Source organism: Strongylocentrotus purpuratus, unplaced genomic scaffold (assembly GCF_000002235.5).
Source record: "Strongylocentrotus purpuratus isolate Spur 01 unplaced genomic scaffold, Spur_5.0 spur5_scaffold_1, whole genome shotgun sequence".
Taxonomy (NCBI): Eukaryota; Metazoa; Echinodermata; class Echinoidea; order Camarodonta; family Strongylocentrotidae; genus Strongylocentrotus; species Strongylocentrotus purpuratus.
The window spans coordinates 28,117,402-28,178,619 of record NW_022145594.1 but is presented as its reverse complement, the minus strand read 5'-3'; the positions used below and the strand labels follow the sequence as shown (position 1 = coordinate 28,178,619).

General features: G+C 35.5%; 1 protein-coding gene across 3 annotated transcripts; it reads left to right on the top strand.

The window, feature by feature from the left end:
* The first annotated feature begins 2,564 nt into the window (after positions 1-2,564).
* Positions 2,565-29,898, top strand: LOC580285 (titin). Of its 3 annotated transcripts, XM_030977960.1 has the most exons (12): positions 2,569-3,018; positions 16,734-17,075; positions 18,561-18,899; positions 19,385-19,690; positions 21,568-21,849; positions 22,347-22,646; positions 22,999-23,286; positions 23,806-23,826; positions 24,148-24,402; positions 25,485-25,616; positions 26,742-26,848; positions 27,299-29,898. In XM_030977960.1, exons 1-12 carry the CDS (start codon positions 2,949-2,951, stop codon positions 27,788-27,790), a joined length of 2,934 nt encoding a protein of 977 aa, XP_030833820.1. In that variant the 5' UTR covers positions 2,569-2,948; the 3' UTR covers positions 27,791-29,898. The 3 variants fall into 3 exon arrangements, with proteins under 3 accessions (XP_030833822.1, XP_030833820.1, XP_030833821.1); XM_030977962.1 differs by lacking the exon at positions 26,742-26,848 and having other exon boundaries at positions 2,565-3,018; positions 27,299-27,515; XM_030977961.1 differs by lacking the exon at positions 22,347-22,646.
* Positions 29,899-61,218: the final 31,320 nt, after the last annotated feature.

The window sequence follows — 61,218 nt, the reverse complement described above, 5'->3', positions numbered from 1 at the left end:
GGTAATTTAGTCATATCCTGCCTCAACCGTACGGACAGTTAATTCGAGTTCATGAACTTTCGTTCATAACAATTGAGACCATGCTGTTTAGTCTGTAGAACCAAATTGGTTCAAATTATTTTGATTGATTGATTGATTGATTCGAATTTATTCCATTTCATATCAATTGATTGCACAATAAAAAAAACATGGTTGACAAAGTAAGTTAAATTTATCAAATGAAACAGGAACATACTGGAAAGCAAAACTTTTTTTGTAGGTTCCTAAAAATAAATATGATATGAACATTATTTTCATAAATCATTTTAAAGTGTCTTATTAATCACAGTAAAATAAATATAAAAAAATGGTTGGTGAACCTCCACCAAACTTTAATGTTTCAGCAAGATATCATTTCTAAATTTATATCGGGAGCATCTACAAATAAACGACATTAAATAAAAGAAAGAAATAAACCGAACAACAACAACAACAATACGACCAACTGGTAATAAGGGGGACACGTCGGAATAAACTTTATAAGAATAATAATGATATAATATCGAATATTTAGGAGCGCTATAAACAATAAGTACCATAGCGCTTACAAATAGAAATATATGAAATGAGAACAAAAAAATTTACAGTCTCACAGGATATAGATCACATAGATCACTGAGGAAAAGGTTAATTTTGAAGGATCTTTTGAAGGTGGCAAGACAGGTACAATAGAAACGGAAAGAAGCTTGCGACAGAGACCACATACCATTAAATATGTAGAGAGACTTATACAATTGAAAAAGGGTATCAAATTTTTAATATGAATTTTCTTTATCCAGTCATTTGGATTCCTTCGAATAAAATTCCTCCAAGAAGTGCTTCTGATTTTTCATATTCTACCTTTGAAGTCATGGCTAAATTCTCCTTTTTAAGGAGAAAAACGAAAGAAGAAAGCAAAGGGAGGGAATTGAATATACCCTTCGGGTAAAAGAAATCCGAGAAAAGGAAACCGAAGAGTTGTCAGAAAGCCAGAAAAAACACCATCTAGGGGCGGAGGAAAAGAAAGTTTGTCTAGGTTGGCAAGCTTCTTAGATACAATAACATTTTTTCTTCTGCTGTAATAGTAGCTCGTATCAAACGTGACAGGACATTTCGAGAAACCTTTAGTGACTTGGGAGAGTCGAATTTCTTGAGCTGCTTCGTGGTTGCATATTATCATCGACAAGGCATCCCCCAAAATGCTTTTAATTTTCAGGACAGTGTGTATTATCCACCCACGTAACACTCGTCACTAACATTGATATAAATCGCCATTAAAGAATATACATATGTGCAAGTTTGGCCCGACTTGTACTGACGATAAATAGGGGGAAAGGGAAACTCTTCTTAATGCCCCAACGGTAGAAAAGGTTTATATTGAAACAAATATATAGAAAGCATGAATCTTGTTTGCTCTGTTTGTACTTTTCGTTGGCCCGTTATCAAATAAAGAACGAAAGAACATAACATTATTGGCTGCAGAAAACGGGCCTGTTTTTGTTTTTATACCAATCAAAGTGTTTATCAACTTCGTAGTTTGGCAGCGCTCGATGTGATTGAAATACATGTAGGCCTACTACTAAATATTGGGTTTGGGTGCATTTGATAAACTGTGATGTGGTGTATTAATAATAATAATGGTGGTGGCTTCTTATAAAGCGCACATGTCCGTCATGTTGTGACGCTCCTGGCGCTACCCCGATTATTACCCTGGCTTTAGCAAGGCAGCCACTGCGGCGCTCTAGCATTTATTAAGGAATTAATTCCTACCAGGTACCCATTTACATCACCTAGGTTGAGTGTGGCAACTGAAAATCAATGTTAAAGTCAGTGGACTTTGCAAGGGGTTCGAGTCCCTACTTCGCTAATGTTCTTTGGCAAGACATCAAATGGTGGGGAGGGGGGAGTGTAGAAGTAAAAGAGAAGGATAGAGAAAATTACGGAAAGGGCGATAGGATCCCCTGCTGTGCCCTCAGCCAATAATTGTTCGGGGGAGGATAAAACCAGTAAAAGTAAAATATAAGGATATAGAGAGAACCAGGGGGAACGGTCGATAGAACCTCCTCTTCGATCGGCACAGCCGCTCCCCATAATAGTAACTTTGTAAATTCCGATTTTATTTTCCGAATATGACCGGTACATACACCCACCATGATATCATTGCCCCCCCCCCCCCCCCAGCCCCCATATATGGTGTCACACTAAGCCACTGAACTAACCTGCGTTATATAACACTGGGAATATTATTGATATTTTAATCATCAATATTTTATTGGTTCCATAATTCGACGATTTCACTCCACTGTATGAAACTGTATTTTTCCCCACAAAATTCGACCGCAATAATGCCACCGGCCTTATCGTCTAAATGCACAGAAAATTTGATTGTATTATGAAGCAATGGGATATTCATATTTTAGTTCGTTTTCTTTAGGTTATCGACCTAGGAAAATAAGAATATACAAAAGTGTTGAGGGCGGTATACTTTGAAAACGCGAAAATCACTATACCACTTACTACTACCACCACCACCATCACAACAAAACATAGCAGCAGCGCGGAGTGTTCGTATATTCATTCATTTCGAGCGCAAAGGCTGAAGACCTCACCAGAGAAAACTGTCACGCAAAGTGGTTGGTGGAAATGTATTCATTCTATTCCCTTTGATAGACAAAAGGGGAGAAAAAGCATAATCTAACTGACGATTAATCAAAGAAAGCCTCTTCCTCGCTGTTGTGTGAAAACCGCTCCATTCACCGACTTCACTCAAGCGAGCACACGTACATTGCATCGCAGTTCCGACGTTTATACCCCCAACAAAACCCAAACAAATCTCTCACTCGCTGTTATTATATCCTACTTGCTTGTGCTGTGAGGAAGTTACCGGGTCGGATAGGGTCACATAGCTTGGTATCTGGAGCAGCTAGCAAATGATGGAGGGGCACTGGAGTGTACTGGTGCTGGTAGTTATCGCATGCCTGGGACCGCCCGTGTGTACATGTGAGTACCCCTTATGAATTTTAAGTACTCCCGTGCAAGTTATTTTTTCCCACGCTCTTGCTATTTCGGTAGAAAATATATACTCCAGAATATAAGATGGTTATTCTACTATTATTTCACTTAATGTTCTGTGTGATCGTATTTCCACTTCTCTTGGGTGTTCCAACCAATATTAATGTAATTATTCAATAATGATTCATAGATTTATATCCATACCATATATTTTGTTTTAGTTGGCCTAAACTAGAAATCCAATATGTTATCATCAATCATATTGCTAATCTATATCGTTGTTCCAAAAAAAATGTGCGAATCAACTCCAGCGGTCCGAGTCCTGCCACGGCACGTCCTTAGGCAAGACATTAATCTACAATTGCCACTCTTCGCCCAGGTGAAGTAAATGAGTACCCGGTAGCAAGAAATATCTTGAATGCTTTAGCTTTAGCGCCTTATTATGGCGGCTCAGCTGTACAGCCGGGACCAGGTAATAACACTTTGTATAACTTTAAAGCGTGGCAGAGTATAATCATAGTAGCTGCTCTATACAAATGGACATTTCATTATTATTATACCCCGGCATTATACATCCTAAAGTAAATGTGGTACATTCATATCTATGCATTTGATCACTATTCAATGTCAAGTTAAGATTACAGCCTAGGACTCATTATTAACTTGTGCTTAGGCTTTGGTTCCTGGTTTGAAGTTCCTGGTTTTGCCAAATCTGTGCCAAAACTTTTGTTTATCCATGGAAGTTTTGTTTTTAGAAGCTTCCGCCATGATACTGACAAAAGATAACAAATGTAGGCCTATACATACAACCCAGTCATTTTAAGTTACCTATGGAATATATTCATATACTGGCTTTGATAATACACAGGACTCCGGGAGTGGAAAACCACTGTTTTAGCAGTCATATAACGGAGCCATGTTGTTTGGCCTACCTAGCAACAACTAATGCATGTAATTTGCATTCTGACTATTAAAAAACAATTAATAGTAAGATGTGAATAAAATAATTCGTTTCAAGGCACTTCCACACAGATATATGCATACAATTTGATTAAATTACGAAAATGGGCTATTCCCTCTCTCATATTTTGTTTCCTTCAAAATGTGAATACTTTTATGATTGAATAATGTCATTATTGTTTATTCATTGCGTCATATTTGAAAACATTCGATATTTTTAAATATGACAGCAACCCCTTTAGAATATGTGATATCTAAACATGAATCAATGTTTACCTATAACAAGTAGAAGCATGTATGACATATCACAGGAATGATAGATCGATATGGAAGAATTAGATAACAAACAGAGATAAGAATTTGGACAGTCAAGTATAGAGAAGAATGTATTTATTTTCATGATATTTTCTGATCGTGATTTTCAACAGATTGTTGAGTCGGGCTATTCTGATTGAACTTGAACTTTAGACACCGCACGTAGGTCAATAATGATTGCGCAGAATCTATTGAACATGGGCGCTTTTGGGAAAGGGGTGTAATAACTAATATGATTGCGCAAAATCTTTTTAGCTTGAAGTTCTCTTCTGAGAAGAGGGAAGTCTTCGAGTATAATAGTTGGTAATGGAGTTCAGAAAGGATAATTCAGTCGAGGGCACGACGTTTCATTTAATCGTTGCCTCTAGCTTCCATATCTATCATCCACACACGCGAACGGATTTAAATTGTGACTCATTCTCCTGTAGTTCTCTTTCTCTCTCTCTCTCTTGCTGAAATTGGCACACGCTAAATAATAAAATCCCTTTAATTCGAGTAATTCTGAACAATATTCTATTTTTATTTGTCATGAAGCGACCCCTCTCCCAATAGTGTATCCCTTTTTAATTGAACTGCACCGATTGAAGGAGATGCACACCTCCCCCCTCCCCCCTCCCCCCTCTCCGAATTTATGGGAGTTAAGGGTCCAAACAAAATTGTAAACCTCAATCTATCTATAAAATGAGTAAGTCCTATATTAAACATATTGGATTGGACGTGGGAGTGGACATTACTTTCCGACAGGCAGCAGTTACTGAACTAAAGAAAGAACATTTTGAGCACACGTTTTTAAAGATTCGGCGAGACTGTACAGAATATTGCATCTTTGGACAGGCATTGAACCACGCAGCGATATCCTTGCCGAAATTTGAATCGGAAAGACACTTCACTTCCGAAACATTCTCAGTGGACCAAGCGGAAAGAAGATCCGAAACATTAACAAACTGATTGAAAAAGACATCAGCTTTATTGATCACGATTATGAGGAGTGGCTTTAGACAATGTCAATGGTTACGTTAATGTTCTTGCGAGTCAATTTGGTCATTATACAAAACATTGTAAAAACCTTACCTTATTCGTCGTCTCTTTACATCAGTATTATATCATAATACGTTATGCTATAATCGGAAGGCCTATATACTATTCAATTTAACTATCATTAGAAAATGCGTGAGAAGAATGAAGTTTTCAATAGTAATAGATTAGTTTAATATGAATATGAATGATAAAATACTATCGTCGAAGTATAATAGCTGTATAATAAATTCCATTTCGATAATTGTAGGCATATTAGATTTAGAGGTATATGTAGCAGCAAGGTTAAACCGCAAAGAAAAAGGTTGACCACCCCTTCCTCCTCTAAAATTGTATTTGAACATGATAGTTGTTGGGTTGGTACTTATAATATCTTTGGTTCTTGTGGTTACACGGTCAATACCAAGGGCCTTTTGGGCCAATACATTAGCCAAGAGTGGTCAAGAGTGGTCAATAGTGGTCGACGTATCTCCTTTGTGATGTAAACAAAACCCACATGGGTCAATGTTGTGATGACCACTCCGTGTGTTGTAGCACAGGTGAGGGCGATTAACGCGAGATACTTCAGATTTTGGCGCGGGTTTCTAAGCATCTTGGCGTGGGTTTGTTTACTTAGTCTCCATCCAAGGACTTTGTATCTTTATTTTGTTACCCAAGTCAATATTTTACTTACGGTGTGTGTTGTCCTTCTCTTCCTTGTTGTATATTCCTTCACCCTATCTCTCTCTCGCGCGCTCTCTCTCTATCTCGCTCTCTCTCTCTCTCTCTCTCTCACTGTTTACCTCCATAATTATGTTATCATGCCCTCAGAAAATTCGTTTTACAAAATAATTTTGGCAATGACCAAATATTGATATTGAATATGCGCCCAAGGACCTACATAGCCATAGGTGTACCCTGTAGCTTCTCATCAGTTGTAGCATGCACCCCCCTCTCTCTCTCTCTCTCCTTCAAATGTAAATATTACAACGTTCCTCTTTGTAAGAGGGATCCCTATTCATCAATGGGGGGGGGGGGTGGGCAAATCAGTAAAAATGGAACGCGGTGTCCCGCTATCTGTTGGCCCACTAATAAAACATGAGAGGCTTTTACCTGCGGGGTACTGTCTATTAAAATGCCACTGCACTACAGTACTAGACAGTGGCGAAGTACCAAATTAGTTCTGCGCTTTATCTGACAAAATAATTATGTCCTCATTTTCTACAACTCGCCTTCGGGCCATTCTTATTTTCAAAAGCTTGCATTTTTGGGGGTGTGTGGTATAAGTTGTGAGAAAAGTTTCGAAGCTTGGGATCTTCGCTATTTACTTTCTTGTCTCCCTTTCTTCCGTCTGTCTTTTTATGCTGAGCCGTTCTATTATAATCCAAAGGGATTGTTACATGTAATGCGCTTTGTATCTAAATCTTCAATTTGTATTACGTGAGGTTAAATGGTTTCTGAAGAGGCGAGGTAGGCATATGCTATTTCAGAGGTGTACAAAAAAGCCCAGACGGGTGCAAATGTTTACATATATAGTCCTATACTTGAATATGTTGTACGTATGGAAATGTATAACTCGCATTGCTAGTGTGCATTGAAGTTTAGACCAATTTCAAGTTCTATCTCCCCCCCCCCTCTCTCTCTCTCTCTCCCTCTCTCTCTCTCTCTCTTTCTCTTTATTCGTATTTCAAATTCAATGCTGGTCTCAACACCGCACATGCTGTATTGACCATATCCTTCCGTTATATTAACACAGAATATTAAGCGATAACATATGAATTTCCTCGTTTATTGGATCTATAGTTCATATTTCCCTTCTTCAAAAGGTCATTACAAGGTGAACGTCAACAATGACTGATTTGATATCCTTGCTATGCTATTGAAAGACTTTGATATTGTGTTGGCATAAGTTTACGTTTAGGCCAAACATGAACCTATACTAGGTCCATGGGCCAAGTAAATAACAACCTCCCTCCACCCTCCCATCTAGTCTTCATTACAGACTCTTATCTGACACTAAACCACAATCCCGAAAGCTTTGAGCAGAGCCTAGATATGACAGTGCCCAGTCTGGAACCTATAGTCGTCTCCTTTTGCAGACGCTTTTAGTTTTACACACAACTGACAATAGCATAGGGTATACGGAATCACTGTTGACGTTCACCTTGAAGTGACCTATTGAGGAAAAAAATGAACTATAGATCCCATAAAAGACGAAAATAATATGTTATCGCTTTAATAACTTCGATTTACCTGCAAGGTACCTACCCTCCCTCACCACCCCGCCCCGCCCCGCCCCCCCCCCCACACATATATATATATATATATATATATATATATATATATACACACACACGTAACGCGCATACAAGATAACACACAGGAAAAAGAAATAATAGTAAGGCTTATGTTTTCAAAGGAGTTTAATAAAACATGCAGCTAGGTACTATGAAGACACATCACATTACATGTCCATGTAGTAAAGATGAGTTTCATGTACTCCATTTCTTGCAAGTTCAAGATAGTATCAATTCTTAGCAACCTTGAAAAAGACTATTTCAGGAAGTCGTTCGATCCCCTGCCACGCCTACTTGCGGCGTGGGAAAATCTTCTTCGGAATGCGTTCCCATTCATAGCCTTGTCAGGCCTATTTGGAGTAAACCTCACTACTCTTAGTAGTAAGTCCATGACAATTGTTCACTGACCAAGCTCGTTGCATGGTGTACGCCGAAAACGTTGGTTACTCTCACATCAGTACCAAAACAAAAAACAATATACAAACCAGAACAAAATCAGAATTGTAATACTATTTTTAAAGAGGGGCGTGGCACTTGGATGTAGGCGAGATGAATGAAAGATGGAGCGAATCTACTCATGATAATCTCTAAGGAATGAAATGATTTAAAAAGCATCTTCTTCTAATGGGACAGTAAACATTTTGATACGTATTCTTCTATTTTAAATCGGACCCGACGCTGGTTCTCAGATCACGACCTTCACAAGTATTTAGAATAAGAGATGCAGACAACAGTGATAAACATACGATAACCTATATTCGGGATTTAAAGCCACTTCAAGTTTGACAGGCAATTTTTAGATATTCAAATCTCCACATAAAACAGATAATAACCAAATTTGCTGTTATTATCTGGAGTTGGGAACCATTTTAACGGCGGAACAATTATTTAATGTGAACGGGATACTCTTCTGAGTTCAAATTCACGCGTCGTTAAGCTAGGCCCGTTACACCATCGCAGTCAATGGGCCCTAATTTCAAGAGGGCAATCGTATGAATGGACTTTGGTATGCGGTCACACTAAAAAGCGTCACAAAAGGCTTTGAGGGGCATTTCGGGGGAAGGTCTAATCTGGAAATGGGCATTATAGGAGTGTGGTGTTGAACATGGGTAGTAGGTCCGTGTATTGACTAGTACTATTGACTTTCCTCGCAGTAGCCTGTACTCGCCTTATTAGCATAATCCCCAAACATAAACAGTGGGTTGTAAAGACAGAGTTAAACTTATTGCATGTATAGGCCCTATGAGGGAAAAGTACACAACGTATATGACTATGTATGACAATAACGTGTTTGAAAATGAAAATGATCATGCAATTGACTTTGAGTGTGATGGCCCCGAACTCTGCTTTCTTCACCTTTTTTCTGGCTAAAAGGGATTTAATCACATTTTCCAGGGGCATAGCTTAGCCGAAAATGTTAAGACGGGCACATGTTGGTGTTTTGTATATTATGTACCTGTATACACGATATCCCACTTGGGTTCAAAAGGGGACGTTTTTGTTAAGGGGGAGAGGAGAGTGGTTCATTTGTTTTGTTATGCTAGACATTAGCTTTTGTATATATTTTTCTTTCTTTCTGTGTTTGTTTTATCATTCATTTCAGAGGAAAAGAATTTTTAAAATCCAAATAGCCTCTATTAAAATGGGACCGGAAACTAATCTATAGTTTTGCTTATTCACGGGCTACATGTATCTATATACGCTTAAAAAAGGAAACAAGGAAACCTTTTGCTGATATTGCATTGAAGGTCAAATCACTAGAACTTGACGATGGAAAGGAAGGATATTACACCACTGGTAACATGCAAAGTGCTGTTAAACTGATTGTGAAAAGTAGGATAGCGAATTAAAACTTCCGGAATTCAAAAATATAACAATTGTTAAAACAGAAGGTAAAGTATATCACTAGACATGCTACAGACGAGAAGAACGTGTAATGAAGATTTCTGCATGGCAATGTCTAGTTTTTAGAAGGCAAAACAATAATACAATCAAATTCATTAGGTGTTTATACTGTATAGTGTATACCGCCTTTTTCCTGAATCTGTTGTAAGCTTCAGAGTTTGATTGACATTAATACAGGTAGATCCCATTAACAGATCGGTCGAGCCCATACAAATAGTTAATAATCCACATTCTCTTGCAAAATGGGACTTAAGAAGTTGATTGAATGAAAGAAGGATGTGATGAAGAATAGAAGAAAAGAACTAAAATCGTAGAAGGAAAGGAAATAAATAACTACAGAAACACCACTCGACTTAAAATGTTAGTTTTCCGCGAAATTAAACGAGTATAGACGAGATTGTGGTCATTAAAAATAAAATCAAGGACAATGAATGAACTTCATACTTTGTCTCATTGGTGTTTGCATTGTCTCAAGATTGATCCAGTGTTAGGTGGTTTAGCAATTAGCGTTTAGTTCGTGTGTTTGGCTACAGTATGCAAACTGACCTGAGAATGAAAAGAATGATAGTTTGTCGAAAAACTAACTCATTAGCTGTAAAACTCCTTTACCCTATTTAAAGTGCAGGATTTTAATAATTAAAGCCAACATTTTGAACCACAAGCCATACATGAGAGTGTATGCATGCTGAGTACATGGCTGCCTCTTGGATACATAAGTGCCCATGTTTTTTAGTGCCCTGCCCATCACTGGTTTGTTTGTTTTTGTTTTAATGTGTGTTTTCTTACAAAAAATGATCGATCACTGTATACATTTCAAGGTTCTTAAGCTCTTTAAATTAGTCATTCTTCTATAATCTTGCAAAATTCAATCACGTCATCAGCACTAATCAAAGTTATTGAAGCCAGGGTAGTTGGGCACAGGGGGCGAAGCCCCTCCCCCCCCCCCCCCTCAAACGAATCTGTCATACCTCTTATACACAGTATAGGTCAATACAATATAGTAAGTATGTGCCCCTGTTTAAGAATCTGTCTCCTTGCTTGCTTCACCTCTGCCCCGCCCCCTCTGTAGGAGAAACATATAGAGCCGCCTCTGATTATAAATGGACTCAATCTGCTCGTACCTTTGACTTTTCTTATATTTATAAGTCCATGTTTGTACAAAACTCTTACGTCAGTCATATCTTATCCGCATACTAGCTCCTAAAATAAAAATATAAGTATAAGGCTCGATTTACGTATTTTGCTTTCGAATGAAGATAGATGCATGACTATTATAATTTCAAAGTTATTGGTTTTGTTGCTATAAAAAGTCGAAAAGATTGTGAAGGAAACCAATGTTGCTCTTGCTTTCGTCACAGGGTCATGACTTTCATACGTATATCCTGGTTAATATATTGACGTATACCTCTGTATTAGACATAGGAGGTTTACTTTCGAATACCAATAGATTCATGACTGGTATTGCTAAATTCTCAATTAAGTAGTTTCGTTGATACCATACCTAAGAGGTATACTTTCGAATACAAATAAATTCATGACTGGTAGTGCTTACTTATTTCAAGTGGTATTGTTGACATCAAAGTTGAAGAAGATTTCCAATCTTTGATGAATGGAATACATTTTGCAATCTTTATTTTGTTGACAGCCATGAGTGTATAATTAATGTATACTTCGACCTACGGGATTAACTTTCGAATCAAATTGGTACTTGAATGTGACTCATAATTCTGTCATCTTTTCAGATTAATTCGTTGTTATCAAAAATGTAAATAATTATGAATAGAAAATAATAGTGTGCTAGTTTTATTATAATATATTATGATGATTCATTATCATTATATTAAATCCTTTTTTCGGTTTCTGTATACGCCTATACCACTCCTAGATTGCGTAATTGTTTTTCACTTTCGAAAATTAAAAATAGATGAGTGGGATCAACGCCACTGAAACTTATAAAGCCTACGTCATTGCATGATAGTAATGATACTTTTCTCTCATCGATATCATTGCATCATCGCAAAATTTGATATTCTTCCGCCCGATGAATTGATTCTTGTGAGGCTGTGACTGATAATTATGATAATCAGCATTAATGATATAGCGTTAATGTGAAGTATGATCACGGTATTATAAATGTATTGAAGATAAGGAAAAAACAATGGGGAAGGCCCGTCCGGGAGTAACACCCCCTCCCACCCCCCCCCCCCCCCCTCCTCCACGGTCGAGTCCCGATTTTGTGTTTGCTATACCTCTACACAGCAGGCATTTTTCTATAGAGTTCTAACAAAGTAAAACATGTAGGTTACTTTGAGTTTTGTTTAACAAGGACAAAAATAGATTTACCTTTTCTTTGTTCAAACATGGTAGGTCAAAATAAGAACCCGTCAAAGTTCAAACTAGATGTTGGTGCGAGTATCAGACCATACAATTGGCAACCTATTGTGTGTGTTTACTCGTTGTCGTGGCTTAATATTGACAGTATAATGCAAACATTATGATCCTAATATTGTGAATGTGATGCGACTTTCATCTAACCACCAATCTAAAAGGCCCGTCCAAGTTAAATTAATACCCCCTCCCCCCCCCTCCCACCCCTCCCTCCCATCCGTCAAAAGGTATGTACTGCAAGCCCAATCTTCGTTGACTTTATGCTCAGTATTTGTTTTTCAAATGAAGCTCTTACGGAAAAACAAACCCCGTAGGTGACTTTGAATTGGTTTTTTGAGAATAAAAAAATAGCTTTGCTGTTTTATCCAAACATAGAGGGTCAAAATTAAAACAAACTCCAAACTAGATATGGGTGTGAGTATCAGACCATTAAATTGGCAATGTATGTGGTGTTTATTCGTTATGGAGGGTTAATATTGACAGAAAGGGAGAGAAACAATATAAAAAGAAATAAGGACATAAAAGATACAGTAATGAGGTATATCTCGAAAGAGTGGGAAAATTTAAGGAGAGAAAAAAATAGAGAAAGAAAAAAGGAAAGGAAAGGAAAGGAAGAAATAAAGAGCACGATAGCTGTACAAACAGCCTTTAATTACAGCCTCAATGTCATACCAGCTTTTTCAAGGGTAAAACTTCTTCCGTTATTTCCCCGAACACTTTTCCATTTAATTATTAATGGATCTAAAATTGTAACACTACCGCCCGTGTAATTATTGTTGTGGGTGCCTCCTCAATCGTGAATTCATTGGAAACCAGTCAAAATAAGTAATTAAGGACGACTCATATTTAGTATTATGTAATAAGAACTATTAAAGTCATGGTTCATCATCGAATTACAAGTTCAAGCTGAAGTTGCGTTTGGTTTCGGGCATGGGATGGGATGGGGCATTTTTCACGGTAGAACTTTTATGGTAAAGAGCAATATTCAAGAATTCTTATCTTTTCTAATGATGTGTCTAAATTTTTCATTTTAAAACAATTTAAACGAAAGAAACAGGGATAGATTCACTAACGTTGACAGTTTTCTTCAGTCGTGATAAAAAAAAAATATTGGATGGCAGAGCACAATATCCTTCCTGCCGGGCTTAAAACCCAATTCATGAGATTTTAAAAGTTATTCGCTTGACAGATTTCCCCGCATATTGTCTGCAAAATCAACATTACTTGTACAAAATGAAGGGGGATTTCCAGATTTTATATTGTCTTGTTCAGTTTAATTGGTTATTGCTAGTTCGAAAAGCATAGATTATGAAGTAACAGATAGTCGAGCTTCCCTAAATTGAAAGTGCTCATAAACACCAGCCAGCCGAATGACATTACATCCTCATTAAGACATCCTTACAGGAAGCACTTCAAGAGATTATTCGTCCATAAATGTCGAAACAATCGCTATATCTTGGGGTATTCCCCCGTTTGTATAGTCAAGGGAATCCCATCAAGTCATGAGATGGAAACTATCATGATTATGCTTGTCCTATCATTTATATCTCTTTTATAAATAGGGAGTTTTTGTTGGTGGTCATGTGGGAAAACTATAGGCCTCTGGGGAATTGGAAAATTCCCGCAAAGTGTCTATGCATATAAGGCATTTCATCTACATTTGTCTCTCTCGATCCCGGAGTATTCAATTTGAGAAAGTTTGAGCAATATCCGATTTAAATAGGAAATTTTCAAAGTTATGAATTGTTAAAGTTGTCATCAGCGAAACACAAATTGCCAACACTGTGACGTATCTTGTGAGCTCCTATCCAATTTGCGCTGTCAAGAAAATTTCATAAACTTTCATTTTCTCAGTTATTGATGTGGGATTTGATTTGTTTCATAGGGGTTGTATCAAAAATACAAATTTTGGCAGTTTTTTTTAGTAGAGGGCAATAAGAGGGGAGCTTTCAAGATACGTCAGAGAGTTGCCTAGTAATTGTCTTCGATTGATCGCACCTTCAGAAAGAACTTTCTCATTTTGTTCAACAATTTTTGCTAATACTTTCACTGACCTGTTGAAATTAGGCCCTGTTATTTTTCGGGTTCAGGGTTTATGGTTTAGAGTGCCAATTTAACTTTTACATCTTTATAGGCTGTGGAGGTGTCGTGGTATAGTGATTTTGTCACTTGACTTTCAATCAAAGGTTAGAGGGTTCGAATCCCAGTACGAGACTAACGTCTTTTGACATGGCATTAATCCGCATTTGCCACTCTCCACCCAGGTGTAACTAGGCACCTGGCTATTGATGTGGTAATAATGAATTACAGGGCCCTCAGAAAGAACAGCATTGGTGCTGATAAGGCCTCCATGTGCAAACAAAATTATTATTATCATAAATCATTAGTCTCATTATCATTATTACCCATTGTCAAAACCCATCAGATCTACATGACTAGGAGAGAATCGAAACCTTGAGTTCCTTCCTCGGGACTTCCAACCACTCAATCTTCACAAGGTTGCTTTTTCCCTAAAATGAGGTCCATTTAGGAAATAAAAACTTCCGACTCCTGTGTCGGTTTCATTGAAGTAGTTTGATAAGTTTGATAAGCTTGTATAGTATATGATAAAGAGTATTAGGAATAGAAAGTGGATTGACTTATGCACATTTGTATAACCTGAGATTTCCCAGTAGACCATTGTTTTTACGTTCCTTTCTCTTTGTGTTATCCATTAGCAGCGATTGTAGGGAGAATCAATCTGTAACCCCCTCCCCCCTCCACCTCTGAAAATAATGTTGGTGCGATCCTTAATGATCGTTAGCATATCTCATTTTCCCCCGGGAAATGTATGTATTTTGTTCTAATGTATTGTTGCTCATTTCTGATGATAATCGGACCTTGAGGATTTGTATTAACTAACTTGAAACTTGAAACTTATCTCCAATATATTAGTACTTGTGTATTCAGAATTAAATTGTGAGATGCACCAAAAGCAAGATAATGGATGCGCAATGGCATGCTAGGCGTTAATTGTAGCACCATGAAGACGATGGGGGAGGGGGGGGGGGTGGGTGCACATTTAATGTATTTCTCTCATATGCTTTCTCTCTTCTTTCTTTTAGGGATTATTAAGATCCGTAAAACCCGCGAGAAATTCTTCAAAAAAAAGGAAGAATGATAAAATATAAAAAAATGAAGATAAAATAAATATATGAATAAAATGGATTTAGTTCCGAATGTTCGCAGTCGGGACTGTTGATGTGGTTCACACAGGTATTGTTTCATTCCGCTAGGAAAACAAACGAAGTAATGAAAAACAAAAAATCCTGTCACGAGTCACAAGCAACATTGATAGAAATGGCCCTTGAAGTTTGTTGTTGCGTAAATGAATCGCCATCCAGAAATGAAAGATGTGTTCGGAAGTCATGTGCATATTCTATGATTTCATTGCTATCCTTTGTCATTGAGGCCACATTGAAAAATTCACCAACTTTCCTTTTCGGCTTACATAGATAATTAATGCAATTTATTCAATATCATTTTTATTAATAATCACGTGATGTCATCTGTGTGGTTGGATTTAAAGCGGTTAGAGAATGTACTGTAATTTGTTGTTAACACATTCGATTTGATTTTCTTCATTTGTATCGACCCATTTGTATGTGAAAATACAAACACTCATAGTTTATATCCAATGTCAATGCCATATGAAAACGCTTCCGTTGAAATTTGAAGTCTCATTTCTGTTATGGTTTTTAAAGTTTTTAAAGTTTTTAAAGTTAAAAGTATTACAAGCCTATCATAATGTTGAAATTGATAAAAATATAGAAGTGTTGATTCTTTATATGTAGACCAATCGTATGTTTAAATGACGCATGGCCCCAATAAGGCAATACGGTGTGGGTATCTGATCCACGTCAACGTGGTCAAGTCAGTTATTGCTGAATTCTGAATGCTGAAAATTTGTTAAACAATTAAGATAAGATGCATTTATTGGTCTTTTGCGAACACAAAAGAAATGTTGTACTGACAAATTGGTTGCAGAGAAAAATACAATTGCAGCGAACATTTGATGATATATAGATATATAGGACTAAATTCATGCATGGTCTCCAACATTAACATTTCATATTTCGAGAAATTTTCATTTAGGATCGATTCCATTAGCATCCATAGTGGATGCACCAACCATTTACCATTGTACAGTGTACAGGGGCGTACGCAGGGGGGGTGTTTTGGGGGTTCAAACCCCCCCCCCTTTGGTATTTTAATGTATGTAAACCCCCCTAAAAAAACCTAAAACCCCCCCCCCCTTTGGCTTTTTTTTATTTGTTATTTTTTTATTTAAAAAAAGAAAAAAAAAGAAAAAAAAAATTATACCCACGGCTAACCTAAATAAGGTGACCTTACCCCCCCCCCCATACGTAAAAAAATGTCAAATTTTGAAATTTTGAGACCAAAAAAAAAAAAAAAGTGTCCGCTTACCCCCCCCCCCCCCCCCCCCCCCCCCCCCCCCCCCCCCCCCACTGAGCGACTTTTCTGCCGGCTGAGTCGTTGCAATTTTTTTTTGAGCGACTTTTCGGCCGGCGCGATTTTCAAATTTTCGGGAGCAAAATATTTTAAAACCCCCCCCTTGAAAAAATCCTGCGTACGCCCCTGACAGTGTATATAGGTTTATGTTGGTCTGATGATGTGTCCTTTTCTGCAGAGGTGAAATCCGCACAACTAAAACAGGAGGCGTTTATGTCCGTTTGATTTGTGTGTTACGTTTAGTTTTATTTAAAGCATTTACAAGGAATTTCATTTTGTAACTGTTTATTTGTGTTTTCTCTTAAATTACAGACGCCGTTACCGTGACAACGGTTGCACAAAGGTCAGCTGTAGAGGGCGCCGACGTACAGCTCACTTGCACCTACACTCCTCACACTACCCCCGAAGACTTCGGTTACCTGGCGTGGTCGAAAGACGGTTCCGCATTCCTGACCTACGAATGCGAACAGTCATGCGGGCTGCAGGCATCAACAGCGACCTCACCGGGCAAGTACGACCTCAACGTTGACACGACTTCGAGTGGGAACCTGACGATTTTCGGGGTGGGGCTAGACGATGAGGCTACGTACATGTGTTCTGTGTTGACCAGTGACTTGGTCGTGTATTCAAGCACAACTCAACTCATCGTAGATGGTAAGTGACAAAAGGACGTAATGACCAGAATGTCAGATAGTTCCTGACCTCTATGACAAAGTTCAAATGGACATAGTGACCAGTATATTTTTGTCTGCGTGTAACACCACCATTCCATTCCCGACATGTTTGAAGATTTCAATGTAATTATCTTTTGGTCTTATTCTTTTTCTTCCCCCCCCCCCTTTTTTTTTATCCAGATAGTCAGTAAAGAGATTTGTACAGGATTTATTGTTATGTTTTGTTTAAACCAAATTGCGGATGGGTACTCCCTATCAAATAAGACCGGACTATGTAGATTATTTCCCCAATTTAACCCATTTACCAAAATTGTAAGCACCCTTCCAAAAGTCCTCCTATTCATCAAATTTGAGAAAGGAAACCGCCTCCCCTAACTTTTGGCCAGCTGTACACGCTACTCATTAACATGCTCTCTGATAATAACGAACCTCCTTTTCTTCCGAAATTCAGTGGGCTAGCCGCAGTGAAATGTTTATCTTTTACCGAATTCCCACACTTGTAGATGTTTAACTCGGAAGTGGTGTGCAGAAATCCAACAACATTGTTGTCTCACCTACCCTAAAGTCAATATTTTGTTGAGATCGTGTGTTCCACTTTGGCGCTGGTGACCTCGTAGATAAGAATACCTTGGTCTAAAGTTGTTCAAAATAATACTGAATACAGTGGGTGATCGGGAGGGGGCACATGCCTCTCCATCCCGGCTTATGAATAATAAAGCACAATGTGCATGATCATCACTATACACATTTGTCTAAATTCACCCTTACACTGTCATAATTATATAACATTCATGGATAATATGTGCCCACAACTTTCTGAAAACAGTATGAGTATTGTATTTTCATTCTTCCCTTGAACAAGCATATGTCATAACGTATGCACGGTATTACATGGTTTTCTCGCGGACATAGTTTAGAAGGGATAAAAGCTGTGAAGGAAACTTTATGGAATAAAGAATGTTGAATCAATTAAACTGCAACTAGGAAACTCAAAGGTCATATGTATCTCCGTTCTTGGTTTGGCCATATGTCTGTATTGATTCAATGCTTGTGATATTGTTTACATTCTGCTAGACAGCGTTTTTCAAGTTTAACTTCAAATTCAAAACATTTTAATGAATTTCTTTTCACACAAAAGAAGACATGGTATTGCAATATTTACAATAAAAAATGATCGGATGTGACAGACTTTCCAAGAAGCACGATTTTGTTGGAGATGCCAAACAAAACATTAAGCATTACATTTCAAAGAGAAATAATCACATGTATAATAATGAGACGAAGAAGAAGAAGAAGAAGAAGAAGAAGAAGAAGATAAACTGAAATTGATTCATGATTTTTTTTTAACAGAATAGCAAAGGGACTCATTGAACATATTACTAATTATAATAACATTTCAACAAAATTACAACAAAATGTCGCATTATCATGATATTCCTTAAGTCGTTTCTTTTCTTCTCCTTAGTTCCAATACAGGGTCTCGTCGTCTCAGACTTCCGGACGACTTCGTACACCAACAACTCGGTCGTCCAGATCCAAGGTGATCAGTCGTATCAGTTTCGCTGCTCCCTCGCTCTACCAAGTAAACCCCGCGTTGCCATTGAATGGGAGGGAGAGCAAATCAATATCACGATGGGCGATCAAGTCGACGAACCGAGCAGCGACGATAGCGGGCTGGTGACGTCATATCGCGTTGTCCACGTGACCCCGGGAATGCAGGATTCGGGAAAGGTTTTACGTTGCTCAGCATCGCATCCCACGACCGGTCAGGTGGTGGTATCCACCGTTGTATTGGATGTACAAGGTATGAAATTGTTTGCTCTTCTACCAAACAACTGATGAGGGATGATTGAGATATACAGATCACTCAAAGATATGTGACTGTACTATTATTTTCTCTCTAAATGTACAGTTTATATTCATTTTTTTCTTTCAAGAAGACTTGTTGTCTAACGAAGAAAAAAAATATACCAATAATATTCTATATTTTGACTGCGTCGGGCATACGTCTGACAACATCTTTTATTAAAGAAGTATGCATACAATTTGGATAACTTAGTTAACTGGTCTACTGAATGCAGTATTGATGATGATGATGATGTTGATGATACGATGATGACGACGATGATGAAGTTGATGATGGTGATCAGGCCTAAAGAAAATAAATGTTGACATTGTCATTTGAAGCATGAGACTTTTCTCTAAGTAAACGTCTTAATACATTGTCTAAATAAAAAAAAAGACTACATGAATGTAAGAATGTTGTTTGTCCTCTGTTTGATATCACAGTATGCCCGTCATCTGTTATGGTGCACGAATGCCCGACCTCGGTCAATTCTGGCGACTCGGCAACCCTCGGCTGCCGTTCGGCTGCAACCTCCCCTCCACCCGTGCTCTATTGGCTGTACGATGGCGCTCGGGTTGACAATACGTCATCCGAATTCAGGGCGACGATTGCCGAAGATATTGCGAACGTCCTTTCCTACACCAAGCAGTTCGAGAAGGCAGATTTCAACAAGGAGTTCGTATGCTGTATTGAGAGCACGGCAATGTGCAGCCAACTTTGTTCAGAACCGTGCCGACCAGATATTCTATGTAAGGACAGAAAAAAGGAAATACATGTTTTCTTTTAGAGCTTAAAATAGTATAAGCAAATGTACAAAATGATTACGTTTGACAAACATAGGTACAATGAACAACAAGATTCTAGTGTTCAAATGCGTTAGACCTGCCTCATAAAATTACCCCAAGAAATAAAGAAAACCTATCTTGTTGTGTAAAGGTTGACTGTTGAACTTCATTATGGTATTTTAATCTCTTTTTAAAAGATGGGAGGAAGTGATATAGATCCTTCAAACAAGCAAAAAATATTTTGCATACAAAATAACGATATTAGAAGGGGATACTAAATATAAAGAACATAGCCACCAACCATTCTTATTACTGGAGGACCAACTATCTTGTTGGGGTCTTCTAATATTATCACCCCTAAATTCGTCTCATATTTCTGGAAAAGGCGCCAAAGCTTACAAAATACATTGTTTTCCTCATTTTGCCGAAGGATAATTATTTTCCCCACGAAACGTAAAATATAAAAAAGGTTAACATTTAGATCAATATTATCAAGTTTAACAATTGATAAAAAGTGATGATATTAAGGGTTACATGTATAAAAGTTAATACATGGTTGTTTTTCTTCGGAAGTGCGTTAGTTAGATATTGATTCTCATGTGATCTACCTTTTTACAAAAAACACAACAAATACATGATAAAAACAAATTTAAACTGAAGGCAACAAAAAACAATATATCGAGGTTTCTGTATATAAGCAAGACCATAGTGAGAATACGCACAATAAACCTGACCAAATCCAAAGTATTTTGCATGTGGTAATAGACAGGAAGCATGTGATTAAAACAACGAATTATTTGGCATGCTCGACCTCCATGGCATCCAGAACATTTTTAACGAAAATATAAGCGATAAATAATGATAATCGTCATTATTGTTTTATGAATATGTTATTTTAACAGCATGTCTGTTTGGCACATTTTCTCCATCCATTGTTGTAAAATCATTTACTATCACTTACTATCACTAACTGTTTCATGTTGATCGTGGGCGGCAAAACAATGACATTAATATGTCAATGACGTCGTTGAAATTGAAGATCACAGATATTGCGTTCTTTTGGGGGCCTGTATAGGAAACTTGTGCTCTTTTCTTATCCAGTTAAAACATGGCTAGGTTTTGGCTAATGATCGGCCGGTGGCTTTTTTGAGAATCATATTATTTCGTTGTAGAATCCAATAGGGAATCAGATTGGCTGTAAGAATCTGTTGGGTAAATGTCATATTGGACTCCATACTGTAGAGACAAAAGACATCCTAGTCTACAAGACCGACATTGACGGTCTCCTTGTAGAGCCAAAAGAAGAGATACGAGAAGGTCCTCAAAACGGACATGGTGGTCTCTTAATCAGTGGTCTCGTGGGCCATCTGCCTTATGGCCTACTTTGCAGAAGGTCTGCGAGACCGGCTTTGTAAATCCCATGGGCTGGCGGTCTCGTGGGCCATTTGTCGGTCTCATTTGATGTAGCTGTAGAGAGTAAACTTATAGGGTGGTATTCTCGAAAGCGGATTAACTTTAGTCCATGGTTTAATCCACCGACTAAGTATGGAATGCCAAGTGTCTATATGAATATGTTTTTTGAATAATTCAATCAGTCACTAAATTAAAATAAAATGTAATAACATGATTAATAAACAACAACATAACTGTGATAAAATTATGTTATCATGGTAATTTAGGGATATGTATCAAATTATTCAAAAATATATGGACACTTGGCATTCCATACTTGGTATGTGGATTAAACCATTGACTAAAGTTAGTCCGCCTTCGAGAATACCACCAAATATGATACTGCGAGTGTTTGTTCTCAAACGGCATTTCCCCCTTTTCCCTCCTAGCTCCTCCTTCGGATGTCACGGTGCACTCCAGGATACCCCTTGACAGCGTGGTCGAAGGGACGCGGGATCTCGAAGTCAACTGCACTGCAAGTGGTAACCCGATGGGGGCGTCCTACACCAGCTGGACGCGTATAGACGAGGCCGGTAACGTTGTTGGACCGCAGCGTAACGCGCCGTTGAGGTTCGACGCGGTTAGCCGTGCTGATGCCGGGATGTACCGATGTACGGTAGACAACGGTGTGGGGTCAAGCCACTCGACACCTACAAAGGTCATCGTTTACCGTAAGTCTAGTATAACAGATCTGCGTAATCAAAACAAAACAAAACAATCAAACAAATAAAGATAAGGAAAACAACAAAATATTTGGAACAGGCAAATGTCGAAAGGTGGATCGAAATGATGCTGAACTTAAACTTTTTGCCAAATAGGGCTCAATGAATTGTCGTAAATATTCAAAAGATAAAATGTTGTGGTACATGACAGAAGTAGAGCTGTTACTCTTCATTTTCTATCGGTGAAGATAACCGAAACTCAGTTATTAAATAACAGGTCAAGTAGAAAAAGGTCAAAACCTTGGTTCATAGTATGAATTTGGCTCCAAAATGTCATGGAGCCACTGCAAATTTAATTTTGTATTTAACTCTTGCTTGAAAATCTAATTTGACGCTGTGTGCAGAAACCTTTTCAGATATATGAATTTGTCAGATATTGTAAGTAACATTCTTTGATATGTCATGCCATTTCGAAATCCTTAGAATTTTCATTCACCCTGGTACAGATGCTCCAAACACCACAAACGAGCAGGGATACCGTGCCCATGGCAACGAAGGTGAAGCGATATCGCTGACCTGCATCGCGGAAGCGAAACCCAAACCAACCATCACGTGGTACACTCCCGATAACCGAACGATCACCGATCCGTCGTCTGTGCTGGTCAAACAGACGGACTACTCTACCCACGTGACCAGTAACCTGCATATATTCAATATCGATCCCGCCATCCACTATGGAAGCTATCGATGCCAGGCGGAGAACGATTATGGAAGATCCGAGATTTTTGTGACTCTAAGCGGAAAGTGTAAGAAAAGGATATTAAAGGGTTGTCGTGTTCATAGATACATTGAGGATATCTGAAATAACGGGAATATCCAGCGAATTGCTGGTTGAAAGGCACACCAGTTTTGAAATGCCTCTACTTTCATGTTTTTGACCTAAGCTGCTCTAGCTTTACGTTCTACCTGAGAATATCAAAATGGCAAAACATGTGTTTGTTAGAATGTTTGTTTGGCTTTTGTCCAGAAAGGACTAAATATAATTTTTTTTTTAATTCGGACAATTGTTGGGGTAAGATGCAATAACTAACATTAAGTTCGTCCAAATAAACTACATGCAAACTCATCATCCACATGTTATGTCTCTCTCAACTGCAGCCAAACCGTCCCCTCCCACCGCTGTGCAATTCAACCAAAAGGTCACCACCGATACTTCTCTGACCGTCGTCTGGCAGCCGGGACACGATGGGGGCGCAGTTCAAACATTCACCGTGACGTCATGCCTGGTGGGAGCCAATCAGAAGTGTTCGGTCTACCGCGGTTTAAACGATACGCGGTTCGAGATCCTCGCACTGCAGTCGTACTCGCTGTATGACGTCACCGTCACAGGCGACAATGTTTTCGGAGAGAGTGAAGCGTCGCGGCCTGCTCAAAATTCCACTGCTCGTAAGTTGCTTTTTTATAAAAGTTGCAATCCATTTTTTTAGGGGGCAGAAGGATTAAAATGGGTGATACAAATGTTGCAAATTGTTTGTGAGGGTTTTTTTTTTTATAGTGTAACTCTATTGTCAAATAAACATTTACTTTACTTGCACATGTATTAAAGAGAAATGTTGCTGAGCTAACGCCATGAGCATCCCTGGACGGTGTGTGCGCTTTATTTTCAAGCGTACACTGTAAGGATTTTTTTTATAAATCCGCATTTATTGACGGGAATACTATGGGAAATGCTTTTAGAATGAACAATAATCATTTATGTTATAAATCTATCCTAACACCACGTGGCGGTGTCTTCATTGACAAACCTCTATTTGCACTTTTAATACTAGCAAGATTGAAAGTAAATAAATAACACAACATTTGTGATCAGGAAAGGGAAGACAAACACTAGAAGATATTTGAGAAGTATGTCATCAATATTATAATGTTTGCTGATGCGTTTTTTCTTATTTTATGTTCTTTCAGCATTGTCACCTGATCGACTAGGTAAGTTTCACATTTTTATTTTGCTTGAAGTTTATGGTCCCATGCCAACAAGCACACTTTATGCAGCGTAGTTCATCGTTTGTTTTATATGAAAGCTATTAACGAATTCATTTTAACAATGTTATGAAGAGCAAAATTAAATAAAGACATTTCTTAATCTATATAGCCCTCGATCCAATAGCAACGTGTTCCAAAGAATGTGTATAAGACACGTGTCCTTGTGTCAATAATATTTGTGTACCGAACGTCGAATCTTCAGCAATTATTGTCATTATAGTTTGATATGACTTTCATCCAAACCTCTTGTATCTTAAACCCCAGGTGTGGTCGCCACTTACGACATCGCAACCGGCTTCATTACCGTCAAGCCCAAATCGAACGACACCCGACCACTTCCCGACGACCTCTGTTTTGGCCTCGAGGTCAAAGTGATCGTCGCTCGACGCGAAGACGTATGTCTGAAGCTCAACGACCCCTTCCGGGTCGAGACGGAAGTCACGGATTCACAGATCTGGGTGCTGAGCTGTGGGCGGGGCGTGTGCAGCGAGGCAGATCGTGTGATGTTCCCTCCCTTGCGTAAGTAGCAAATTATGTGTGCCATTAACGAGCTGAATTTCATACTTTCTGAGGAACAGAGAAAAAGGTTAATTGGATTTTATCTGCCAATGATTTTGTCTATTATTTGTTAGCAGGTTTACATAATAAACATTTTATCATATTGAATTGAATTGATATGTCCGTGCAGGGGCGTACGCAGGATTTTTTCAAGGGGGGGGGTTTAAAATATTTTGTTTTTGTTTTTTTGGAGGGGGGGGGGGGGGGTGAGCGGACACTTTTTTTTTCTTTTTTTTGGAGGTAAAAAAAAAATCGCAACGACTCAGCCAGCCGAAAAGTCGCTCAGTGGGGGGGGGGGGGGGGGGGGGGGGGGGGGGGGGGGGGGGTAAGCGGACACTTTTTTTTTTTTTGTGGTCTCAAAATTTCAAAATTTGACATTTTTCTTCGTCGGGGGGGGGGGGGTAAGGTCACCTTATTTAGGTTAGCCGTGGGGATAATCTTTTTTTTATATAAAAAAAAAAAAACAAAAAACAAAAAAAAACAAAAAAAAACAAAGGGGGGGGGGGGGGATTTAGGTTTTTTTAGGGGGGTTTACATACATTAAAATACCAAAGGGGGGGTTTGAACCCCCAAACCCCCCCCCCCCTGCGTACGCCCCTGCGTCCGTGCATTTATCTCACGTTTACTTTTTTTCAATTCTCCGTCAGTATCTTAATTATATTGCCTTTTGTGATCAACTGTTAATACTGGTAATGATCATGGGCAGGGATAATGCGATGAGGACTAGTTCTGATATTAAAAGTCTCGTTTGAAAACCACATTTTCTTGTGTGCTAGGCACACAGACAAAACAAAATGTGTTTTGTTGCTTAAATCGTATGCAATTACTGTAAAAAAAACTTTGTAGATATATTGACTGAATTGTGTTATCTTCAACGGTCAAACTTTGGCATGTGTTTTCCCCGACATGTACAGTACAATAGTTTTGTCCTCTACCATTTCGTGCCCTTTTATCAGGCACACGACTCTTTCTTTTGGGATACCAAGTAATGAAAATTAATATCCATTCATCATAATCACTGTGTCCCATTATTTTCTCGACAGCTGTGGAAAGTACATTGCACGAAACCAATGACCTTGACATTATCAGCCTGGTCGCTATCGTAGCGGGCGCTGTCGTCTGCCTGGTCGTCATCCTTATTGTATTCGCTGCATGGAAATGGAATAAGAACCGAGGTACGGTATATTTGTATAACAGGGCCCCGTTTCACAAAACTTGTCATCAGTGACAAATTACATTTCCTGTTATAAGCTACTGAAATCCTTGCTTCTGATTTGGTTATCAGCAGATTTGCCGGGCAGATTTGTCACTTATTTTTGTCATTTGTCATTGAAAAAGGGCTTTGTGAAACGGGTTCCTGATCACTCTTCCTCTAAAAGAAAGACAGAATTGAATTTAAAATATGAGCAATATCATCTCTTTGTAAGCCATATAATTCAATATAAATGAACGAAAAGATATGAAAAAACATTAAAAACAAATCAATGATCAAAGATGAAAATGAGATGAAACACAATTTTAAAAATAAATAGAATATGCCTCTTTACAAGTTGATTGGTGATCGCCTCATGCCCTATTCTTATCAATACAGCAAATTTTATTGAAATTTTTGCTCTAGTTCAAGAAGTGGCAAATGATTTGTTCCTATTATTTGTTTGCTAAATGCTTTGCTTACTATTTCCCGGCTAATTCATATTTAAGCATGCTTATATTTTTTAAAGATATTTTACTTGTAGTTCCATGGTACATAAGGTGCATACTGTAATGCGAAGCATGGGGTGGTTCCTATTAGAGACTCTGTTGTTTTGTTAAAATTATAAATCACACCGTATATTATCAGGAACAATACAGTATCACTATAAAAACTTCCTTTCTGAATTATGCAAAGATGACGTCTTTTAGATGAACAATGAACTGAACATCTCTTTTGTTCAAAATTATCACACTATATTAGATTTATATGAAAAACAGACATCCCTTCAATGTTTCAGAGGTTCTAGAAATGAATGATGCTTTCTTGATTAGATGAATGTGTTGCAGGCTGTTTTGATTAAATTCGCATTAACTTCATGCTAATCTGATTTTAAAGCCTATCTGCACTAGTTTGGCCAGTATGGACTAGACATCCCTACAGGTGGTTATCTCATCAAATCAGCTGTCAATTAACATTGAAAAAAGGGGACCATGGGGATCAACGGTACCGCTTAGGCGTTGTTGGCTGTATGGAGGGCGCAAGTAGTGCAGTCCCGCTTTAAGAATGCCATTAACATGAGAATCCTACCCTTGCCCTTGGTTCACAGGCCCGATGCTGCATATGCAGATGAGCTCTCGCAAGCTCCCTACTTTACCGCGAGGAAATATTTCTGGCCCGCCCTCACCGTCGTGCCAAGAGGCAATGGAGTCTCAGGTATTAACAATTAATATTTAGGGAAAGTCATATATGAATGCTAAATATTGTGCAAGAATACATCATTAATAGCGTTTCATATCTAAAACCATTTCATGCAATTTGAAATTCAAATTTAAATTTTTATTTAAAAGACGAGTGACAAGATATAATATTAACTATTATATTCAAACTTGATTAATTTGCCATTAGACAATTTATTATTTTGCCATCAAATTCGTATATAACTGATATTATGCAACTTTTACTGATCAAGTGTCATTACATAAACGCTCAGAGGTAGATGCTAAACATAGAGCAATCCAAATTAATTACATAAATATACATGTACTGCATCATTTCGCCTCTGTAATAGTTCAATTAATCTGGGGGGGGGGATATAATTTATTGAATGTTCAACAGCGTTTTTTTGTGAATATAGATTTACATTTTTTTGGATTTAATTTTCAGGTATACGACGGATTAGAACTGGGATCCATGAACCCCTACATGCACCCTTACGCCCAATCAACCCTTCCTGCCAACAAACAATGCACACCGCCCTCTAGCGGCGCTCCGGATTCCGATCTCCGATATGGCGACAATAAGGACGATATCGCTATACCGCCACCAAGCGGCGAGAAAGTAAAACAAAACCACATCGATGGCACCTACACAACAACGCTAACAAGTTACCTACCGATGCGCTCTCCGACCGTTTTGAAGAAGTCCGTGCGCAAACCGAGCAGCCCCGCTGACAAGTTGACGAGCGAGTCTGCGTTTTCGTCCGTTGGGAATAACAATAGTGCACCGGAAAATGCCGATGTTGAAACGGCGCTGCTCGTGGATGTCGGAAATGAGCGGAGGTCGCCGAGTGATAGCGATGATGGGTATTACTCGGTTCCGAAGAGTAGCCGAGTAGCATCGATCGACGAGACAACGCCGGCACTTGCCGTCTACTGAAGCGGCGATAGAGCTTTAAAAAGAGTGATGAGCATTTGTTTCTTTGGTCAGGACTTGCATCTTAAAAGCAATAAATATGATTGTGGGAGTTGGTGTATTTGAAAAAAAGTCTTGAAGAGAGCATGGGCATTATGAATGCACAAACAAAAACGCATGTATGCGAGGTCAGGTTGTATTTATGAAGCACTGGCTGAAAGATTTGAGACTATAGGAAGTATTGCGACCATTCATACCATCGAGGATTGAATCTGAATGAGAGTAGGTCCCGTTTCGTAGAATCTCTAGCCAAGACAGGCTTATAATTTTAAGGTTTCAGGAAATATCTTTGAAGATCTTGAAAGCACTGAACTCAACATACGTAACATAAATAACACAAATTCGTCTGAATAAGCATTCCTTAACATTGCATGTTTACACAATTTGGTGAACGAAGGCAAGTGTTTGTAATCTTCACTAGTCATATAGAGAAACATGATTTACGATGACATATTGCAAATCAATTTGTAACATGGCCATTGATAACCAGAGTCTTAAAGCATGAGATAACTTTCCGAATTAGTTGAATTTATAATAATAATAATAATAATAATAGCCTAATAGTCCACTCCAAATTTTATTAAACCGAAACGGAAATTCTTTTTGCCCAATTGATCGTGAGCCTGGCAGCCACTGAGCAGCGCCAGATCGACGTTGCTCTATCCCTTATTGTCAAAAGAAAGATCATTTTTAAATCTGATCTTTCCACTCTATTAATCATTTATAATCTAAATTACACCTAGGCACGGTAGCTTTCCTCTTATTATTATGCCATTATACTTGCAAAACATTCCACTTGCTGATATGTTTAGGTTTTATCGAGTATATTGCGTTTTTACAATTTCTTTGTTTATTGCGATCGCAAAGATTTTCGTTAAATCAACCGAAGGTGAATTTGATAGCCTTGTTCGGCACCTATTGAAATGTGCGAACTCTTAAATGATCTATTACGTCGTACAAACATGATTCGTATGGGGTAGGGCAGTGGAATTGCCGTCTGACTTGATTTTACCAAAGTCTTTGCGATGTTCTTGTTATAAAGAATTTTTATAGATAAGCACGTTAAAACAAAAGCCTTTTTATGCAAGAAAACAGTATGCCAAAATGCCAAATATTGAATATGCATTTGCGCGTTGTACCCTGCCATTTTTGTTACATTCCATTTTATGTCCTTTTCTATTAGGTTATTCTAATATACATTCCTTCCCTTTTTAGAGTATTAGAGTTTCTCTATATTACTCACAAAATATTGTGATCATAATTATTATTAAATTGCTATTTTCTAATGTATCATATTCTGGTGATTGATGACAATCAACAGTACTACTTACGTTGACAATTCTTTGAAAATACATGTACTAATTTATCAGTCGTCTTATTTTGTAAGTTTTATGAAAATAGTAGACAAGCGTTTCGTTTTTCATTAAGACTACATCAGAAATAAAAACTGATGGTTGTTAAATCATAATTTTGTAAGAAAACTGTTGTAAATAGTGATATATCATATTTCAGCCTATATTCACATTGTGTACTGTTTCACGACATTTCAAATATAAAATACTCGGTCTGCTTGAAGCTAAACTGAACTTTCTGCTCTAGCGAACTGTGTATTGCACATCGCTATCCTATGGCTACCCAGGACTCGATGCGAGAACCAACAGCAGTTACGCGGGAACATACTACAAAAGCTGACCCGAGATGGCGCTAGAGGGGAATTTGCGGTAGTCCTTCTAGTAGAGTATGACTTTAAGCTTATTGTATCTAGAATGTGGAGCATAGACATGAGAAATGAGATAGGGTTTCATGTAAATAAACAATTTAGTATGATTATAAAATGTAGAAAGCGAAATATGAAAATATACATCCTTGTGAGCAGAATTCACAAATATTGATATTGAATTGAATTAACCTTTGTAGATTATGTACATTTTGTAAATGATAAGGATCCTGGTCCAATTTTAAAGTCATTTCAAATGACTTCTTGTACAAATATAAACAATTGTAAATACATGTAAACGGCAATTATATACAGAACAATTAAATTTTGCATTGTAATCACTGCTATCAAAATACGCCGTCATTGTTATTTGCTAATTTTCACTTTTGTTAATATTTCACTTTCCTTGATTTTCCCCCTTTTTGTTCAACTTAACCATTTCTATTTTGTTTTCTGCCTTTTGAGAGGTTTTAAATGTGCGTGAATCTCTAGATAATTTTCATTTTTCACCTCGTTACCTTTAAATGTCGAGGTTTGCAAATATAGTTTGCTTCCAAAAATATCAGAAAACGAATTAAGAAAGAGCCAATGATGGGAAGAGAGAGGGGAATAGAGAGGGAAGAGGCAACGAGAGAGAGAGAGCGCGCGCGCGCGCGAGAGAGAGAGAGATAGATAGATGGGAATAGAGAGGAAAGGAGGCAAAGAGAGAGAGAGAGAGAGAGAAAGGGGGAATAGAGAGGGAATAAGGCAAAAAGAGATAGGGAAGGAGGCAGAGAGATAGATGGGAATAGAGAGGGAAGGTGGCAAAGAGAGAGAGGGGGAATAGAGAGGGAAGGAGGCAAAGGAAGAGAGAGGGGGAATAGAGAGTGAAGGAGGCAAAGAGATAGGGGATAAAGAGGGAAGGAGTAAATAGAGGGAGAGAGGGGGGAATAGAGAGGGAAGGAGGCAAAGGAAGAGAGAGGGGGAATAGAGAGGGAAGGAGGCAAATAGAGGGAGAGAGAGAGGGGAATAGAGAGTGAAGGAGGCAAAGATATAGGGGATAAAGAGGGACGGAGGCAAATAGAGGGAGAGAGAGGGGGAATAGAGAGTGAAGGAGGCAAAGATATAGGGGATAAAGAGGGACGGAGGCAAATAGAGGGAGAGAGAGGGGAATAGAGAGGGAAGGAGGCAGATAGAGAGAGAGAGAGAGAGAGAGAGAGAGGGGGAGAGTGAGAGTAAAAAAGAGACAGAGAAAAAAAAAAGAAGAAAAGGGTGGGCAACCGACACGTGAAAAAACAAAAACAAACAGAAGTGTAAATACTTTTATTATGACCGAGTCACACTGTCCCGAAGTTGACACCGGATGGACACAAGATTTTTTATTTAATCATGATTTAAAGATCACATGAATAAATGGTCGTATACCAATTAATATCTGCCAACAAATATATAATTTTACAAAGTTATGCTATAATTATTATTCAGATGACTACATGACATATATCTATACACGACATGATATAGAATAGTTTAACTTGTTTAAGAATTTCAACATTGCAATTTGAGTAATTAAGTAGATGGAATCATTAACTGAAATATACGATTCTATGAATGCTGTATCTATACGATACAGCCGGGCTAAAATTAAGAAACCAAATTTCATTCCAAAAGGTAGCCCCCATCACCATGAAAAATAACCCCCATGAGAAACCTGAAGGGGGCTCTTTTTGTAAATTGAAAAAGAGCCCCCTTGGAGAAAAATAATTGAGGGTTGATTGTCCATATAAACCAAACCAAAAAGTAGCTACGCCCCTAAACAATTTCTTATAATTTCATACCCTAGAATCGTTTCAAGATTTCGTCTTGCAATAATATTTTTACGGTAGCTATAGGAAACCATTTTGTAACAACAAAAGGTTATCATTAATCCATGGTTGTCTTTAATCTGTGCTCATCCAGCCATGCATGCAGTGATGAATATCTCAGATGTTCACACAAAATCTACATTACGACTGTTCCAATATTTTGGTAAGATGACACCGTGATACATTTTAAAGGAATAGTTGAGTTCTTTTTTCACACCGCATATGCATGGTTATTGCTCTTATTCTTATATATGACCTTTCTAGTGCCCTTTAAGGACCGAAAGTTGCTATGAAGGTCATTTTAGACCCCCAAATATGTGAAATTTAGCCAATACGATCCTACCAATTATTAATAATAACGACACATGGGCCGGCTGGTTGTATGTATTATAACCAACACGAAAAAGCCTACAAAAAGCCTTCAAAAAACATCGGCATTGGCTGGAATAAAACGTAAAAGGCGCTATTTCATTTTTTTCAACGGCTGGTTCAACTTCAAATAATCTAATATTTGTGGTTGTACACAAATATTAGAAATGGTTATATTGATGGATATTTCAGCCGTCTCTGAACCGACTTTGTCAAACAAAGATGATTTTGTCATTTAAATTGTATGTTCTTTCAAATTTGAAACTCAGTTTTTCATTATCTCACAACAAAAATATTTTGTGTAGCACCCTCTGCAGAACTCAACTATCCTCAATGGTTTTGAAATTATGAGTAGTAGTACTTCATGGGGGGGGGGGGTAGTAAGTAGTTACTTCTCGTGATCTGTTTACATGTATTGTATTGTATTGTTTTCATTAAAGTTCATTGATGTACATCAATATTCTGATAAATCAATTTACAATGTAATGTAATGAATCAATATTCTGTTTGGTAACATATAGGCTATATCATATCAATCAATTTACAATGCAATGTAACAAATCCACATTCTGTTTGTAAAACTATATACCGTATAAATTAATTTACAATGCAGTGTTTGTAGCAAAATAGAAGGAAAATTATATCCAGCAGAAACACTATTTGTTTCTTTTTGGAATAACATGAGGCAATGCATATAGTAATATAATGTACCATAATACATCTCGTCTTTCAATCATAAGGTCGTAAGTTCGAGTCCCACTCCAGGACGTTAATTTCCTTCAGCAAGAAAATTCATGCATATTGTGCAGCACTCCACCCAGGCGAAAGAAATGGGGACCTGGTAGGAATGTATTCCTTGAAACGCTAGAGCGCGTGATAGCTGCTCTGCTAATAAAGCCATGCAGGGTAATTATGCTGCATTATTGTAGAGCGCTTTAATAGAGACTTCCGATAAAGTGAGTGTTAGGCGCTATATAAGCACATATAATTAATATTATAATTATGTTAGGGATAGCATTTTGCAAGTTGCCCGTGCCTGCAAACTTCCTGTCTCGTAAACCAACTGATATGCACGAACATGTGCAAACTACAGACCTGCACAAACCAGCAGGAAGATGATGAAGATGAAGAAGTGGCAGAAGTCAAGGTAGACGATTCAGACACAGACTCATGATATATTTAAGTGAGATGTATATTTGTTCCAAGAGAAATGTAGGAAACAAATATTAAAGAGTAAGATGACGGCGTTCCCTAACTAACGTGTTGACTGCAGGAGTAACTTTGAGAAAGTTTAATGAAGTGAGATTGAAAATACATGTAGTAGATGTTGCTAATTTCCTCCTTCTTGTCAATCCAGGATGAAACAAAGAGAGGTGTTGTTGCAGACAACAGAGTCGATAACCTGTGATTGTGTGTGATCTATTTACCACAATTCACCAGTATCCAATTGACAAATAAGCTGATAGGCCTATTAGTAAAGTCATGGCGACAACTGTGGGTAGGCTTAAAATCTCAGATCACATGGAAAGGACACTTGTCTTGTAGGTTCAACTCGAAGATGTACTTGATATATTTTATCAGTTACATCATTTCAGACAGTCAATGCAAAAGTCTCAAAGGCATAGATGTGAATAAATGTTGGTCAAAATTGGCTACTTAAATTCAGGAGAGTAAGCAAAATGGTAAAGGGGGAATGTGACAAAATAGTTCCTGAGACTTCGTACAAATCGCATATAATATTTCTGCCCAAAGAAGGCGTTTTTAATAATAAACAGACACATTTTGGGGGGGGGGGGCATTCATATTTTATCTTTGACTCATTTATATTCTCATTTTGTTTGTAATATTCTTCCGGACAGTTATGATATTATATTCAATGGCAAATAAATGGTCATTAACGGTAGGAATCTGTGCTGGTTCCAACATTGCATATAATCAAATGAAATTTTCTGGCACCTAATGTAGTTATCACAATGTTCTATCTTTCTCAATCCTTAGAAACAGCTTGTTATATGCAGTGGCAGACTACTGTATGGTCATTTTGCTCTGATTTGTGCAAATATAGATAGATAGATAGTTTAGATAGATAGATAGATAGTTTATTGGTTTCCACAATATCTCATTTTACAAAGAGTGTAACAACATATTTAAAATGATTATTTTATACATGTACATACAATACCGGTACACACTATTCAGAATATTGTCCATTAAGTTTAACTAAAGAGATACAGTGGCGGAGCCTATGGAAAAGCAGAGCTTGTTGTGGATAGGCTCCTTAAACTAAACATGACATAATTAACTAAAGTAAAGTTTATAAAATACAAATACACGCTAAAACAGGGAAAGGGAAAACTCATATATGCAAATTAGCTGTGATGTCATATGCTAATATCCAAAATAATGCTTTAGCTGTGTTCCCTGTACCTGAAAACCTGGGTATAGACACCAAAATGAACTTTCATCACCTCTCCAATCCCAAGATATAGCCAAAACATGTCATATAGTACCTTGTTAACTCTAATTCATGTTGCCATGGTAACAATGGGAAGGTAATATAGCATTTTCTTGGCTTATATGATATGATAGGTAAGTCATGCAGTTTTGAATAAATTGGAAAGGGGATTTTTACTTGTCTTGAATGAGTATATATTGTCTAATACATTACTGAAATTACTCCAAAGTCCTTGATTTGGGGTCGTTACCATGGCAACCGTTATAAATAAAATGGTGAGTAAATTGCATTTCATTACTTTCCTTTGTGGTGAGGTTATTGTAAACTATACACTTTTACGCTCTCAAAAGTGTTTTTATAATTTGTAAATGACTTTAAATGTTTCTTTGAATAATAACCTGTTTAATAAGGCCGGGCTATATGAAGTCTTACTACGGCCGGGGGGGGGGGGCATTATGCCCCCCCCCCCCCCCTAAGATCTCGGCCGTGAAACGGCCGATCTCCGCGAAAATTTGCACGCATGTCAAGTGAAGTGTATAGAACAATATGATAATTTCAATTTTTTGAAAAAAATCCCTCATTTGCATATTTATGGTAATTTATGCAAATAAGGTCATAAAATCACATTTTTACCCATAAATCCTATATTATTCATATTTAAGCATTCTTTTTTACTACATATATTCATGAGACCATTTGGAACAATAATACGACAAATAAAATTGGAAGAGCCAGCTTATTCCTTATGTTATCTCTTGTTTTGATAATTTCTTATGTATTTCATTGTTTTTTTAACTTATTTATGTTATTGTTTGTTGTTTTTTTCATTTCTTCCTACAATTCAACTATTTTGACTCCCAAAACAACCACCTAAACTTTAAACAAGACCCAATAACCAATGTTTGATCTATTTTTGGAAAAATGACATTTCCATATGTTTTGTACACAAATCACAAAAATGAGCGATTTTCGGGCTGACATGCAAAGATAATAGGTCACGTGACCTTGAAACTATAGGTCCGATTTTTTTTTTTTTTTTTTTAAAGATGCGCAAGACTCTAAAGAAAAAAGTCAGAGAGCGGCGAGGCGCCATCCATATATGCGTTCTCGAACAATCAGAAAAATCGTGGAGGGGGGCCATAATGGCCCCCCCCCCGGCCTTATTAGGGTTAAGTGTTGTGTTGCCATGGAAACTGTGATAATATGTCTAAGCTGCCAGTCTGGAAATGCTTCCATATAAAAAATATTATGTATAGATATAGCTTTCAAAATGCATAAACAGATTATGCCACCTCTGGTGGTACCAATAACCAAAATGTCTGGTCTTGGCCCATGGACTATAACACCTTAATATATATCGCTCTGCCAAAGCGCGCGATAGGCCGCCGAATGCGGCCCTTTCGCTATTCATTCTTACAAAGTTCAAAGTCCATTCCTTGCTACTAGGGTAGCCATTTTGGATGCTCGAACGTGACGCGACAATTAGTAGAGAAGCTTTCTTTTCATACATCCATTTCATGGTAATATTGAAAGCTCATAACAATTACGATTACTTCTACCTATACTGCTCTGCAGACGGCCTCATCTGTTGACCAGTTCAAGAAACTACTCAAGTCACATCTATTCTGCTAGAAATTACTTTATTACCAGCCTACATAATACTTTGCTGATCTCTGAGAAGTGTCTAACTTTTGTTTTTAAGTGGCCCAAACATTTGGAGCGTGTGTGCAGCGCTTTGTAAGTGCAAGGAAAAGGCGCTATATCAAATATCTTTTGAATTGGATCGGATTGGATAACTATTTGGTAAGTGATAAATGATTGTGAATCAAATTATTTTCATAATTTAATCGTAAATTTGTTAAAATTGATGCTCTTTGTCTGATCTTATCTCTTGTTGTCTACACTACGCCATCGGGTAAAACGTGTATACGAATAGGTTCGTTGCATGTACGTCATGTTCAACATAATTATAAGCTATAGAGTTTACCTGAAATCCCAGTGATAATTGAATATTTGTAGCTTCGCAATATTTCATGATTTTTTTTTTATTAAAAAGGGCTCGTTAAAAACATATGCTCGTATTTCTTTTCTTCTTATTTTTTTTTCTTTTGGAGAGGGTGGTTGCCAAAGCCAAGATTGATAAGCAGCCAGCCATTATATTCATCGTATTATTTTACTTTCTACATTGAAGCATGATAAAATTCAAATGATATATGAAAGAATCATTTTTCAAATAGTTGTAAAACGCTGTTCATAACAGGTATTACAGTTTGGAAATGTATTTTCTTTGTTGTAATACAGGGCATACTGATTCTACACAGTATATTCGTCAGCATCAACTATTTACAATGGCAGGTAAGTTCAATCTGTATTATATCCCTCATGTATAGTTGTTTGCATTGCGATTGTACAGAGCACGGAAAAGGTATAGATAAGTACTATCTACCTGACGTACTTATTGTAAAGTAAATTTTTGCTGCTACCCCACTTGCCCACCCTTGCCCATTGAATACGCATAGCAAAGTAGGTTACGCGAAATGTCAAAGTCAACGTCAATGTCAAATGAGCGCTCATCGACTGTATTACATGTATGCATGTTGCGCTTTGTAAAATCTAGCTGAAACTAAACTGTCTGCAGAATCAGTTCTTATTATTATGTAAAATTCACTTTAAATAGACCTTATTGCCGATGTGGGATATAAAACAAATATTAACCTCCTTTACTCGGGCAATGGATTCAAACTATCATCGCCTCGGTGATGATAGTTTGCACCATTACCCTCGTAGTCGATTAATATTTGCTTACTAATACTTTGTTGTCTAATGAGAACGTAAATATGCTGTTGAGTATATAATTTCTTCTTCTTCTTCTTCCCTTAATCTTTTTTTGTTCTGCTGCTTCCTTGTTATTCTTGTTGTTGTTGTTCTTCTTTTTTTCCTTCAATTTCTTCTTCTTCTTGTCCGTTTCTTGTTGTTGTTGTTGTTGTTTTCCTTTTTCTTCTTTTCCTGATGATGATGATGATGATGATGATAGTAATCTCTTAATGGCTGCACAGCCTAACTGAGATCTGTCCCACATTTACTACCCAAAGGGAATGGAACCTTTGTAATAGGTTTTTTGTTTTTATAAAGGGAATCACTCATACTGACTTTCCTCAATACCACTGTGGTGGCCAGAATAATTAAGGGAATCTTAAGTCATATTTGTTTTGTAAGATTAGAAGAGGAAAATTCGTAATGACATGCAAGTTACCCCTAACCAGGACATCAAGAAATTGAAGTATTTTGGCCTTTTTTTTTTTCTATATGTATGTATATTAGTTCTAGATTTAAGCAATGCTTCAATTGAACCCATTTCCTTAAATATCGGGGTTCATCAAAAACCATTGTGTCGCTACGAGCCCCTTTTCAGTCCAATCTTTACTGATGCTTTCAGGACCTTATAACATGTTTATCTTGATGGAGCCGTTTTATCCGAAAGTGAAGAACATTAAGTAAAGTAAAGGATTTCTTTGCAGATGTTCACTTATTCGAAATATGATAAGAAAGAAGTAAAGCGTTTGGACCAGACTTTCATTCAACATAGTTTTATCTGAAAATGAAGAATAGAGACTGCTTTCGTGCAATCTAAAAAAAAACATTTCCTTCCAATCAATAAATACTCGAAATAAGACTTGAATCGGTAGCGGTACTACCAAGATGTCGTGAAGCTTTAGTCAACTTTTAAGACATTGATGAATAGGTTTCATTTTAGTACATTTTTAGTAAGGTGGTGTTTTGAAACGTTCTTTTATCACTCTTGTTTTAAAAGTTCAGTGTTTGTGGATTGACATTTGTGTATACTTTGTCTGTTTGGGCCCAGAAGAGATATATTTTACACACAGTTTGGTATGATAAATGTGAATTTTAATATCATTGTTATTGTTATTATCATAATTATAGTTATTATTTATTATGATCATTATTATTACAATCATACTTTTATTATCATTATTGCAAAACGTATCATCATTACAAAACAGTAGCCTATATCTTTTAAGAGTGAACAAGTTTTGTTATTATTTGGTGTGTGCCCGAGTGAGAAATTCGATTTTAGCATTATTTAGCTGCATAATGTAGAGGTGAACTTTGGTAACATGAAAAAGGGGTAGGAAATTTAATTTCATCTTAACTGGTTTGCAAATGGAAAAATGCCGATCAGAATTGTAATTTGATTTTGCACTTAAACACTTCCACATAAATAAAATTATTGTATTCTTATTATCCTAATTATCTTTCATTTTGTCCGTTCTTTTTTTTTTTCTCGTTTATTTCCATTTCCAAAAAAAATAAAATAAAGTACATGGTATCGCATTGGAAAAAGTAAAACAATGAAACTTCACAATATATTTGTAATTGATCCACAGTGTACAACAGCCATATAAAACAGGTTGGTCATGGAGGGGACTGCTGAAAATTAAAGCTGGGCTTTTAGATTGCAGTCCCCTATATCTTATAATTGCAAAAACAGTATATCAATTATAAGGCACAAATACATAAACCAAATAGACATAATATTAAAGGAATGAAAGGGACAGAGAAAGAAGGGAGACAAGAAACAAGAGAAGGTAGGACTCTATCTACAATTCACACAACAAAACAAGGACCGACCGGAACACGGATGACATTACAACATGAATGAAAATATAACAAAGTATGTAATTGAGTGAAATAAATTTAATTTACTACATGTGCCCAGGATTTTATTTGCTATTCTACATCTAAGATGTTTAAAAAAAACCTCCTAATTCATTGCTGAAATATTATCAAGAGAAAAAAGGGAAACATTGGAATAAATATTTGAATTTGTCAATTATTGTTATTATTCATTAAAACTATTTCATGCACTCTATCTCGCTTCATATTGCAATGTGATTCTTCTTTTGTCTCTCTTTTAACCTAAATGTGGTTATTTTTGGCAGCCATGTTATATTCCTGCATTCCCCGTCCATGTCCTTCTCCTCTTCCTCTTTTCCCTCATTCTCTTCTTCCTACTTTCCTCTCTCCCACGTCCCTCGCTATATGATAATAATATAGGTATGTAGTACAATGCAGTCTACATTTGATAAGCAACATTTGATCAGTAAACGCTGGTAGAGTCTGGATCAATATAATTATTATAATATGTATTCACATTTGATCTCTATTGTCATATAGTGCCGTCTGTTTTCAAAATTGTATTACCTGAAGGACAATGTGGTATTTTTAGAACTGTGGAAAACCAACCATTACAATAACTAGGACATGTTTACGAACCTTCCTCAGAGGCGACACAAGTTTACAATAGATACAGTAGTAACTGGGGATTACCACGTTGCAAATTTGCAATAACATTTGCAACACACATCCACGCACACGGAACATAGCTATCCCTCCCCTCTGCACATACACACACACGCACACACAAACACAAAGCACCCTTGTTGTAGTGCGCAAGAAGATCCAGCATATTCTCATTCTGCATTCAATACATGTATACCTTTTCGCCACTCGTAATTTCGAGTTCAAAATTTATCTGCTAATGAAGCATATCATTGTGTTCATGAAAATCGTTCTTTTGTTCCATTTTTTACCAGACATTAAAGTCACATTAGCATTCCTAAATTCAAAGACTATAAAGTTGAGTTCCGGCCATGCTATTGCATTGTAAAAAAACGGTGTGGAATCGATCAAAATTTTTTGATCATGTAGCATATAAGTATCGGTGTGTACTGCAAGGTTATGGAGTCATCAGAGTGATACAAAATTTGGCCTAGTCTTATGTAAATGTACAATCACTATACACCGAGAGATTCTACACAGACATGTGGCATAAAAATCGGGCCTCATTTTAAGTTGATACTCGTCATATTTAGAATATGAAGGCATTTCCAGATCCATGCTTTTTAGGGAACATTTTTTCTCTGATGTTCTTCCACACTTGCACAATAACAATAATAACACTCACAAATTATTTTTCACATCAACCCCAGAACTCAATCTTCTCTTTAAGTATCACGATCAGATGTAGTGGTCCAGTGTTCTGGAGTAGCCTTGTTTGTAATAAAGAGTTATTTTTCTCTATCGAGATTTACAATTGAAAAAAACCCAGAAATTTAAGTGATCAAGTCTTACACCCCTTGATGGCATTTTCGAATTATGCCCTTAATTCCCTTATGTTTGTTTATGCGGGGACGCATGTGATTGTGCTTTCGTGTGTGTGTCTGTGTGTAACTGTCTTTAATTATGTGAGGTAAAGCGTTATGGATATATATTTCGCGGGCAAGCCTTTGACCTTTGTTTGTCCCTCCACATGTTTCTTAGGGTGAGGGCTTATTTCTTTGTATTGTAAGTTGTTTACTGTACCTTTATTAGTGTTGTTGAATTTCTTTTCACTTTTACCATCCCATGGCAACTAAAAATATAACTATTTAAAACATTTCATTTGATTTTTATTCCAGAGTTGACAATTGTAATAAGTATACACCAGATGTATCTTTATATCCACAATAACATTCAACATCCAACGGTATATTTTATTGTACAAAGACAACTTGGACCATTATGATGACAAATGTATAAGGCATGCCACGTTTCATTGAATAACAAGTTTTTTGTTTAAATGGTCAAACGTTGTGTCCTTTTTACCCGATGTACACCCACAACCTGTAATTTCATGTCTGTATGGAAATAAGCTTGCACTAGGCTATCGTTTAGTTCACAGTGTTGTGTTCTTAAGTGTGACGGATAATAATGGATTAACATTAGTGGACTCTGAAACTTGATGATAGCTAGCTTACAAAAGGTGTATACCCGTAGAAGGGGAACTATCATCATTTTATTTGCTAGCAGTCATGGAAGACTGAGTAACAAACCTGTACACAAATGCACGCGTAATAAATTCCCACGATCTTAATCAATTAATACATTTCGTATAAAACACGTTTTTAGACAACTCTAAATTAAGTTTGACTTAAACATTATAGAGAGCCATTTTAGCCTTAAAAATAAAATATATTCAAATGCAAAAATTCAAATATTTTATATTTTTTAAATCTCCATGATAATAGAAATATGAATGATTTGAATTAAATTTGAAAGCCTTTAAAAAAAAACTTTTACAAAATATTTTCAAAGATTCTAACGGCTTTCCATGATTGTTAAGTCCAGCTTAGAGATAAGTCCAACTGAAGATCTTTGTGAAAAAACCCAGGTAGTATATTGATAACATCAAATGCTATAAACAAGTCAACTGAACTTGAATAATGCTTTAGCTTGCGACAATTGACATCTATTCCAGGACACGTGTTTATAACATTTGAGGATACACACATTTTGTCCGTTTCCTTGCTATTATGTTTTTTTAAATTGGCAATAAATTAATTTCTCTTCAAAATTCATTCATGTCATTTGACTACATTTCATTACATGATGGAAGTTAGGGGATGTGAAGAGAGAAAATAGAAAATAGAGGGTACTGAAGAAAGAGAGAGAGAAAAAAGAGATAGAGAGAGAAAGACAGAAAAGATATTCATCCAAGAGACATGCCTATACAATAAGCAATATTCCATATGCACAGATAAGAACTAAGTTAATTTAAATAAAGAAACTTGTTAATTTGATGTTTGTGCGTTTTTTGTTAATCAAGAATCAATGGTGGAATCGTTAAGGCATATTTTGTTCAATTTCAATTTCAATTTCAATTTCAATTTATTCATGTTTCCAACAAAACATTACACATCAATTATAAGCATTTAAAACAAATGTAAACAATGCATGTTGGAAACAGAGGGGTTCACTTAAAAGCAATGCTTGTACAAGTGTGAACACCTCAAACGATACTTAGGAATAATTAAATTAACTAATCCGTAACTACAAAAGGAACTACAAAATAGGGGAAATAAAAAGGGGGATGCCAACAGAGACGAGAAAGGGACAAGACAATGCGTTACATGACAAAGATAAAAGAACATGGTCATAATACGAAGAGTAGACAATGACAAAAAGAAGTGAGAGATCGGGGGAACAGAAAATAATACAAAATGATGAGCTGCACGTGGGGTTGAGAAGAAGATAAGAAAAGTGAAATGCGCATTAGAAAGGAGATAAGCATGAGAAGGCATAATAAAATATATCGAATTACATTTTGAGTCAGCGAGTGGAGAATGATCTTGTATTCAACAAAAACAACGACGACGACATATATTTCAATGAGTTTTTTAAGATTGTAATCAAAACAGTTTCATTTTTTCCTAAAAGTATTAATCGATGGAGCATTTTTTTATTTCATTACTTAAAGAATTCCAAAACTTTGGACCTTCATATATAAATGCTTTTTGAGCTAAGATAGTCCGCAAGAGAGGTAAATGAAAATCGTCCGAATGTCTTGTTGGGTAATTATGAAGTGAGCTATTTAAAAAACTTTTTTTTGGAAAACAGATGGAACATATTATTTGTATAATACTTTTAGACGAAGACGTTAATATGTAAAATCCCCAAGTAACATAATTTAGGACAAATCAGTTTTGAATATCCCTCTGACCTTTTCCCATTTATATTTTGTAGATTAAGTAGGATATTATTAGTGTTAATGTTAATTGATTGGATTTAATTTGTAATGCAAATTCGGTTTCTTTTACTGAGCAACTATTTTACTTCTAAACCGCTTAAAGGCATTATGCAATTTGCGGTATAGAAATATCTTGTTATTATTAAAGAGTTCAGCTTCATAGCTTATGCATAAATATTGTCAGTGCATACAGTCTAGGGTCGACTTAGAGTAAGGTATATATAAACGGAAATTATTTATGTCGATTATGGAATTTGTATTTCTTTATCCAGCTCAGCACATGCTCACAAAGGAATTGCATTCTTTAATACAGTACCTCAATATGAGCCCCTCAGAAAAAGAGCACTATTACAGTTACCCTGGGCCCACATAGTTTTAACCAGAGCCTCTCATGGCAGTATGTATTTGTATAATAGTTTTTATTCCAGGGTGGAATTCTGATCATCATGAGTTGATAGGGGAGAGGCGCTCAATCAAGTGGCGTAAAATTGATGTGTTACCGCCTTTGTGAATGATACAAACATTTGTGTTGTATAGCGGGTCATTCACCTGACTCTCAAACCAAGAGTTGAGGGTGGGAATCCAAACTCGGCACTAACGTCTTTTGGCAAGACATTAATCCACATTTGCCTCTCTCCGACAAGGTTTTAAGTAACTACCTGGTAAGGTTCGAAAGTCGTACAAGTTTGCTTCGCATTGTGAGCGACTATTAAATGGCGACTGGCTAGGATATTCCCCAGGGAGTGGAGAATGTGTAGTAATTGTGTGCGGACAAACCTGAAACCGATGACAGTGAAACAATATGTCTTTAATATATATATATATATATATATATATATATATATATTTAAGTCCTTTATAAAACCAGAATGTTGTTATTGTCATTGTACATGTGCGGGGAAGCTAGGCGGGTGAAGGTGAGAGCCAAAAAATAGAGAGAGAGAGAGAGAGAGAGAGAGAGAGAGAGAGCGAGAGAGCGAGAGAGGGAGAGAGAGAGAGAGAGAGAGATCTAGAGAACGACAAAAAAAATAAACGCTCTCACGAACCTTTTCACCGAACGCATCCACCCCCTCACATTCTGCTCATCGCATGCAGTCCTAGCAGAGTATAAACATTTGTATTCAATTACGTGTCTGTACAAATATTTCGATATGAAATACATGCTTAATTTATTCTTTCTGTCTTATCAACTCAGCTTTCCTCGTTATAACCTTTCTGGCATGGGTCGCAGTCACTGTTTCTGGAACCACTCCAGAAATGTCCTCAACGACCGGTGACACTGTCAACATACCATGTCCCTTCGGAAAAGGCACGATACGTAACATATACTGGTCCTACAATGATGGTACTGACCATCGCAAGATTTTGTTCCTTGTCGATGGGAACTTACATAAAGAAGCCGAATATGCAAATCGAGCAAGTTTGCAAGACGACTTTTCTACGCTCATCCTGAAAGACATAACCGTGTATGATGAGGGGACCTATCATTGTGTCGTGGACCGGCAAAGGCTAACGGTAGTGACCAATATCAACACCAAGCTCAATGTGTTCAGTAAGTTGTTTTTTTCTGATCTCCTTGACGGCTCTAATAAAGGTATTGATTATGACACTGTTTATAGAATAGTCACACTTTCACGTAACCCCTAGACGTAAAAGACAGTTTTGTTTAACAATAAGAAGAATAATAATAAATGTTTTCTACCTAAATGTTTTCTATCAGCACCATAGCTGTTCTTGTAGTATACAATTATTATATCCCAAGCAATTGCCATGTGCCCATTGTTGATAATGTTGATAAATGAGTTACCCAAATACCTGTGGACTCAGCTGTGTTTAAACTGTATTGGGCAATTATGTTGTAATTATTACAGGGCCAACAGATGGAACAGTCAAGACACTGATGTGGCTACCCTGGGTTGGTAATTTAACATTATCATAATAATAGATATTATAGTAATGATAACAATGATAATAACTATTATTATTATTAATAATACTATCATTGTAATAATCATCAGAAGTAAAGTCATAATCGTTGTTGCGGGTGTTATTGTTTCTATTATTATTTGTATTGATAACACTGGTATTATTATTGAAAATACTATTTTCTTTCTTTTTTCAATCAAGGTCTTCGCCCTAATACGCTTCCGGTGATTTCCCCTAATTGCACAGGGGCTGACGAGTCTTCATCCTGCAGCATTCCTCCCAACCAATCCATCACCTTTACCTGCACACTCCCCAACGTATATCCTGTTAAAGATGCTGAACTCAATTGGTATCAGGATGGAAAACGTGTCCAATCTACCGATGATGTTACGCAGAACGATGACTGGACGACTGATATCAGTGAACATATTCAGGTGTCTGAAGCAGGAAACTTTACCTGTAACGCCACATATCTTTCGGCTAATAGAAGAGAGAACACAGCCGTATCAGTTAAAACACGGCTCACACCACCAGCAGGTATGTATTTATAACATTTTGAGAATTAGCACCCAATACATTGGTTGCTTTCTGCGCATCTCTGCGCTGTTGCTCGTTTGCTACACACGTCATGGAATTCGGCATGAAACAATAAACACTAAATGATGACCCAGGGGGGGGGGGGGGGTCACTCCCAATATGACTGACTACGCAGCCGCGTCCAGAAAAAGCGGCGAAAGGGTGTCTTTTTCAGCTATACGGCGGCGTCGACGTTTTCCTTAAAAAGGGGTGTTTTTCAAGCACTGATCACACAAAAAACAAAAAAGTGGACCTTTTCAGGAGCACAGGTTTGATGGTTTTCTTAAAAAAGGGTCATTTCAGAAAAAGTGCGATACACCATTAGGAACCATTTCAGATGTTGATGGACACGGGTGAGTAGCATTTGTGTATGAGAGTGACCCCCTGGGATTGATGATTAGATTGTTTTATGCAGCACTAAGGGCTTCGCAAAATTACCCAATTCCCGTCTTGATTGTTTTCATGGCAACTTCCTAACATCGGTATAGTTTCATTTAGCACTGTAAACATTTATGTAGCCTTTGCTATATCCATCTCACGATAAATACAATGTGGCGCAAGAAGATTATTTGTGTGCTTATATACTACATAGGAGAATCAAATAACCATTGAACTGTATCGGCGCATAAGAAGGACACACCTACTATGATGGTATATAGTATAAAATGTTTTTAATGTTTGACTTAATGTTATTAATATCAAATCATAGTACATTATCTTTTATGCAGGAAATAATTTGTAGAAATCTGTACGCGTGAACTCGCATTTTGACAATTTTATATTCATTATATTATTATTATTGTTATTATATTATTACTATCGTTACTGTTGTTATTATCATTGTTATTATTATTGTTATTATTAGTAGTAATATTATTCTTATAACTATCGTTATTATTAATACAGGAAGATGTTAAACAGACTTCTTGGGAGATATCATTCCCTAATGTTATTCTCATGTCATTAAGAACTCCTCATATAATCAGATATTAGTTTTCTTTCTTCTCGTCCTGCCTTAGATGTACCAAACACACCGGGAAATAACATGACGAATTTTTTAATCGCCGGGACGATATTTTGCATTGTGCTGCTTGTAGTGTACATCCTCATTTTCCGCTATTGTTGTAAATCAAAAGGCAAGTCTGGTTTGCATTTGAATTTTTATGCCGAAAATCATGTTCCTACTCGAAAACATTATTATAATTCTTTAAAAGATATTATACTAAATATTGCTATCTAAAATCGATTTAGTTAGTAAAAGGGAACATGTGTTTGGTTGTTAGAATCCTACCCAATATTGGGTAAATCTTACCTTTGATTGTGCTAGATTTCACCAAAAGATAATGTGTTTTCCCTCGTCTTACCCATCAGGCCTCGTGTAGACCTTTCAATTACATGTGTATATACAAAAACGCGAAGGTTTTGCCCCCCCCCCCTTTTTTTTTTGTATAGGCGGTTTACCCTTCATAATATCTGAACAAACCTTTATTTGGTCAATTTGACCAAACTCATTTAAGGGTTTGTGCAATTCCCAAGCACCCACTTTTTGTAACTTGATCTTTGAACATTACTTTATTTAATATTTCAAGGTATTTTCCGTCTGCTACTTCGATATATAGGGACTGGTAACGGTTTTTTGTGGAATACAAGAAGAAAATTGATGTGGCTACATGTGTTTTTCGTTACGTTTTTAATCAAAAAAACCAATCTGAATGTAAAACGTATATCGAATATTTATCCTGAGGTTTACTTTTGTTTTCAAGATCAACGATCCTTCAGAAGAGATGAAAATGAATCGGATGAGACCGGACTCAATCAAGGTAGGCTATATGTAATACTTTACGCTACATGTGCCGATGTTTGTCCCGAACTTTATTTCATCAGAAAGGAATTTTGGACTTGATTTGCATTGGTGTTCAGAAGTTTATGGTTATAGTTCGGTAAAGGGTATGGGTTTAAAATTGACCTCACACGAATTTCCACTGGATTATACATTCAAAATGAGAAATGGTAAGACTATTTAAAGTCTTTGAAAATAATGTAAAGAAAGGAAAATATAAATTATTTGTACCCATTGAATATATTTCTATGATGTGTTTTTCTCATAATTTCTCATAATATATGGTCGTATATTAAGAGAAATAAATGGCATATTTCTCGGTTTGCAATTTTTGAATGAGCCAAAAATGTCTTAGTTTAATCAGATTTAACAATATTCAGTCTGCCAGAAAACTTCAGATCAAAGTATGATATAATTTTCTTCATAGACTTAAAATACAGGAGAATAATTATGAGAGGTTAATGTCATTATTTGAAGTTTTTCTGAATTGTTCCCCCTTTGCTCATAAAAGTTACATCTTTTTAGAATAACAGTAGAGTTTTCAGAATCAACTAAACGACGAAAAGAAAACCTTACCAATAATGAAAATCGTAAAAACAATGTATTATGTTTAATTAATGGAATATAAAACAGCAATTTAAACCTCTTTCTTCATTCCCTTTGTCTGTTAATTCATATTGTCATTCGTAAACAAAGAATTTTAAAAAGAATAGACACATTAAAAAAACGATACAGCATTTGTCAGTTTATATTTTTCTGTAGTATGAACAAAGTAGTTTCTTGATCGAGTCGCATTTCACACTTGGTAGGTTTATGCATAAAGAGCACTTAGCATTCATTTCACCCGTGATTATTCCTTATCCATTTATCCGTTCGTTTAACAGACATGAGCCCCGTTTCATAATCCTTTTCAATCAATAAGAATTGTCACATTACTTTAACAAATTTGCTTACAGTCAATTAAATGCAACAATACCAGTAGATTATAACAATAGTTGTAAGTTGCACATGTTTTTCAACTCATCTTTCTTGATATATTCCTCTTACTTACCCTTCCTTTCTTTTCCTTTCATTCTTTTCTCACCTTTTGTTGATTCTTGCCCCTTGCTCCTATTCCTCATTCATCCCTTCTTTCTTTCCATACTCATTGAATTTTGATATAGAGTTTTAATATGATATAAAATATTAATCCTGGGGTTAAATTTTGTTTTCAAGATCGACGATCCTTCAGAAGAGATGAAAATGAATCGGATGAGACCGGACTCAATGAAGGTAGGCTATATGTAATACTTTACGCTACATGTGCCGATGTTTGTCCTGGACTTTATTTCATCAGAAAGGAATTTTGGACTTGATTTGCATTGGTGTTCAGAAGTTTATGGTTATAGTTTGGTAAAGGGTATGGTTTAAAATTGACTAACACGAATTTCCACTGGATTATACATGCAAAAGTGGAAACGGTAAGACTATTTAACGTCTTTGAAAATAATGTGAAGAAAGGAAAATATAAATTAATTATACCCATTAAATATATTTATATGATGTGTTTTTCTCATAATTTCTCATAATATATGGTCGTATATTAAGAGAAATAAATGGCACATTTCTCTGTTTGCATTTTTTAAATGAGCCAAAAATGTCTTAGTTTAATCAGATTTAACAATATTCAGTCTGCCAGAATACTTCAGATCAAAGTATGATATAATTTTCTTCATAGACTTAAAATACAGGAGAATAATTATGAGAGGTTAATGTCATTATTTGAAGTTTTTCTGAATTGTTCCCCCTTTGCTCATAAAAGTTACATCTTTTTAGAATAACAGTAGAGTTTTCAGAATCAACTAAACGACGAAAAGAAAACCTTACCAATAATGAAAATCGTAAAAACAATGTATTATGTTTAATTAATGGAATATAAAACAGCAATTTAAACCTCTTTCTTCATTCCCTTTGTCTGTTAATTCATATTGTCATTCGTAAACAAAGAATTTTAAAAAGAATAGACACATTAAAAAAACGATACAGCATTTGTCAGTTTATATTTTTCTGTAGTATGAACAAAGTAGTTTCTTGATCGAGTCGCATTTCACACTTGGTAGGTTTATGCATAAAGAGCACTTAGCATTCATTTCACCCGTGATTATTCCTTATCCATTTATCCGTTCGTTTAACAGACATGAGCCCCGTTTCATAATCCTTTTCAATCAATAAGAATTGTCACATTACTTTAACAAATTTGCTTACAGTCAATTAAATGCAACAATACCAGTAGATTATAACAATAGTTGTAAGTTGCACATGTTTTTCAACTCATCTTTCTTGATATATTCCTCTTACTTACCCTTCCTTTCTTTTCCTTTCATTCTTTTCTCACCTTTTGTTGATTCTTGCCCCTTGCTCCTATTCCTCATTCATCCCTTCTTTCTTTCCATACTCATTGAATTTTGATATAGAGTTTTAATATGATATAAAATATTAATCCTGGGGTTAAATTTTGTTTTCAAGATCGACGATCCTTCAGAAGAGATGAAAATGAATCGGATGAGACCGGACTCAATGAAGGTAGGCTATATGTAATACTTTACGCTACATGTGCCGATGTTTGTCCTGGACTTTATTTCATCAGAAAGGAATTTTGGACTTGATTTGCATTGGTGTTCAGAAGTTTATGGTTATAGTTTGGTAAAGGGTATGGTTTAAAATTGACTAACACGAATTTCCACTGGATTATACATGCAAAAGTGGAAACGGTAAGACTATTTAACGTCTTTGAAAATAATGTGAAGAAAGGAAAATATAAATTAATTATACCCATTAAATATATTTATATGATGTGTTTTTCTCATAATTTCTCATAATATATGGTCGTATATTAAGAGAAATAAATGGCACATTTCTCTGTTTGCATTTTTTAAATGAGCCAAAAATGTCTTAGTTTAATCAGATTTAACAATATTCAGTCTGCCAGAATACTTCAGATCAAAGTATGATATAATTTTCTTCATAGACTTAAAATACAGGAGAATAATTATGAGAGGTTAATGTCATTATTTGAAGTTTTTCTGAATTGTTCCCCCTTTGCTCATAAAAGTTACATCTTTTTAGAATAACAGTAGAGTTTTCAGAATCAACTAAACGACGAAAAGAAAACCTTACCAATAATGAAAATCGTAAAAACAATGTATTATGTTTAATAAATGGAATATAAAACAACAATTTAAACCTCTTTCTTCATTCCCTTTGTCTGTTAATTCATATTGTCATTCGTAAAGAAAGAATTTAAAAAAGAATACACACATTAAAAAAACGATACAGCATTTGTCAGTTTATATTTTTCTGTAGTATGAACAAAGTAGTTTCTTGATCGAGTCGCATTTTACACTTGGTAGGTTTATGCATAAAGAGCGCTTAGCATTCATTTCACCCGTGATTATTCCTTATCCATTTATCCGTTCGTTTAACAGACATGAGCCCCGTTTCATAGTCCTTTTCAATCAATAAGAAGTGTCACATTACTTTAACAAATTTGCTTACAGTCAATTAAATGCAACAATACCAGTAGATTATAACAATAGTTGTAAGTTGCACATGTTTTTCAACTCATCTTTCTTGATATATTCCTCTTACTTACCCTTCCTTTCTTTTCCTTTCATTCTTTTCTCACCTTTTGTTGATTCTTGCCCCTTGCTCCTATTCCTCATTCATCCCTTCTTTCTTTCCATACTCATTGAATTTTGATATAGAGTTTTAATATGATATAAAATATTAATCCTGGGGTTAAATTTTGTTTTCAAGATCGACGATCCTTCAGAAGAGATGAAAATGAATCGGATGAGACCGGACTCAATGAAGGTAGGCTATATGTAATACTTTACGCTACATGTGCCGATGTTTGTCCTGGACTTTATTTCATCAGAAAGGAATTTTGGACTTGATTTGCATTGGTGTTCAGAAGTTTATGGTTATAGTTTGGTAAAGGGTATGGTTTAAAATTGACTAACACGAATTTCCACTGGATTATACATGCAAAAGTGGAAACGGTAAGACTATTTAACGTCTTTGAAAATAATGTGAAGAAAGGAAAATATAAATTAATTATACCCATTAAATATATTTATATGATGTGTTTTTCTCATAATTTCTCATAATATATGGTCGTATATTAAGAGAAATAAATGGCACATTTCTCTGTTTGCATTTTTTAAATGAGCCAAAAATGTCTTAGTTTAATCAGATTTAACAATATTCAGTCTGCCAGAATACTTCAGATCAAAGTATGATATAATTTTCTTCATAGACTTAAAATACAGGAGAATAATTATGAGAGGTTAATGTCATTATTTGAAGTTTTTCTGAATTGTTCCCCCTTTGCTCATAAAAGTTACATCTTTTTAGAATAACAGTAGAGTTTTCAGAATCAACTAAACGACGAAAAGAAAACCTTACCAATAATGAAAATCGTAAAAACAATGTATTATGTTTAATTAATGGAATATAAAACAGCAATTTAAACCTCTTTCTTCATTCCCTTTGTCTGTTAATTCATATTGTCATTCGTAAACAAAGAATTTAAAAAAGAATACACACATTAAAAAAACGATACAGCATTTGTCAGTTTATATTTTTCTGTAGTATGAACAAAGTAGTTTCTTGATCGAGTCGCATTTCACACTTGGTAGGTTTATGCATAAAGAGCACTTAGCATTCATTTCACCCGTGATTATTCCTTATCCATTTATCCGTTCGTTTAACAGACATGAGCCCCGTTTCATAATCCTTTTCAATCAATAAGAATTGTCACATTACTTTAACAAATTTGCTTACAGTCAATTAAATGCAACAATACCAGTAGATTATAACAATAGTTGTAAGTTGCACATGTTTTTCAACTCATCTTTCTTGATATATTCCTCTTACTTACCCTTCCTTTCTTTTCCTTTCATTCTTTTCTCACCTTTTGTTGATTCTTGCCCCTTGCTCCTATTCCTCATTCATCCCTTCTTTCTTTCCATACTCATTGAATTTTGATATAGAGTTTTAATATGATATAAAATATTAATCCTGGGGTTAAATTTTGTTTTCAAGATCGACGATCCTTCAGAAGAGATGAAAATGAATCGGATGAGACCGGACTCAATGAAGGTAGGCTATATGTAATACTTTACGCTACATGTGCCGATGTTTGTCCTGGACTTTATTTCATCAGAAAGGAATTTTGGACTTGATTTGCATTGGTGTTCAGAAGTTTATGGTTATAGTTTGGTAAAGGGTATGGTTTAAAATTGACTAACACGAATTTCCACTGGATTATACATGCAAAAGTGGAAACGGTAAGACTATTTAACGTCTTTGAAAATAATGTGAAGAAAGGAAAATATAAATTAATTATACCCATTAAATATATTTATATGATGTGTTTTTCTCATAATTTCTCATAATATATGGTCGTATATTAAGAGAAATAAATGGCACATTTCTCTGTTTGCATTTTTTAAATGAGCCAAAAATGTCTTAGTTTAATCAGATTTAACAATATTCAGTCTGCCAGAATACTTCAGATCAAAGTATGATATAATTTTCTTCATAGACTTAAAATACAGGAGAATAATTATGAGAGGTTAATGTCATTATTTGAAGTTTTTCTGAATTGTTCCCCCTTTGCTCATAAAAGTTACATCTTTTTAGAATAACAGTAGAGTTTTCAGAATCAACTAAACGACGAAAAGAAAACCTTACCAATAATGAAAATCGTAAAAACAATGTATTATGTTTAATAAATGGAATATAAAACAACAATTTAAACCTCTTTCTTCATTCCCTTTGTCTGTTAATTCATATTGTCATTCGTAAAGAAAGAATTTAAAAAAGAATACACACATTAAAAAAACGATACAGCATTTGTCAGTTTATATTTTTCTGTAGTATGAACAAAGTAGTTTCTTGATCGAGTCGCATTTTACACTTGGTAGGTTTATGCATAAAGAGCGCTTAGCATTCATTTCACCCGTGATTATTCCTTATCCATTTATCCGTTCGTTTAACAGACATGAGCCCCGTTTCATAGTCCTTTTCAATCAATAAGAAGTGTCACATTACTTTAACAAATTTGCTTACAGTCAATTAAATGCAACAATACCAGTAGATTATAACAATTATTGTAAGTTGCACATGTTTTTCACCTCATCTTTCTTGATATATTCCTCTTACTTACCCTTCCTTTCTTTTCCTTTCATTCTTTTCTCACCTTTTGTTGATTCTTACCCCTTGCTCCTATTCCTCATTCATCCCTTCTTTCTTTCCATACTCATTGAATTTTGATATAGAGTTTTAATATGATATAAAATATTAATCCTGGGGTTAAATTTTGTTTTCAAGATCGACGATCCTTCAGAAGAGATGAAAATGAATCGGATGAGACCGGACTCAATGAAGGTAGGCTATATGTAATACTTTACGCTACATGTGCCGATGTTTGTCCTGGAGTTTATTTCATCAGAAAGGAATTTTGGACTTGATTTGCATTGGTGTTCAGAAGTTTATGGTTATAGTTTGGTAAAGGGTAGGGTTTAAAATTGACTAACACGAATTTCCACTGGATTATACATGCAAAAGTGGAAACGGTAAGACTATTTAACGTCTTTGAAAATAATGTGAAGAAAGGAAAATATAAATTAATTATACCCATTAAATATATTTCTATGATGTGTTTTTCTCATAATTTCTCATAATATATGGTCGTATATTAAGAGAAATAAATGGCACATTTCTCTGTTTGCATTTTTTAAATGAGCCAAAAATGTCTTAGTTTAATCAGATTTAACAATATTCAGTCTGCCAGAATACTTCAGATCAAAGTATGGTATAATTTTCTTCATAGACTTAAAATACAGGAGAATAATTATGAGAGGTTAATGTCATTATTTGAAGTTTTTCTGAATTGTTCCCCCTTTGCTCATAAAAGTTACATCTTTTTAGAATAACAGTAGAGTGTTCAGAATCAACTAAACGACGAAAAGAAAACCTTACCAATAATGAAAATCGTAAAAACAATGTATTATGTTTAATTAATGGAATATAAAACAGCAATTTAAACCTCTTTCTTCATTCCCTTTGTCTGTTAATTCATATTGTCATTCGTAAACAAAGAATTTTAAAAAGAATAGACACATTAAAAAAACGATACAGCATTTGTCAGTTTATATTTTTCTGTAGTATGAACAAAGTAGTTTCTTGATCGAGTCGCATTTCACACTTGGTAGGTTTATGCATAAAGAGCACTTAGCATTCATTTCACCCGTGATTATTCCTTATCCATTTATCCGTTCGTTTAACAGACATGAGCCCCGTTTCATAATCCTTTTCAATCAATAAGAATTGTCACATTACTTTAACAAATTTGCTTACAGTCAATTAAATGCAACAATACCAGTAGATTATAACAATAGTTGTAAGTTGCACATGTTTTTCAACTCATCTTTCTTGATATATTCCTCTTACTTACCCTTCCTTTCTTTTCCTTTCATTCTTTTCTCACCTTTTGTTGATTCTTACCCCTTGCTCCTATTCCTCATTCATCCCTTCTTTCTTTCCATACTCATTGAATTTTGATATAGAGTTTTAATATGATATAAAATATTAATCCTGGGGTTAAATTTTGTTTTCAAGATCGACGATCCTTCAGAAGAGATGAAAATGAATCGGATGAGACCGGACTCAATGAAGGTAGGCTATATGTAATACTTTACGCTACATGTGCCGATGTTTGTCCCGAACTTTATTTCATCAGAAAGGAATTTTGGACTTGATTTGCATTGGTGTTCAGAAGTTTATGGTTATAGTTCGGTAAAGGGTATGGGTTTAAAATTGACCTCACACGAATTTCCACTGGATTATACATTCAAAATGGGAAATGGTAAGACTATTTAAAGTCTTTGAAAATAATGTAAAGAAAGGAAAATATAAATTATTTGTACCCATTGAATATATTTCTATGATGTGTTTTTCTCATAATTTCTCATAATATATGGTCGTATATTAAGAGAAATAAATGGCATATTTCTCGGTTTGCAATTTTTGAATGAGCCAAAAATGTCTTAGTTTAATCAGATTTAACAATATTCAGTCTGCCAGAAAACTTCAGATCAAAGTATGATATAATTTTCTTCATAGACTTAAAATACAGGAGAATAATTATGAGAGGTTAATGTCATTATTTGAAGTTTTTCTGAATTGTTCCCCCTTTGCTCATAAAAGTTACATCTTTTTAGAATAACAGTAGAGTTTTCAGAATCAACTAAACGACGAAAAGAAAACCTTACCAATAATGAAAATCGTAAAACAATGTATTATGTTTAATTAATGGAATATAAAACAGCAATTTAAACCTCTTTCTTCATTCCCTTTGTCTGTTAATTCATATTGTCATTCGTAAACAAAGAATTTTAAAAAGAATAGACACATTAAAAAAACGATACAGCATTTGTCAGTTTATATTTTTCTGTAGTATGAACAAAGTAGTTTCTTGATCGAGTCGCATTTCACACTTGGTAGGTTTATGCATAAAGAGCACTTAGCATTCATTTCACCCGTGATTATTCCTTATCCATTTATCCGTTCGTTTAACAGACATGAGCCCCGTTTCATAATCCTTTTCAATCAATAAGAATTGTCACATTACTTTAACAAATTTGCTTACAGTCAATTAAATGCAACAATACCAGTAGATTATAACAATTATTGTAAGTTGCACATGTTTTTCACCTCATCTTTCTTGATATATTCCTCTTACTTACCCTTCCTTTCTTTTCCTTTCATTCTTTTCTCACCTTTTGTTGATTCTTGCCCCTTGCTCCTATTCCTCATTCATCCCTTCTTTCTTTCCATACTCATTGAATTTTGATATAGAGTTTTAATATAATATAAAATATTAATCCTGGGGTTAACTAATTTGTTTTCAAGATCGACGATCCTCCAGAAGAGATGGAAATGAATCGGATGAGACCGGACCCAATCAAGGTAGGCTATATGTAATACTTTACGCTACATGTGCCGACGTTTGCTCCGGACTTTATTTCGTCAGAGAGGAATTTTGGACTTGAGTTTCATTGGTGTTCAGAAGTTTAGGGTTATAGTTCAGTAAAGGGTATGGTTTAAAATTGACCTCACACGAATTTCCACTGGATATGGTAAGACTTTTTAACGTCTTTGAAAATAATGTAAAGAAAGGAAAATATAAATTATTTGTACCCATTAAATATATTTCTATGATGTGTTTTTCTCATAATTTCTCGTAATATATGGTCATATATTAAAACAAATGAACGGCACATTTCTCTGTTTGCATTTTTTAAATGAGCCAAAAATGTCTTAGTTTAATCAGATTTAACAATATTCAGTCTGCCAGAATACTTCAGATCAAAGTATGATATAATTTTCTTCATAGACTTGAAGTACAGGAGAATAATTATGAGAGGTTAATGTCATTATTTGAAGTTTTTCTGAATTGTTCCCCCTTTGCTAAAAGGTACCTCTGCCTCTATCGATATTTTTAAGAAGGCTCTGAAAACTCATCTCTTTACATGAATTCTCCTCTATGTTTAGTTATTTAATTTAATTAATTGAATTTAATATTTTATATGGAATATCTAATTGTAGCCTTTAATTACTACATGTAGTAAAGACCAATAATATTATTTGATGTTAGCGCTCTGAGCCTTATGGGAATGGCGCCCTAAATGTTTATTGTATTGTATTGTATTGTATTTTTAGAATAACAGTAGAGTTTTCAGAATCCACTTATCGACCAAAAGAAAACCTTACCAATAATGAAAATCGTAAAAACAATGTATTATGTTTAATCAATGGAAAATAAAACAGCAATTTAAACCTCTTTCTTCATTCCCTTTGTCTGTTAATTTATATTGTCATTCGTAAAGAAAGAATTTTAAAAAGAATATACACATTAAGAAAACGATACAGCATTTGTCAGTTTATATTTTTCTGTAGTATGAACAAAGTAGTTTCTTGATCGAGTCGCATTTTACACTTGGTACGTTTATGCATAAAAAGCAGTTAGCATTCATTTTACCCGTGATTATTCCTTATCCATTTATCCGTTCGTTTAACAGACATGAGCCCTGTTTCATAATCCTTTTTAATCAATAAGAAGTGTCACATTACTTTAACAAATTTGCTAACAGTCAATTAAATGCAACGATAACAGTAGTTTATAACAGTAATCGTAAGTTGTACATGTTTTTCACCTCATCTTTCTTGATATATTCCTCTTACTTACCCTTCCTTTCTTTTCCTTTCATTCTTTTCTCACCTTTTGTTGATTCTTGCCCGGCCTTGCTCCTATTCCTCATTCATTCCTTCTTTCTTTCAATACTCATTGGATTTTGATATAGAGTTTTAATATAATATAAAATTTTAATCCTGGGGTTAACTTTTGTTTTCAAGATCGACGATCCTCCAGAAGAGATGGAAATGAATCGGATGAGACCGGACCCAATCAAGGTAGGCTATATGTAATACTTTACGCTACATGTGCCGATGTTTGCTCCGGACTTTATTTCATCAGAAATGAATTTTGGACTTGAGTTTCATTACTGTTCAGAAGTTTAGGGTTATAGTTCAGTAAAGGGTATGGTTAAAACTTGACCTCACACGAATTTCCACTGGATTATACATGCATAAGTGGAAATGGTAAGACTATTTAACCTTTTTGAAAATAATGTAAAGAAAGGAAAATATAAATTATTTGTACCCATGAAATATATTTCTATGATGTGTTTTTCTCATAATTTCTCATAAAATATGGTCGTATATTAAGAGAAATGAATGGCACATTTCTCTGTTTGCATTTTTTAAATGAGCCAAAAATGTCTTAGTTTAATCAGATTTAACAATATTCAGTCTGCCGGAATACTTCAGATCAAAGAATGATATCATTTTCTTCATAGACTTGAAATACAGGAAGATAATTATGAGAGGTTAATGTCATTATTTTAAGTTTTTCTGAATTGATCCCCCTTTGCTCATGAAAGTTACATCTTTTTAGAATAACAGTAGAGTTTTCAGAATCCACTACTCGACCAAAAGAAAACCTTACCAATAATGAAAATCGTAAAAACAATGTATTATGTTTAATCAATGGAAAATAAAACAGCAATTTAAACCTCTTTCTTCATTCCCTTTGTCTCTTAATTTATATTGTCATTCGTAAGAATTTTAAAAAGAATATACACATTAAAAAAACGATACAGCATTTGTCAGTTTATATTTTTTCTGAAGTATGAACACAGTAGTTTCTTGATCCAGTCGCATTTTACACTTGGTACGTTTATGCATAATAAGTACTTAGCATTAATTTCACCCGTGATTATTCCTTATCCTTTTATCTGTTCGTTTAACAGACATGAGCCCTGTTTCATAATCCTTTTTAATCAATAAGAAGTGTCACATTACTTTAACAAATTTGCTAACAGTCAATTAAATGCAACGATAACAGTAGTTTATAACAGTAATCGTAAGTTGTACATGTTTTTCACCTCATCTTTTTCACCTCATCTTTCTTGATATATTCCTCTTACTTACCCTTCCTTTCTTTTCCTTTCATTCTTTTCTCACCTTTTGTTGATTCTTGCCCCTTGCTCCTATTCCTCATTCATCCCTTCTTTCTTTCCATACTCATTGAATTTTGATATAGAGTTTTAATATAATATAAAATATTAATCCTGGGGTTAACTAATTTGTTTTCAAGATCGACGATCCTCCAGAAGAGATGGAAATGAATCGGATGAGACCGGACCCAATCAAGGTAGGCTATATGTAATACTTTACGCTACATGTGCCGACGTTTGCTCCGGACTTTATTTCGTCAGAGAGGAATTTTGGACTTGAGTTTCATTGGTGTTCAGAAGTTTAGGGTTATAGTTCAGTAAAGGGTATGGTTTAAAATTAACCTCACACGAATTTCCACTGGATATGGTAAGACTTTTTAACGTCTTTGAAAATAATGTAAAGAAAGGAAAATATAAATTATTTGTACCCATTAAATATATTTCTATGATGTGTTTTTCTCATAATTTCTCGTAATATATGGTCATATATTAAAACAAATGAACGGCACATTTCTCTGTCTGCATTTTTTAAATGAGCCAAAAATGTCTTAGTTTAATCAGATTTAACAATATTCAGTCTGCCAGAATACTTCAGATCAAAGTATGATATAATTTTCTTCATAGACTTGAAGTACAGGAGAATAATTATGAGAGGTTAATGTCATTATTTGAAGTTTTTCTGAATTGTTCCCCCTTTGCTAAAAGGTACATCTGCCTCTATCGATATTTTTAAGAAGGCTCTGAAAACTCATCTCTTTACATGAATTCTCCTCTATGTTTAATTATTTAATTTAATTAATTGAATTTAATATTTTATATGGAATATCTAATTGTAGCCTTTAATTACTACATGTAGTAAAGACCAATAATATTATTTGATGTTTGCGCTCTGAGCCTTATGGGAATGGCGCCCTAAATGTTTATTGTATTGTATTGTATTGTATTTTTAGAATAACAGTAGAGTTTTCAGAATCCACTAATCGACCAAAAGAAAACCTTACCAATAATGAAAATCGTAAAAACAATGTATTATGTTTAATCAATGGAAAATAAAACAGCAATTTAAACCTCTTTCTTCATTCCCTTTGTCTGTTAATTTATATTGTCATTCGTAAAGAAAGAATTTTAAAAAGAATATACACATTAAGAAAACGATTCATCATTTGTAAGTTTATATTTTTCTGTAGTATGAACAAAGTAGTTTCTTGATCGAGTCGCATTTTACACTTGGTACGTTTATGCATAAAAAGCACTTAGCATTCATTTTACCCGTGATTATTCCTTATCCATTTATCCGTTCGTTTAACAGACATGAGCCCTGTTTCATAATCCTTTTTAATCAATAAGAAGTGTCACATTACTTTAACAAATTTGCTAACAGTCAATTAAATGCAACGATAACAGTAGTTTATAACAGTAATCGTAAGTTGTACATGTTTTTCACCTCATCTTTCTTGATATATTCCTCTTACTTACCCTTCCTTTCTTTTCCTTTCATTCTTTTCTCACCTTTTGTTGATTCTTGCCTGGCCTTGCTCCTATTCCTCATTCATTCCTTCTTTCTTTCAATACTCATTGAATTTTGATATAGAGTTTTAATATAATATAAAATTTTAATCCTGGGGTTAACTTTTGTTTTCAAGATCGACGATCCTCCAGAAGAGATGGAAATGAATCGGATGAGACCGGACCCAATCAAGGTAGGCTATATGTAATACTTTACGCTACATGTGCCGATGTTTGCTCCGGACTTTATTTCATCAGAAATGAATTTTGGACTTGAGTTTCATTACTGTTCAGAAGTTTAGGGTTATAGTTCAGTAAAGGGTATGGTTAAAACTTGACCTCACACGAATTTCCACTGGATTATACATGCATAAGTGGAAATGGTAAGACTATTTAACCTTTTTGAAAATAATGTAAAGAAAGGAAAATATAAATTATTTGTACCCATGAAATATATTTCTATGATGTGTTTTTCTCATAATTTCTCATAAAATATGGTCGTATATTAAGAGAAATGAATGGCACATTTCTCTGTTTGCATTTTTTAAATGAGCCAAAAATGTCTTAGTTTAATCAGATTTAACAATATTCAGTCTGCCGGAATACTTCAGATCAAAGAATGATATCATTTTCTTCATAGACTTGAAATACAGGAAGATAATTATGAGAGGTTAATGTCATTATTTTAAGTTTTTCTGAATTGATCCCCCTTTGCTCATGAAAGTTACATCTTTTTAGAATAACAGTAGAGTTTTCAGAATCCACTAATCGACCAAAAGAAAACCTTACCAATAACGAAAATCGTAAAAACAATGTATTATGTTTAATCAATGGAAAATAAAACAGCAATTTAAACCTCTTTCTTCATTCCCTTTGTCTGTTAATTTATATTGTCATTCGTAAAGAAAGAATTTTAAAAAGAATATACACATTAAGAAAACGATTCAT

Excerpts from the sequence above, each read along its gene's own strand:
- LOC580285 (XM_030977960.1), top strand. The coding sequence starts at position 2,949 with ATGATGGAGGGGCACTGGAGTGTACTGGTGCTGGTAGTTATCGCATGC. Across the intron at positions 19,691-21,567 it reads GTGCCGACCAGATATTCTAT|CTCCTCCTTCGGATGTCACG; the intron begins GTAAGGACAGAA and ends TTTCCCTCCTAG. Across the intron at positions 23,287-23,805 it reads TGCTCAAAATTCCACTGCTC|CATTGTCACCTGATCGACTA; the intron begins GTAAGTTGCTTT and ends ATGTTCTTTCAG.